The sequence below is a fragment of the Chenopodium album genome, chromosome 24, assembly GCF_948465745.1.
Source record: "Chenopodium album chromosome 24, dcCheAlbu1.1, whole genome shotgun sequence".
Lineage (NCBI taxonomy): Eukaryota > Viridiplantae > Streptophyta > Magnoliopsida > Caryophyllales > Amaranthaceae > Chenopodium > Chenopodium album.
Genome location: NC_137857.1, coordinates 29,379,031 through 29,451,119, shown reverse-complemented (window position 1 = coordinate 29,451,119; position 72,089 = coordinate 29,379,031). Strand labels below are relative to the sequence as shown.

General features: G+C 37.2%; 2 protein-coding genes, 2 non-coding genes and 1 pseudogene across 4 annotated transcripts; 3 read left to right on the top strand and 2 right to left on the bottom strand.

The window, feature by feature from the left end:
* The first annotated feature begins 17,392 nt into the window (after nucleotides 1-17,392).
* Nucleotides 17,393-18,347, top strand: LOC145610780 (F-box protein CPR1-like). The gene is made up of 3 exons (XM_081666074.1): nucleotides 17,393-17,398; nucleotides 17,690-18,181; nucleotides 18,288-18,347. The coding sequence occupies exons 1-3, from the start codon at nucleotides 17,393-17,395 to the stop codon at nucleotides 18,345-18,347; spliced, it is 558 nt and encodes a 185-aa protein (XP_081522200.1).
* A 17,923-nt stretch (nucleotides 18,348-36,270) lies between these two features.
* Nucleotides 36,271-38,556, top strand: LOC145610779 (uncharacterized). Its single transcript, XM_081666073.1, has one exon. The coding sequence runs from the start codon at nucleotides 36,271-36,273 to the stop codon at nucleotides 38,554-38,556; it is 2,286 nt and encodes a 761-aa protein (XP_081522199.1).
* On the bottom strand, nucleotides 36,655-36,761 carry LOC145612787 (small nucleolar RNA R71). The gene has a single exon (XR_014106709.1). It is a non-coding gene; the product is annotated as a small nucleolar RNA R71 (small nucleolar RNA).
* A 12,344-nt stretch (nucleotides 38,557-50,900) lies between the features above and the next one.
* LOC145610778 (uncharacterized) lies at nucleotides 50,901-52,913 on the bottom strand (annotated as a pseudogene).
* Nucleotides 52,914-53,338: 425 nt separating this feature from the next.
* LOC145612934 (small nucleolar RNA R71) lies at nucleotides 53,339-53,445 on the top strand. The gene has a single exon (XR_014106839.1). It is a non-coding gene; the product is annotated as a small nucleolar RNA R71 (small nucleolar RNA).
* The last annotated feature ends 18,644 nt before the right edge of the window (nucleotides 53,446-72,089 follow it).

The window sequence follows — 72,089 nt, the reverse complement described above, 5'->3', positions numbered from 1 at the left end:
TTATTATTTTGCTTGTTACATTTCTAGTCTCGATGCTATAGTACAGTTTTAGGACTTTGTTAGACTTCATATATGCTTGTAGCAAAATAGCACAGCCATTTTTAGTGTAGGCTTTTGTGAGGCTAAGGACCTAGTTGGGCAGAAAGATTTCCCAACTATTTGTATGTAATTGCTTCCAAAACTCGTAACATGATCAACTTTCAGATGTTTCAATATATCCTCCTTTTTTTTTATCATGTCTTGCTACCAAATATTACATACGAGTATATAGATTGTAACTTAATACTCTCTTTCTTTTAATCAAATGTTACATGTAATATGAACTATGAAGTACATGATTAATCATACTTCATAGTTCATACTCCTTGATTTTTTTGTTTTCAGCTGTCAGTGTGCTTATCATGCTAAGCAGTTGGTAAGCCACTTCTCATAGTCAACAACTCAGATGTCTGAAAGCAAACATGACACCAAGTAAAGTTTTGATTACTAACGGTTTGTAAACGGTTCGATTTAGAAGCGGTTTGGTTCATAAACGGTTCGGTTTATAACCAGTTCGGTTTACAATCAGTTCGGTTTTTAAGTGGTTCGGTGCAAACGGGTAGCAGTTTGCTAACGGTTCGGTGTAAGCGGTTTTTTTGCCAGTTTAAACGGTTTCGGGTTGGAACCGGTTTCGGTTTAGATACGGTTCGGTTTTCATTCGGTTCGGTTTATATTCGGTTCGATTTGTTAACGGGTTCGATTCTTAAACGGTTTACCATTACTCGGGTCGATTCGGTTTCGGGTTTACTAAAATACGGTTCGGGTCGGTTTTCGGTTTCAAAAAATTCGGTTTTTAATCGGTTCGGCTCTCATTTGGGTCGGTCGGTCGGTTTCGGACAGTTAAACGGTTTCGGTTTGAAATTTGACAGCACTAGTAACAGGCGTATTGTGCCCGATACAAATGCCCAAACCTGGCCCAACTGTTGAGAGAAGCCCCGTACTTGGCTTTTTAGGGTTTCACCTAATAGCCGTCCTTCACCTCTCTCTCTCTCTCTCATCAGTCCTTCACTCCCTCTCTCTCTCCTCTCCTCCCCGTCATTCACCAATCTTCCCCATCAATCTCAGGCCCTCTCTCCTCTCCTCCATCAATCTTCCCCTTCCATTGGAGAAAAATGGCGAGATGGAACGACGAGAGAGAAAAAATGGTTAATTTGGGGGTTGCGCCGGATTTACTTCCATCAGCCCTTCCACCGCCGCTTCTCCTTAATCTCGCCCGCAATTCTCGCCGCCTCTCTTTCACTAACCCTAGGTACCAATTTTTCAATTCAATGATTAATATTTTTTATGTTTGAATTTCTGGATTCGTTTTGATTTTTTTAATCTACGGGTTTGTTTGATCTAATTACGGATTGTTTGATCTAATAATATACAGGATTGTGCTAATTTAGTGATTGAGGCACAAATTATTGCCTTGCAATGCATTGGTCTTTTTTTTGTTGAATTTATTGGTCAAATTCCAGCTTTTTCACTTCGCTCTTTAATACGAAGTATGATCAGTTTTTAAACTGGAAAGAAAATTTTCAAAGTACTTTACTTGCCATGACAATTGAGGATCTCAGAGTCATTCTGAAATTTGATACCATAATTTTGTGCTCTTGGATTTTGAGTGATGGTTGCAAACATGAGTATATTAATGTGAATCTGAACCAGATGTTAATATATTAATAAATCTTGTGTTTCAGGGGATTTATAATTTTGCCTCGTACTAGTAATTGGGAGTAAAAGTCAGTGATTATTGATGATTACCTAGAAAGCCTGATTTATTGAGTTATTATGAAGAAATATACTTTATATGACTTCTCTTATGCCTTTAGTTGACTTTACGACTTTAGTAGTTGTGTATGTATTTCTTGGATAAATTATTAATTATTGTTCAAGCTTCTTTAAAAAAAAAACAGGCTAAAGATCTTAAAAGACCTTACAAAATTAGCATTGACATGTCAACAAGGACAACAACGGATTTACTAGGAGATTTGATAGTGAAATTTTCTCTGGTTTTACCAAGCCTAATAATCTAATTGACTTTGCTGCAATACTGATGGCATAAGACCTTTCGAAATGAATGCTTTTACTTTTCTATCTCTCTTTGTAATGCTCTGCTTTGATTCTTATGTAAAGAACTATCTAAGCTTACCTGTACTTCAGTTTCTAAAATTTGGTTAGTTGACAAAATTTGAGCTATGACTTTTCATTTATTTATTTATTTATTTATTTTTGTTGCTTAATTTATTATGGATAAGGTCGGTTTAGAATTATAGGAGTGTTCTCAAGTATTCCTTGGTAAAAATAACAAGGTAGTTTGGCCTATGTTCCTGCAGCTGATGGCTAATTATGGGTGTAAAGGTCTTACATGTTTATAAAGAAAATGTCTTGTTTGTTTCTTTCGCGGGAATAGTGTGCCTCATCACGAAGATGCAGAATGATATAAGTTTGGAGCTCAGAGTGCATAAACCGCGGAGCATTTTATGTAATAATACCATTTTGAAATGTTGCTGAGATATATATGTGAACTGAGATTATTACTGTCCATTTGTTCTGTCGATGTAGCGCTGAACTCTTCTACATATATGGCTTTTTATCATTTATCCTAGCTCCTTGCTGCCTTCATTACTGAGTTTTTTCTTGTGTGCTTTGGAGAGTTACATGTCTCAGTGGATGATATGTCATTTCAATTCATGAATAGGATGTTAATATACTTGTGTGGATTGGGATGGTACAGTAATTTGCAAACTGTGTTTTTCCTAATGATTCTGTTTAATGTGAACTTACTTGTTTGAACCTTGTTGATTAACTATATACAACTATACAATTATGAACTTAAGTATGAATTTAATAGAAACTTTTTTCTTCTGTTAGGTGCCCCAACACTTTGTAAGTGTTTTGTCGTGGTTCTTTTTTTATGTTCTTCTATTACACTTTCATTTGGTTCTTTGTATTGTTTTCTAATGCTATGATTTTTATATTTATAGCTTAATCTTCTATATTTATAGCTTTTTTTGGTTTGACTCGATCTCTTGAAAATCTGTGAATTAGTGAATATGAGTTGATTGTTTCCTCTGTTTACTTTTGTTGAATTTCACTCTTTTTTTTTTTAAAAGTTATTTCTGCTGAACTTTTTTTCCTCTACTTTCCTTTTGCTTTTATGTCAAATTTGTCATATATTTGCTTAAATTTATTTTACTTGCTGAAGTGAGCTTCTCTGATTGTCAAGATTATAATACAAGAAGTGCCCTGGCTAGACAGTTGAGAATTCATGGCATTGTACTGGGACTTCGTTCAGATTACTAGATGCCAAGTTATTTCCATTTGTAGGGGACGGGAATGACTCTGAGGTTAGTTGTGAACCACCTAGTAGGAGATTCAGCTCTTTCTCTAGCGAAGTAGCAAGCTATTTTGGCTCAGACAGCAACAAGAAGCTTCAAGATGGTTGTTCAGCCCATTTGCAAGAGACGGGAATGACTCTGAGATTGTTTACTTATTCATCATAAATAAAAATGGGTTGTTTGTGCACCATTCTTTACTAAATTTTGTTATCAATAGCTATTGGACTTCTCAATAGGAGAGTTTATAATTAGCATACAAAATTGGATTTGGTGTATATGTTATGTTTGATAATATGTTTGTGGCTGAAATATTTGGATTTGTTATAAATTATTATAATAATTTGGATGGTAAATGGAAAGAAGAATAGGGGTATTTGTAACTAGCACCTGAAATGCTAGTTACAAATGCCCCTAATTTTTTGTCTTATTCGGAGATTATCCGTAGCGGGCGTTGTAATTGCCCGTTACCAATAACTACTTATTCGTAACGGGCACTTACAATGGCCGTTACGAATAAGTACTTATTCGTAACGGGCAACTGAAACGCCCGTTACGAATAACCCATTATTCGTAACGGGCACCTGAAACGCCCGTTACGAATAACCCATTATTCGTAAAGGCACTTCAAGTGCCCGTTACGAATAAGTTATTATTTGTAACGGACGGTGCCCGTTACGAATAACAATGGCTATCCGTAACGGCCGCATACGTAACGGACGCTACCCATCGTTACGGATGGGCCCTTTTTGCCCGTTACGGATGGCCTTTTTTTCACTAGTGCAATAATGCCATCTCCCCCAAGCTTACTCAACACTAACACACAATATATACAAAAACATGACGGAATGCTCCCCCCTAAGCTCGAACGAAGAATTGTCCTCAATGCTTAAACTAGGGTAGAACACGCAACCAACAAAAATATATTTGTGTTTTTTTCTTTTTTTTTTTGGTGTCCTTGCCTTTTTTTAAACCATGGATGGCTTTTTCTTGAAACTTTATTTGATTTTCTTGAATTGCATCTTTCTTCTCAAACTTTTTTGCATGTTCTTTTCAAGCTCAACTTTCAATACTGTACTTAAACCAATTCACAAAATGTCTTGTTCATGATCAACACTCTCAAAACTCAAACCTCACATGCCAATGCTTCACTAACTAAAAGGGTTGGTAAACATAAGCCATTGGGTTTGTAACGTGGTTTAAACAAGAGCAAGAAACATTAGGCTCAAATTGGTTAATAAGTAGGTTGATGCAAAATAGAAAACCAAATTTGTAACAAAATAAAAGGAAGATAAAGAAAAATGAGAAAAGGTGCCCTTTTCCTCCCCTAGAGTGGCTTGGTCATGATCTTGGGAGCTAGAGGTCAAAACAAGGATTAAGATATGCATAGTCAAGGATCCTAAATTACCGCTCAACAAGGTGATGAAGGCTAGAACAAATGAAGCTCACAAGGGATTATAACCAAACAAATACCAACCAAGGGTTTCAAATCCACTATAGAGATAGAGCAAATTCGTCTTACCACAAACCCGTGAACTAAGGCTTCATGGACCCCTAAAAGTTCTTAATCCGACTACCTTAGCATATAGTATCTTAGAGTCAACCAATGACACTCTCAAACCGTGCATACATTTACTACTTAGGAAGAAAAACATTCAAGAATACAAGTCCCAAAACAATATGTCAAAAACAAGAACAAACAAAAAACATTTTGCCAAAATTACCTTGAAAGTAAACGAAAATATTTTTGGATTATTCAAAATATAAGAAAAGACATGGAAATGCATATACTCAAGTGCATGGCATAAATGAACCAACATTCTACCCAACATGATAGAATACCCTCCCCCAAGCTTGAATGAGACAATATACTCAAACATAAACCAATTAATCCATGGGAGGGGAAAAGAAAGAAATCAATTCAACAAACCAACACATGTCCAATGAGTCCCCAACCATTAGAGAAAGAGCAAGGAAAGATATTACCGGATATTGGTAGGTGTAAATACCCGCAAATGAACCAATTTAACCTTTCAAAGCCGATTTCCTTTTGAATTGAATCTCGATTTCCATATGCTAGCAAAAATAGGCATCAAACTTCCTTGATTCTTGATCCAAACCAATGCATAAGTGTATATCAAGTCATGTACCTAGCAAAAGGCACACAAACATTTCCATGAGAGAAAATCTAATCTAAAAAGAAAAGAAAATGAAAGCAATAAAAACCTCGGGTTACTTCCCGAGAAAGGCTTGTTTAACGTCCAAGCGAGACTGCTCTAATAAATTATATTGCAACGAACGCAAGAGCTTATCAAATGCACTACTACACATTTCATAGGATAACAAGTAGGCAAATGACGGAAGCAGGACGTGCAACAAGATTATTGCACGTAAGTGAGGAGGAAGATGCCAAAAGAAGGAAGAAAAATCAAAAGAAAATTCAAGAAAATAAGAAGAAAAAGAAGAATAAAAAGGCAAAACCTCCTCAAAATATTTTTGGGTGGCACAATCACCCATTTCCTCAATAATAGTAGGATGAAAAGGAAGAGTCTTATCAAAGAAGAGAGGGTCCTCAATAGGCTTTAGGACAAAAGAGGGGAGGAACATAGGATAGTAGGGGAGATGGTCGAATTTCCTTGAGAAAGGGACATGAGGAAGGGGAAGAGAAACAATGGTCTCACAAAGCCTCACATCACCATAAGGGCATGAAAATCAATCATAGAATCCTCAAAAGAACACTCATGACTCACATCTCCCACAAACAAAAACTCTCCAATAGAAACAACCTCATCGTCCTCTCTATCACAACAATGCACAACCACTCCCTCAACAAAGTCAAAGCCTAGAGTCTCAACAACATGCATAAAAGGATAAAGATTTCTCTCAAACTCATCCCTTTCCCATGAAGCATTGCCAATGAACTCTCTCAAAAGGCTATAATGCTTTGTTACTCCTTCAATGAATATACTAAAAATAGCCTCAAAAGAGTCCAAAGACTCATGGATAGAAGGGTCACAAACATGCAAGCTAGACTCATCAAGATGGGGAAAGGGGTTGGAAACCTCAAAATCGACATTTTCTTCATTCACAACTCCTCCACCATCACTCAAGGGACTCTCAATCTCTCTTGATTGCTCAAACTCATCATCATCATCATCCTCATGAACTCCCTCATTCAAACATGAAGAAGGCTTACTCACATCCTCACCAAGGGAAGCTCTCAAAGGGGGTGAGTATGGGGAAGGATGACATACAAGCTCAAATGGGGAATGAAAAGGATCAAAATCCTCAAAAATCCTTTCATCACAAGAAAATCTCCCCTCACCTTCACACCCTTGGCCCACATCATCCTCAAAAACACTTTCACACTCCAAATGAGGTGCCTCACAACCATTTACATCAACCATAGCACTCATCACTTAGACAAACCTCACTTCTCTCAATTTTTGTTCCTCTTGAAGCTCTTGGAGTTGTTGGGTGAGATATTGCATTTGAGAAAGGATTTGGGCGCCAATGTTATCGGGTTGAGGTTCATGATCAAAATCAAATTGCATATTATCAAAATAAGAACAAACCTCATCACAATGAGCATAAGAGGGAAAGGGGTCACCATGCATAGTTGGATCATCACAAGGTACATTAGAAGCATCAAGAGAATTCATGCAAAAATTAGAAGAATCTTGACATTGAGAATCAAAACAAGAAACATGACATTCTCTATCATAAGAATTTCTAGCAAGCCATGTGAAGAAATTCCAAGCATCATGCATAGACAAATGAAGGAATCTACCATTGTGCATATCCTCAACCATTCCTCTAGTATACTCATTCATGCCCCAATAAGCTATTCCACAAGCATCACTAAGAGAACACCCATGGTAATTAAGGAAACCATCTAATCTATCAAAGTATGCGTAAAAGGGTTCATCATCAAATTCAGGAAAAGATAAGCATGCCATTTTATACAATGAACAAAGAAAAGCAAACAAAAATCAAATAATATACAAGAACCTAGCTAATCTAATCAACACAAACTAATGAACGCCTTAGTTCCCGGCAACGGCGCCAAAATTTGATCGAGGGTTAAGATAGGTCGTTGGTCTACTAACCCTAATCAAATTAAATATTTATAACCTAAACTACCCTAATAGGAGTATAGGGGTAAGTAAAGGGTCCAACCTAGAAGGACTAAGTGTATCAATCTATGCTAATTAGACTACTAGGAAAGCTTGTGAGATAGAGAGAGATTAAACTAAACACAACTAAGAACAAACAACTAAAACTAGGGAAAGTGGAATCCAATTATATCAATGCATTCAACAACATCAAACAATTAGATGAAAATGACCTCGATTAGGAACAATCAACACATTTAACTCACTTTCGCGCAATTAAGCATGTTAATTATCCTACTAAACTAATTCACTCTCGTGCAACTATCCTAGCAAAGGTATGGAAGAATTTAGGGCTCTCAACCAACTCACTCTCGCACAATCGATTGAAAGCACAATTAAAAGCATAGAATCAATTAGCTAGGAAGATTCTAATCCATTTAAGCATCATCCATACATAATAATCAAGAAACATTCTCATACTAATCACAATCAATCATTCAATTTATTAACATAACCTTCATCCATTTCCCTAGAACAAAATCTAAGCTAACATGATGAACAAAAACATGCAAAACAAGGTAAAATAATAATAAAAGCAAGAATCAACAACTAAACTAACTAGCCTTTTGGCCCGTTCGATGCACGGGTTCTTACCTAAGTTATTTCATATGTAGGTATGTTTTTCAAAAGTTGAAACTTTTGATATAAAATACGAAGTACTACCTCCGTTAAATGTTATGTGCAACTTTGGAATATTTTATGTCTCACAAATAATACCCAAAGTTGCACATAACATTTAACAGAGGTAGTATTTGTTTTGCTAAAACTTCAAGGGAAAAAAAGAATGAGGGTAGAACAATGGAAAAAGATAATGAAATTTAATTACGTATATATACATGAAGATTGTAGGATATGAAATGATATATTAGTTTAAGTTATGTTTTAAGTCTAGGAATTAAAAAGAAATTTTTATATAATTCAATTCATATGTTTATGTGAAGTATATTAATTGGTTCAACTTTATTTTATTATGATGGAAATGAAACACTTCATTTTCTTAATTGAATTTGCAAGTTATGGAATACATTAAGATTTAAACAAAAAAATTAAAAGGGGTGACATGTGTCATATGAGGTATTGAGTGACTTGTGATGACATGTGTCATATGAAAAATATGGTTTGTGTTTTTAAATACTAAGTATAGATTAATCTACTCAAATCAACAAATAAATAGGTAAAAACAATAATAAATGAAAGCAATAAAGGTGAGAGAAAGTTAGGAAGACTCATTGAATTTATGAGAGGAAAAATCCACAAATTGCTTCTTCAAAATCTCAAAAATTCCAAGAAAAATCCAACCTTTCTCTCTCTAAACTACTCCTAAACTAGAGAGATAAAATCTTAATCTAACCCTAAGAGAGAAAAATGTTAAGAGTTGATTAGAAAATAACCTCAAAAGGGGTATTTATAATACAAGTCCTAAAAATAAATAAAAGAAAATTAAATAGAAATAAAACTAAATAAAACAACTATTAAACAAAATAAAAATAAAAAAGGAAAGGAAAACAAAAAATCCCAATTCCCCCAAACACGAACCATCAACCCCCCTTCATTTCGTGGCTGCTCTCTTCATCATCCAACATCACGCATCATCAATTATCATCTTCACAACCGTTCATCAACATCATCATCCTCTAGCATCAAATCGTGGCCATCCAAATTTCATTAAAATCACGTGAAAAGCTCGTGATTGACCCACATTCAGGGCCGGCTATGGGCCTGTGCAAAGAGACCCATAGCACAGGGCCCCGAAATTGAGAGGGCCCCCAATTGAAAAAAGCCATTGTTACTATTATAAGAAAAATAAATGTGCAATATGTTATGTAAGTGCAATTTGCTTTGTTGGTAGCAGTTGAATACGTAAGACATTTAGTCTTGGGTTGTTGTGCCAGGGTTCGAGCCCCCATGTCTATTTTTCTTTTTTTATTTATTTTTTTTATATAATTTTAGTTTACATTTAAAAACTTTCTGCCGTTCTCTTTTTTTTTTTTCAGCCTCTATTTTACTTTTACTTTTAATTTTCTTTTTCTTTTTATTCTTTTTTGTTTGTTCAATCACTAGTCTAGGGAATTAAAAGGCCAGATCAGTTTTGCTAATTTTTTTTTTAATGTAATAAGAAAACTAATCAAACTTTATATTTTAGGTTAATTAATTGATAAACATATTTATTCAAAATAATTAATATAAATATATATATATATATATATATATATATATATATATATATATATATATATATATATATATATATATATATATATATATAGTTTCTCTAAAAAAAAAGGAAATATATGGGTTAAACTTGAAATTGAAATGCTATTATTAAATTCATAAACTTAATAATAAATCATAAGTTTTATGTGTTTTATCATGTAAAAAAAAGAAGGCTAAATGCAATGAGTTAAAAACTATAAAGCATTATTTCATATTTAAACTTATACATTTTAAAATCACTGGGGCCTGATTTAAAAATAGCACAGGGCCCCTAAATTGGTTGGGACGGCCCTGCCCACATTTGTGCGCCCGCGAAGATGTCGCGCAGAGGTCGCACAAACTTACTACCTTAACTCTGTTTTGGACTCCAATTTGTGCGCCTTCTGACAGGGCTGCGCGCCCGCGGTGGTCTGGGTTGGGCAAATTTGGAGGTTCGATTGAAGCTGCTGATTGTTGTTGGTGTTGCGAGTGGGTTGCGTGGCTGATTGGAGTTTCGGGTGTGGGGCTGCTTATTTCGGCTTCGGTTGTGGCTGGTGGAGTTGATTGATGGTGGTTTCGGTGGCTATTGGAGGTGGTGTGAGTTGGTGTTGGTGAGTTTGGGGGCTGCTAATTTGTATGGTAAAGGGGGCAGCAGTGGTGGAGCTGGTGGTTGTTGTTGATGTGCGTGGCTGATTGGAGTTGCAGGTGAGTTAAGCAGCAGCGGTTTATGGGAGTAGGGGAGTGCGATGTTAGTGTTGTTGATGTTGTGTTCGCTGCTGTTGCTGTTGCTGTTGTTGATGGTTGTTATGGGGTTGCTTGCTGGCGGTTTTGGCAGTTGGAGCAAGGGAGATGGTGAATTGAGGGAGCAGGGGAAGTGAGGTATGGTATTGTTGGTGTTGTGATTTGTGAGTGGAAAGCAGGGAGCAGGGCAGTGTGGTGTAGGATAGGAGGTGGGCAGCAACTTGAGGCAGCAGCTTGTTTGGAAGCTTGTGCCTCGAACCCAGGGCCGGCTATGGGCCTGTGCAAAGAGACCCATAGCACAGGGCCCCGAAATTGAGAGGGCCCCCAATTGAAAAAAGCCATTGTTACTATTATAAGAAAAATAAATGTGCAATATGTTATGTAAGTGCAATTTGCTTTGTTGGTAGCAGTTGAATACGTAAGACATTTAGTCTTGGGTTGTTGTGCCAGGGTTCGAGCCCCCATGTCTATTTTTCTTTTTTTATTTATTTTTTTTATATAATTTTAGTTTACATTTAAAAACTTTCTGCCGTTCTCTTTTTTTTTTTTCAGCCTCTATTTTACTTTTACTTTTAATTTTCTTTTTCTTTTTATTCTTTTTTGTTTGTTCAATCACTAGTCTAGGGAATTAAAAGGCCAGATCAGTTTTGCTAATTTTTTTTTTTAATGTAATAAGAAAACTAATCAAACTTTATATTTTAGGTTAATTAATTGATAAACATATTTATTCAAAATAATTAATATATATATATATATATATATATATATATATATATATATATATATATATATATATATATATATATATATATATATATATATATATATAGTTTCTCTAAAAAAACTTGACTTTGAAACCCGGAACACCTACAATTAAAAACACGAGGGTGAATTAGAAAATAAAATAAAATAAAATAAAATAAAATAAAATAAAATAAAATAAATAAAGTAAAATAAAATAAAACGCTAAAACTAAAGAAAAAGTAAAATTAAATGAAATAAAATAAAATAAAATAAAATAAAACAAACTAGAAACTAAAAGAAAATAAATAAAACGAGAGAAGCGGGAAATTATTAACTAAAAATACAAAAATAAACTAAAAACTAATAAAAAAAAAAAGCAAAAATACTCAAAATAAAGATAAAAGACGAGAATAATAAAATAATAGAAAAAAAGGATAAAAGGGTGATATTATTGGAAAATAAGCCGGAATACGACTCAATAAACACCCTAAAAGTGACGTTAAAGTCACTTATCAAAATTAGGCTCAAATTGGTTATTTAGTAGGTTGATGCAAAATAGAAAATCAAATTTGTAACAAAATAAAAAGAAGATAAAGAGAAATGAAAAAAGGTGCCCTTTTCCTCCCCTAGAGTGGCTCGGTCACGATCTAAGGAGCTAGAGGTCAAAACAAGGATTAAGACATGCATAGTCAAGAATCCTAAATTGTCGCTTAACAAGGTGATGAAGGCTAGAACAAATGGAGGTCACAAGGGATTATAACCAAGCAAAGACCAACCAAGGGTTTCAAATCCACTATAGAGAGCAACTCCATCTTACCTCATTCCCGTGAACTAAGGCTTCATGGACCCCTAAAAGTTCTTAACCCGACTACCTTAGCATAATGTATCCTAGAGTCAACCAATGACACTCTCAAACCGTGCACACATTTACCACTTAAGAAGAAAAACATTCAAGAATGCAGCAAGTCCCAAAATAGAATGTCCAAAATAAGAACAAACAAAACACATTTTGCCAAAATTACCTTGAAAGTAAACAAAAATCTTTTTGGACGTTTCAAAATAGAAGAAAATACATGGAAATGCATATACAAAGGTGCACAGCATATATGAACCAACATTGTACCCAAGCATGATAGAATACTTTCCCCCCAAGCTTGAATGAGACAATATACTCAAACATAAACCAAATAATCCATGAGAGGGAAAAGAAAGAAGTCAATCCAACAAACCAACACATGTTCAACAAGTCACCAACCATTAGAGAAAGAGCTAAGAAAGATATTACCGGATATAGGTGGGTGTAAATGCCCGCAAATGACCCAATTTAACCTTTCAAAGCCGATTTCCTTTTGAAATTGCATCTTAGTTTCCATGTGCTAGCAAAAATAGGCATTAAACTTCCTTGATTCTTGATCCAAACCAATGCATAAGTGTATATCAAGTCATGTACCTAGAAAAAGGCACACAAAGATTTCCATGAGAGAAAATCTAATCTAAAAAGAAAAGAAAATGAAAGCAATACAGACCTCGGGTTACTTCCCAAGAAAGGCTTGTTTAACGTCCAAGCGAGACCGCTCTAGTAAATAATATTGCAACGAATGCAAGAGCTTATCAAATGCACTACTATACATTTCATATGATAACAAGTAGGAAAATGAAGGAAGGAGGACGTGCAACAAGATTATTGCACGTAAGTGAGGAGGAAGATGCCAAAAGAAGGAAGAAAATTCAAAAGAAAATAAGAAGAAAAAGAAGAAAAAGAATAAAAAAAAAAAAGAATAAAAAAAAAAAAGAATAAAAAAGCAAAGCCTCCTCAAAATCTTTTTGGGTGGCACAATCACCCATTTCCTCAATAATGGGAGGATGAAAAGGAAGAGTCTCATCAAAGAAGAGAGGGTCCTCAATAGGCTTTAAGATAAAAGAGGGGAGGAGCATAGGATAGTAGGGGATGTGGTCGAATTTCTTTGAAAAAGGGACATGAGGAAGGGAAGGAGAAACAATGGTCTCACAAAGCCTTACATCACCAATGAGGGCATGAAAATCAATCTTAGAATCCTCAAAAGAACACTCATGACTCACATCTCCCTCAAACAAAAACTCTCCAATAGAAACAACCTCATCCTCCTCTCTACCACAACGATGAACAACAACTCCCTCAAGATCCTCAAAGCCTAGAGTCTCCAAACCATGCATGAAAGGATATAGGTTTCTCTCAAACTCATCCCTTTCCCATGAGGCATTGCCAATGAACTCTCTCAAAAGGCTATAATGCTCTTTTAATCCTTCAACGAATATACTAGAAATATTCTCAAAAGAGCCCAAAGACTCATGGATAGAAGGGTCACAAACATGCAAAGTAGACTCATCAAGATGGGGAAGTGGGTTAGAATCCTCAAAATCGACATTTTCTTCATTCTCAACTCTTCCACCACCACTCAAGGGACTCTCAATCTCTCTTGGTAGCTCAAACTCACCATCATCATCCTCATGAACTCCCTCATTCAAACATAAAGAAGGCTCACTCACATCCTCACCAAGGGAAGCTCTCAAAGGGGGTGAATAAGGGGAAGGATGGCACTCAAGCTTAAATGGGAATGAAAAGGATTAAAATCTTCAAAAATCCTCTCATAACAAGAAAATCTCCCCTAACCTTCACACCCTTGGCCCACATCATCCTCAAAAACACTCTCACACTCTAAATGAGGTGCTAAACTAGTATGAGAAACAGAGAAGTAAAGGTGTATTCGACTAAGGAATAGTTCCCCAAAGTCAAGTAGTCAACGCTACCTATTGGAAGTTGTCTACTTTTTTAAATACGAGTAGACAAAAACAAAAACAGTATTCTTCGGTCCAACTTTGACTCTTTAGTCCACCACAACCTTCAATTCCCAACCATCAACTTCACTACATTCATTTCTATTCTGCTATCACACTATCACATTTCACATATGCTGCTATAACTGCACGCTCATAAACCCAAAATCTTGAACTAAAGCAACAATGGCGGAATTTCCCACAGATTTACTCACCGAAATACTCTCACGATTACCAGTCAAATCACTTCTCCGATGTCAACTCGTCTGCAAATCCTGGAATTCCTTAATCAAAACCCCCATTTTCATCAAAACCCACCTCAACAAATCCCTTATTTCCAACTCCGATCATCATCTCCTCCTCTTCTACCTGACTTTCCACTTTTCCGAACTCAACCTCGACCCCCACCACCATATTCGCCTTTCTTTCTCCGAGCTCAATCACCCTCTCAAACCCCACAAAGGTGTCCAATTAATCGGCTCCTGTAACGGCGTCGTTTGCATCTCCACCGTCTCCAAAACCAGAGTCGTCTTGTACAATCCTCTCATAAATTCGCATCTTAAACTTCCCTCCGTCGTAATTCCAGCTCATGATCCTAACAAGATGGTTCTCGGGTTCGGATATGATAGCAAAACCAACGATTATAAGGTTCTGAGGATTGTTCAGGGGGTTGGACTACTTGAAAATACCACCAATAAAGCTCAAGTCTATAGTTATAATGATAATTGTTAAGATATATTCACAATATATCTTTAGTCAATGTAAATATTCTAGTTACCTTGTTTATAGGTTGAGTATATTTTGTAATTAGCCCTTTCCTTATTTGTAGCTTAATTAGTGCCTTGAGTTAAGGCTACACAATTGTATATATTGGCAATGTTTTGTATATATATCAGTTTAAGCTTTTGGTTGAGTTGGTCCACTAACATGGTATCAGTAGACTAGGGAAAATTCCGCTGCACCCTAGCTTTGAAATTCCGCCAATCCTCTTCTTCTTCTACCTTTCTCCTTCCTCTGTACTCTTCTTTCTCATGCTTCTCTACCTCCATCTTTTTGGCATCATGCTTTGCAAATGGCGACTTATCTTCACAATATTCTCCCAAGTAAATTGCTAGAAAATAAGTCCCCTCTCCAAGTTTTATATCAAAAGGACCCTTCTTACTTTCACTTACGTGTTTTTGGGTGTTTATGTTATCCTTTGATTCCGTCCACTACTATTAACAAACTTCAACCTCGGTCCACACCGTGTGTTTTTTTGGGATATCCACCGAATCATAGGGGTTATAAATGCTTTGATTTATCGTCTAATAAAATAATTATTAGTCGTCATGTGGTGTTTGATGAGAGTGTGTTCCCTTTTTCGGAGTTGCATAATCCCACTCCCCATACTTATGATTTCTTGGATGATGGTTTGAGTCCATATGTCATTCAACAGTTGCAAAGCACGGCCCAACCCACTAGCACTCACACTCACCGAACTGGGCCTCTTCACTCCAGCCCAGTTCGCGCCCATCCTTCTCCTCAAGCTGGGCCTCTTGATGCTCCCTTCGGCCCAGCTGACTCTCCTCCTCTCCATAGCACACGGGCTGCTGAAGTTGGGCAGAATAGGGCCTCGTTGGACCGTGGGTCTGTTCAATCAGCCACGGCCCAGCAAGGTCCTACCCACTCAGCTGACTCGAATGCATCTAGCCCCACTGCTCCGACTTCTCCTTCTCCTCCTATTCCACCGCCACCTCCTCCTAGGATCATTACTCGTAGTAGAAACGGTATAGTCAAGCCTAATCCAAAATATAAAAATTTGAGTGCTATGACTTCTAGTGTTACGGTTTCCCCTTTACCTCGTAACCCTGTTTCTGCTCTAAATGACCTGAATTGGAAATTGGCCATGGATGATGAATATAATGCTCTTATTAATAATAAGACGTGGGAGTTGGTGCCCCGTCCTCCTGATGTTAATGTCATTCGTTCTATGTGGATTTTTACTCATAAAGTGAAATCTGACGGTTCTTTTGAGAGGCATAAGGCCCGTCTTGTAGGTGATGGCAAAACACAACAGGTTGGCATTGATTGTGGGGAGACTTTTAGTCCGGTTGTCAAACCGGCTACTATCTGTACTGTTCTTAGCCCTGCTTTATCTAAAGCTTGGTCGATCCATCAGCTTGATGTTAAGAACGCCTTTTTACATGGACAACTTCAGGAGACAGTATATATGCATCAACCTCTTGGGTACCGTGATAAAACTCGCCCTGATTATGTGTGTTTATTACGGGGCTCTTTATATGGTCTTAAGCAGGCACCCCGGGCGTGGTATAAGAGGTTTGCTGATTTTGTTGCTTCTATTGGTTTCACTAATAGTAAGAGTGACAATTCCTTGTTTATTTATCGTCAAGGGAAAATGTGGCTTATTTGCTTTTATATGTTGATGACATTATTCTTACTGCTTCTTCTGATCATCTGCGGAGTTCTATTATGTCCCTTCTTAGGTCGGAGTTTGCTATAAAGGACTTGGGTCATCTGAATTATTTTCTTGGCATAGCAGTGACAAAACATAAGGGTGGATTATTTTTGTCACAACGCAAGTATGCGGAGGAAATTATTGATAGAGCAGGGATGGCTTCATGTAAACCCTCGGCTACACCTGTTGAGGTGAAACCGAAGGACAGTTCTACAGGCTCACCTTGTGCCGATCCTTCATTGTATCGCAGTCTTGCAGGTGCCTTGCAATACCTCACATTCACTAGACCGGATATATCATATGCGGTCCAACAGGTTTGCTTACATATGCATGATCCAAAAGAGCAACATATGGCCGCTCTCAAAAGGGTCATTTGGTATGTACAGGGCATAGTTGATCATGGTTTGCATCTGTATCCGTCTTCTATTTCCTCTCTTGTCTCATATACAGATGCAGATTGGGCCGGGTGTCCAGATACTAGACGCTCCACATCTGGGTATTGTGTATATTTGGGTGATAATTTGATTTCTTGGTCCTCGAAACGTCAGGCTACTCTATCTAAGTCTAGTGCCGAGGCTGAATACAGGGGCGTTGCTAATGTGGTTTCTGAGTTATGTTGGCTTCGAAACTTGCTTTTGGAGTTACATTGTCCGATTAAGAAGGCGACTTTGGTTTATTGTAACAATGTGAGTGCAATCTATCTTTCCGGCAATCGGGTTCAACATTAACGAACAAAGCACATAGAGTTGGATATTTTATTTGTTCGAGAAAAGGTAGCCCGGGGTGAAGTTCGGGTTCATCATGTTCCTTCTAAGCACCAAATTGCGGATATTCTTACAAAGGGGCTCCCTCGTGTTCTTTTTGAAGATTTTAAAGATAGTCTAAGCATCCGTCCTCCTCCAGCTTAGACTATGGGGGTGTGTTAAGATATATTCACAATATATCTTTAGTCAATGTAAATATTCTAGTTACCTTGTTTATAGGTTGAGTATATTTTGTAATTAGCCCTTTCCTTATTTGTAGCTTAATTAGTGCCTTGAGTTAAGGCTACACAATTGTATATATTGGCTGGAAATTAATGGAAAGCTCACGGATTAAATTCCTTCAATAATTCCTGGAAATGTGTCGAAGGAATTCCGTACTATCTTTACTACGGTTACTATCATGGTGTTCTTGTTAATGAGGGTTTACATTATGTTGTTACTCAGGAGTCGCATTCTGAGTCTCTGTTTATTGCTAAATTTGATCTTGCGACTGAGACTTTCTCGCTTATTGGATGCCCGAATTATAATGAGAATCTTATGAGTATGTTTAGTTCGACGTTTTTATTGATTGAGCTAGGTGGGTGTTTATGTCTGATGATTAATTCGTGTCGTTTCAATGGTAACTTGTTAGATGAATTCGATAATAGAGTGCTTGTAAATGCTGAATTGTGGGTAATGAAGGAGTATGAAAACAAAGAGTCTTGGGTTAAGTTGTTTTGTATTTCTCACCCGAAGATTGTTGGGATTCGTAAATGTGCTAGGGCTCTTGTTTACTCGAAAGATGGTAGACGAATTTTGATTGAGATCGATGGTTTGGAGTATGGTTGGTACTATTTGGAGTTAAAACGTGTTGAAAGAATTGCAGCTCATGGGCTACCAACTGAAGGTTTCACAACAATTACTTTGTTGGGCAGCCTTGTTTTGCTTGAAGATAAGGTGATTATTGAAAGGAAAACCTTGCCGAGGAATAACAAGTTGAAGTAAGCAGGCTGTTTAATAACTATATGCACTTTTATTTCTCTGTTTTTTCAATTGCTTATAGGATATTACCTTAATATTGTGTTTAAAAGAGATGCCTTTAGCTCAAATCTTTGCCAAGTGATAGTCGTAGACTCGTAGTATATTTGAGTGGATCATGTTCAGTTCATTTATAACCTTGCTGTAATTTGCAAGCTAGTACATTTCGATTTTTCATTAGGACTTATATGTACTATGTGTAATATAACTATAATCTCCATTACAATTTAGAAGTATAGAAAGTAGATGACATTATTGTACATTCCCCCATCTCATCATAGTAATTTAGTTTTTTTCTTGAAGCTATAATCATTTGAAGGTTTCATATGGAGTATGTTCAGAAATCTTTTATAATTTGATTTTGTGTGTGTTTTTCTGCCATCATTAGAATTTAGTATGGAGTATGTTTAGAATCTTTTTATTGTACATTCCATCATCTCACCATAGTAGCAGTTTTATACTTTGTATTTTTGTAATTTGGTTCTAGAGAAAGAATTGCTATCATTTTGGAATACATTTTTTTTATTGAAGTAATAAATGTTCTGAATCTCTCCCTTCTTTTCTTCAGAACTGTTGTTGATAAATTTCTGTCTAAGGGGTTCAAGCTGAGGCTATGAACCTATCGAAGACGCTACTGTTGGGACTTTGTTCATGACTTTAATTTAATGTAAATATGATGTCTTCTCGCATGTATTGATTTGAATTCTATTTGCTTGACTACTTCATTATCATTTGAAATCAACTGTATGTGTTATGCCCTTAAGTTTGAAAAGAATAATATGACTTTTTGGACTAATGTTGGCTGAATGTTAAACAGAGAATCTGAATTTTTATCTTTTTTATCGACCTATTTATAAAGAATGTGTATTCATGGGCCAGCCAAACGAGGAAATCCAAGTTCATATCAGATATAAACAAATGTTGTTTATATCAGGGTATGTAAGATATAAACAACATTTGTATTTATTTAGGGACAAGCTACATACTATAATATGCAACCATTTTTTTTATTGATAGTACTGTAGTGTTGATGTTTTCTTTTCTAAATTTGGTAATTAACTATGTACTCTTTTTATTGCTCGTTGATTAATTATGGTTTTTTTTTTTAATCTAGTGTTATATAGAATTTTTGTTTATTTTTATTTTAATGTTATTAATTAATTTATGATAAATTTAAAAAATTATAATGTATTTATGATGATAAATTGATAAAAGAAAAAAAAAGCTTAAAAAATAAATCTAGACGCTTTTTAATGTCTACATAATTGTACATTTTCAAATTTCAAAGACTTTCCCGCCATACCTTAGGCTGACACGAATAAACGCAAGACAAAAAAAAGCGTCGCTAAATTTGATTATGTGGACAGTAAAAAGCGTCGCTAAAATACTACATACATTTGGGATAATGCGCGAAATACGTAATTTTCGACGCTTCGTATATTATTTTGGACAATAAAAAACGTCGAGAATCCCGACACTTTTTTGTGTCCCTGAAAAATTTTCGACTCATGGATTTTCGACGCTTTTTTGCAGCGTCGAGAATTTATTTTTCGACGCTTTTTAGCGTCGAAAAAAGGGCTAAAAAGCGTCCAGAAAACGCGCGTTTTGTAGTAGTGTTTATTGTTGTCATGGTATTATTATAATTTACTAACAATATAAAAAATTCTTTCAAGCTCTTTGATAAAAATAATTATGATAATTAAAATCTGGTCTTCAGAAGTCCCTCGAAGCAGACTTGTGGATGTCTTTCTACCTAATATTGCTCGATCTTCGCATGGTTTTAAGTTGCTTGATGGTCTTGCTAGTTCTGATTATGGTTTTGGAGGTGAGCTTGTGATGTAGAGGATGACCAAGACCATTGCGCTTATGGACAAGGTTGCTAAGCTTGATAATCCTCAGTGCAAGCTGTTATTGCTTAGGGCATGTACCAAAATATCTAAATTCTACGTTACTTTGCATACTTATCCTCTTAGTACTTTAAAGGCGGCTCAGTTCACATTTAACGAGGCTCTTCGATCTTCCTTGGAGCATATTGTTACTGCTTCGGGGCCTGGGTTTTACGATTGGCAGTGGCGGCTTGCCACTTTACCATTTGCATTTGGAGGACTTGGTATGTATTCCGCAGGTGATGTTCGTAATCATGCTTTTCTTGCTTCTCGGGTGGATTATAAAAAAGCTTCTACGAAATGCTGACATTGTTGGTCTTAGTCGAGCCTTTAAGGATGCGTTGAGTCTATTTAATAGAACGGTGGAGTTTGACATTTTGAGTAATCCTAGTGAGGTCGCTGCCCTTAACTCATGAAGAAATTGGAAGATATATATTTTGACAAAGGTTACCGCTTCTAGAGAATCCACCTTTTCGTTATCTCCTCAACAATCAGCATTGTGGAAATTGCAGCAAGGAGATCACAATTCTACTTGGCTTTGAGCGGTTCCTATTTCGGGTTTGGGTCTGATGATGAATGCAAAGACTTACCGATGTGTGTTGTGCTACCGATTGGATGTTCCATTGTTCAATGTCTCTACGCCTTGCTCTACTTGTTAAAGGGTTTTTACTGAGAATATTTTCGATGATCACGCGGTTTCGCGTGCTGGTATGGTGGGTATTAATCATCAGCACAATATTGTTCGAGATACCTTTTGTTGATGTTAGCGATCGATCTAGAATTTCTGCTAGAAAGGAGGTTGACATTGGGTTGTCCAGAGGGAACGATGAGGCCCTCAAACCTGCAGATGTGTCACTTTATATCTAGGGATCGTGGTCGTGATGTCTATGTTGACTTGACGGGGGCTTCTCCTTTGACCCAATATGGGCTATCTGGCTTTGCTCTTAGATGGGTTGTGGCTGTTGCGACTCGTCGTAAAGGTTGCGTTGCTGAAGCGGATCCAGAAGTTCTCGAAAACTCAAGACATTGGGGTACATACAACTGCTCTTATCTTCCATGGGGTAGAATTTGCTAGAGCTAGAGCAGTGGGGATGATTCTATGGTGTCATTTTTTAAAAAATGACACCATAACGTGATGAGGTGTCATATTATGATTAGTCCTTTTTTATTTATTTTTAAATACCTAAATATACTATACATGTATGTATAATTGTGAATACATGTATTATTCTATAGAAATACATAATTATAGTTTTATAAAATCTATTTCTATCTTAATAAAATCATATTCAAAAAATAAATTAGAATTACAATTTAAAAAAAAAAAAATCATCATTGTTCTTCGTTGTTTTTCATTCATGATAGTTTTGATTAATGTATAATCTATTCGCAACGCAGACCAAAATTCGGACCAAAATTCCGTCCAAACCCCATCCAAATTCGGGTATCGTTTAGGGTTCGATTGATGATTTTTTTTATTAATGTAAAAATCACTTTATTTAATAGTTTTGAGAATGGAAAAAGCCTTAGGAGTGTGTATTATGATGATATAAAATGCAAAATTTTCAGTTTTTTTAACGTCAATGGATAATGAGGGTTTGCTCTTCAATTTAGAGTTTGAGTTATTTTTTCGCACTGTTTGATCCGGAATTATGTTTTGCGATTTATGTAATATGTTTGTGATTAGGTAATTACCTGTATTTAGTTAGGTCATTACCTGTATTTATTTAGGTCATTACCTTAAAGTTTTAGTTATATTTAATTAGGTTATTACTTGTAGTTGGAATATGCTTGTGTGTAAGGCATTCATTAGTACTCGTACTAGTTTTGATCATTAATTAAAAAATTAAGTTTTATGTTTTTATTAGAATTTGCTGAGACATTCATATTACCTAACAATTGTGTTAGGTAATCACAATTTCTACGCTAATCGTATAACAAAAAAATGATTTAAGGAATTTTTATCTTATCATTTTTGCAAAAAATATTTATGGTATCATTATCATATTATATTTTGAAAAAAATATTTTTGAAATTTTTATCAAATCATTTTAGTAAAAAAATATTTATGGGATTATATTATTATCTTATTATATTTTGGAAAAAATATTTTTGAAATCTTGGGCATATAAATTAGTGACTACAATTTTGGGATTTCCTAAATTAGTATATTGTTCTTTGTCAAATCCTGCCATGTTCATAAGTAGATTTCCTAAAATATTTTTGAAATTTTTATCATATCATTTATTTTTATTTTTTCACATTCAATTGTAGAATCATAAGTAGGTTAGAGAATTAATTATTTTGGTCATCAATGAATGATCAAATTCTATTTTTTTTGAAGACAAGATCAAATTCGATATTGTTATTATCTATATTTCAATCTACTTCACTAGAGTATTTATGTGACCTAAAGTTAATTTCATTATGTAAGGTGATGTTATTGAGTATGTGAGTTGGGATATATTCTAGTTTACCTTATTTTCACTTAATTTTAGGTATAATACGTTCAAATTAGTTCAAATCAGCTTAGTTCAAATAAACTAACTTTGATAAGGGTTACCTTTGTACAATATTTAAACTAAAATAAGTTTTAATAAGGTCTAATAAGTTTAAAATCAGTGAAAACCATATGAATAGAACACACCCTTGCTTTGTTGTTTTGATTAGTCTATAAAAAAAATAATGGTTCTCGCCCTTTACTTTAGCTTTGACCATTGAAGCTCAGTTATGAAATGGCTTGGCAAACCAAAATTTTAATTGTAGTTACAAAATTAATGATGGAAATTAAAAGCTGAACTGATTGGAGCTTAACTGAACTGAAATTAAGCTGAAGTGAATTGGCCCTAAATACGAAAGAGATTAGCTTGAAAACTTAGTTATTATTGGAGTTGGTCTTAGCCTTCCCTGTGTACGTCTATCCTAGTTGAAATAGATGTGGGGATGTGGGGATCGGATAGAGGGTGTACAATTTAGTTTCATATAGAGTGTCTAAGAGCAAGATTAGCAATGACTTTTTTTGTCCCATATCACGTTACAATTTTAAGGTTTTTACTATTGTTCAATTTTTATACGACTATATTTAGGATAAGGAGTGGCTATCCTTCCTAATTAATTTTTTTTAAAATAAATTATCATCATAAATGGTATGGTACAATACAAATTATCTTTACCCTGATACCTCATGAAAATAGTATAGTGCACCCGGGTGCACCATGCGCATGGTGCACCCGGAAAGAACATTAGGTATATTTTAAAGAACATGGGAAAAAAAAAGAACATACTAGCGTTGGAAAAAGAACATGCTAGTGTTTGAAAAAGAACATGCATACTAGTGTTTGAAAAAGAACATCTTGTGTTTGGCAAAAGAACATGTTTGTGTTTGACAAAAGAACATGTTTGTGTTTGACAAAACATATATATGTTTGATAACATGTTTTTCAATAATACAAAATATGTTCTTTTTGGTTCGTATGTTCTTTAAATTTGGCTCGTATTTTAATTTTTTTTTTTTTTTTTTTTTTTTTTTTTTTTTGAAAAATGGCTCGTATATGCTCTTTAAGGTAATGAATTCTTTAACGTATGTTCTTTAACGTATGTTCTTTAACTTATGTTCTTTAACGCATGTTCTTTAACTTATGTTCTTTTATATTATTTTAAATTTTGAAATTTGAAATTTAATTTTAAAATGAAATCTTGAATTATTTTTAGTTGAAAATAATTTAGAGTGAGAAAAATAAAATTATTATGGAAAGTTAAACTTTTGGAGAGAGAAAAACTATTTTTGGGAAACTGAAATCTTTGATAGAGAATTTTTACGTTAATGTGTTATTTTTCATGAAATTTATTAATAAAGTTTTTATCATGTTCTTTGTGTAATGCCTTTATGTTCTTTAGTAATGCATGTTCTTTGTTAAAAACAAACATGTTCTTTTTCAAGAAAATAAATGTTCTTTTTCATGTACCTAATGTTCTTTCCGCCTTTTTTTTTAACCGGATGCACCATGTGCATGGTACACCCGGGTGCACCATGTGCATGTAAACCCTCGGCTACACCTGTTGAGGTGAAACCGAAGGACAGTTCTACAGGCTCACCTTGTGCCGATCCTTCATTGTATCGCAGTCTTGCAGGTGCCTTGCAATACCTCACATTCACTAGACCGGATATATCATATGCGGTCCAACAGGTTTGCTTACATATGCATGATCCAAAAGAGCAACATATGGCCGCTCTCAAAAGGGTCATTTGGTATGTACAGGGCATAGTTGATCATGGTTTGCATCTGTATCCGTCTTCTATTTCCTCTCTTGTCTCATATACAGATGCAGATTGGGCCGGGTGTCCAGATACTAGACGCTCCACATCTGGGTATTGTGTATATTTGGGTGATAATTTGATTTCTTGGTCCTCGAAACGTCAGGCTACTCTATCTAAGTCTAGTGCCGAGGCTGAATACAGGGGCGTTGCTAATGTGGTTTCTGAGTTATGTTGGCTTCGAAACTTGCTTTTGGAGTTACATTGTCCGATTAAGAAGGCGACTTTGGTTTATTGTAACAATGTGAGTGCAATCTATCTTTCCGGCAATCGGGTTCAACATTAACGAACAAAGCACATAGAGTTGGATATTTTATTTGTTCGAGAAAAGGTAGCCCGGGGTGAAGTTCGGGTTCATCATGTTCCTTCTAAGCACCAAATTGCGGATATTCTTACAAAGGGGCTCCCTCGTGTTCTTTTTGAAGATTTTAAAGATAGTCTAAGCATCCGTCCTCCTCCAGCTTAGACTATGGGGGTGTGTTAAGATATATTCACAATATATCTTTAGTCAATGTAAATATTCTAGTTACCTTGTTTATAGGTTGAGTATATTTTGTAATTAGCCCTTTCCTTATTTGTAGCTTAATTAGTGCCTTGAGTTAAGGCTACACAATTGTATATATTGGCTGGAAATTAATGGAAAGCTCACGGATTAAATTCCTTCAATAATTCCTGGAGATGTGTCGAAGGAATTCCGTACTATCTTTACTACGGTTACTATCATGGTGTTCTTGTTAATGAGGGTTTACATTATGTTGTTACTCACGGTTACATCATGTGCATGGTACACCCGGGTGCACCAACCATAAATTATGTAGGTTGGGAAAACAAATAAAAAAGAAAAATCCCCTGAAATGTTATCCTAGTAAACCTTTTGATATATTTTTTTAACAAAACATACATTTTTATATAGACAACAGGTAACAACAAAAAATTAAAAAGGTCTGTACTCCTAACAAGATTTTTATAAGCTATTCAAAAAAAAAAAAAAAAAAAAAAAAAAAAAAAAAAAAAAAAAAAAACAAGATTTTTATAAACGCTTTTGATGCACAAATCTTATAAGCAACCGTTTATACAATATTTTCATAAACATTGTGTGTATGTTTAGGGCCTGTTTATATTTACTTAATTTCAGTTCAGTTCAGTTCCAATCAGTTCAGTTCAGTTCAGCTCTTAATTTTTCCTCTCACATAAAATATTCATTTCAGCTCAATTCAGTTCAGTTCAGTTCCAATCAGTTCAGCTCCAATCAGTTCAATTCAGTTCAGCTTAGTTCAGTAAATATGAACAGGCCCTTACTTGGTTCGACGTTTTTTATGGCATTAACTTTGTTTTAGGTTCTGACCTGTTTCCTTCAAAAAAAAAAAAAAAAAGGTTCTGACCTGTTAATAATTTGGTTATTTGTTTGGAATTATTTAGGTTTTGACCTGTTAATAATTTGGTTATTGCCTATGATAATTTTCAGTTGCTTCAGATCTATGTCCTCCTGTTCTGCACTTTTTTTTTTTTTTTTTTTTTTTTTGAGAATTATTACTAATACTTCGTACGTAACACTAATTCAGTGAAAGTTTCATTCTACCAAAATATAACAATAATATAATACTCCGTATATGGTAAAAAAATTTAAAAAATATTAGCTGGTAATTATCTTGTATATGGTAAAAAAAAAATATAAATAATTATTAAAGATTTCAGTTACAATAGACCGTTTTTCTATATTTGTGGAAAGATATTGGACGCTTTTATAGGCATTACTGTTTTTTGTTTTTTTTTTGAAACCAGTTATAGGCATTATTTAAGGAGTATTAATTTGTGGAAAATATATATACCCAATATATTATTATAAATAATAATGAAAACACTTAAACTTGATAATGGCAAATAAAAATTGAATGAAAAGTGATTAACAAAGAATTCTAAATAAAAATTCCCTAATATAAGATATGCATTTGTGGAAAATATATCATATAATAGTGTACAATGATAACAACAAAATATATTTTTAATAACCCCTTCCAATAAAAACAAACCTCCACTTAACATTCTTCCCAAACACAATCTCAGAGAAGTGTTGAGCGTATATGGTACTCCATATATGATAAGTATGGACTAAATTTATTCTTTGTAATTTTGGTCTAATTACAAATATATAAGTATATTATTTATTTATTTTTAATTTTGACAAAATATAAGTATATTATATTAGAGTGAAAACTTATATCCTAATTTAAATTTTTGTTAGGTCCATAATATAATAAGAATTAATACTATAATATAAAAAAGACTGTTTTCTTATGTAATGACCAAAGATAGTTTATGTTATTACCTAACCCACAAACAACTTCGAGAAACTTGAGTACATTTATTGATTCAACAGCGGTTGCGGTAGTTAAAAAAATGCGACCACTTCATCTTCTACAAATTTGATACTTTTTGTTCTTTGACAAAATTGCACAATTTAAGTCCACATAAATCATATTTTTGAACCATCTAAAGCGGAATTCGACATTTGCATATAATTATGAATGCAGATGTTGTTGAGATTTTTTTATGAACGAAAAACTAAAGTAAAAACTGCAAAAAACAAAATGCAAAAACACAATTGCTTTCGAAATTTTATCACGATTTTAGCAATTATTTGCGAAATTATCAACAATTAACAATGAATTCGGGAATGGGGGGCTAATATATGGTATGATTGATGAACGATGAACGATGATGAACGCTGATGAGTGATGATGAACGATGACGAGTGATGATGAACGATGAACGATATATATGATGAACAATGATAATCGCTGATGAACAATTTTGACGTAGGTGATGAACAATGATAAACGATGATGAAAAATTTTGACATAGATGATGAACGAATTTAATTTTTATTATAAAAAAAGTTTTTCATAATTTATAATTATGTATTTCCAAAAAAATACATGTATTAAAAAGAATACAAAAAAAAAATACAATTTTAATACATTGTGGACATTAAAAATAATTCAAAATGATAATAAAAATACAAAATACGGCCCAATTAGATTTTGCCACATCAGCAAATTGTGGTGTCATTTTTAAAGAATGACATTGTAGAATTTTTAAGAGCAGTGGTGGTTCATATTGTATCTAGAGGAGTGGAGGCCCATATTGTATCTTGGCTTCCCACTAATTTTTTGTAGGTTGTATGATTTGTGTGCTTTTGAGATATAATAATAATAATAATAATAATAATAATAATAATAATAACAATAATAACAATAATAATAATAATAATAATAATAATAATAATAAATAAAATATTCAAAGTAATACCGGAGAACGCCCCGGCCGAACACTAGTTAATATTTATTTGAGTGCATTTTGTTTCGTGTAGTTTGGTAGAATAGTAGTATAAATAGATGATAATTGGTGTTCTAAGTGTTCATCCACATCTAAAAAGAGCAAAAGAAAATTAAAGAAAAAAAAAAAAGAGCGAGCATGAAGAAGCAATCGATGACATCCACTTCTAAGTTGGTTCTACTAGCAGTTCTTGTGCTCACTATCTCTCGTATATTTTCTTTCCCTTCCCTCCCTGCTCTTTGGTTCTAATATTCTTCACAAAAATAAATTGACTTGATTAGTGTGTAAAAAGAAATATTATTTTACATGTTATGTTGATATTCTTAATTAATAAATTGGTTGCAATGGTATTATACAGGTACTATGATGGGCACGGTGCAACCAACAATTGAGACAAAGCCTCTAGTTATGAAGGCTATGATACAAGAACTTGGAAATGAACGAATTGCTGAATTTTACATGAAGCAAATAATGGCAGCAAAAGAACAACTTTGGTTGGACGAACAATATAATCCAACAAAATGTGTGAGACGAGGATCGGCTTGTCGCACTACAGCAGATTGTTGCAAAAGTCTTCAATGTGCCAGAATATCGGGAGTTTTGGGGAAGTGGTGCCAATAAGATTGCGGTGTCTATGCTGCATGCAACAGCTACGGTAATCGAAATATAAATAAGTGAAGATCGATCGGAGTTACGTTGTCGTCAATGCTTAGAACGTGTTTGTAGCTTTTTAAGTGTAGCTTGTTTTAAATTTTTAGAAGGGAGGGAAGTCATGTTAGGACTAATAATGGTGAGTTTGTTATGAGCTAGGTCTCATAATTTATGCTCATCTTCGTATTCCATCCTAACATAGCTCGTACTTGTATTGTGTAATGTTACTTCTGTTTTATGGGATGCTTAGCTTTGATTAAGGTACTTTTATTTACTTTATCATTTTTGTCAACAATTTACCTCTTTTAATTAATTGTAAAATATAACATTATTGCTCTAGAGATGTCAAATCAAGTATTCAACTCAGATATAGGTCAGGTCATGTCAAATTTCAGGTCAAAATCAAGTCAGATCATTGGTCGGTCTAATTGGTTCGATTTGAGTACAATTTGATTTAAATCAGTTTTGTGTTGAGTTCAAGTTGGGTCAAATTAGTCCCGAGTTAATGTTCAAACCGGGTTAAATTAGGATTCAGGTTGAGTTCAATTCTGTTAAGATCAGGTTTGGATGTTGAATTTTTCAGATCAAATCAGATCGGTTACAATTCAAACGAATGGTTTTGTTTAATTCACTTCTGTTTGGTTTTGACACCTGTACCTAATACGATATAAAGTACATAATTTTAGAAGGGCATTTTCCAATTAGTTATTTACATATTTTATAATTCTTTCTAACTGATAACTTCAAAAAAGTTAGCAATATTAGCTATTACTCCAGTTCATTAAAATAATTGAACAAATCAACCACAAACGTAATATTGTAAGTTTGTTAAAGAAAGATGAAGGATCTTACTGAACCAGTGGATTATGCTTCCATCATTTTAGCTGAGTGGTTTATCATTCATTCTCTATTTAAATAGTAGTGCGGTACATTAGTTTGTCGGGGTGCATGTGAATAAAAATCAGTTTTAATCTGCAATTATATTGTTTTTCGGACTTAGCATTTGTTTCTAAAACTATCACTCTTTTTGGTATGAGTTATGTTTATGCCAAATTTCGCCAAAGGGCGTCCTAAGGCTGGGACGTACGACGGTTAGAGTAATAGATTATAGAAAACGTAAATTAAAGCAATAAAAGATAAGGTATTTGATGACGCAGAAAACCCAAATGCGGGAAAAACTGCGGGTGGGTGCAAGACCACCGATTCACTATGAAAAATAGATGATTACAATACTGTGAGAGCTTTTGGGTTAAAATGCTAAGTAGTACGAGTGAGTTGATGCTAATTGATACAAATATTCTACTATTTATACTCTAACATAATAGGTAAATTAGGCTGGAAAGATAGCCGTTGGGGAGGCTTCAAACGTCTCCCATGATAATAGGGGACCGTTGCCTGACTTGGTCTCGTAGCTATCCCCTTGATACCTTTGAATTATCTGGGGAAAGATCCCATAAGAATAGGGGAAGCAAACTGCTAAAGCGGGATATTCTTTAGGACTTAGTCAAACCGAGATTTCAGGAATACACGTCATACTTGCTGATACATCGTCCCTTTGGTCATACGTCTTGTCGTGCGTTGAGACGAGCCTAAAAATTAACCATAACAATTTACCCCCAATTGTTGGATTGATCGTGGGAAGATCAAGAAAACAATTAACTTCCCACTAACCCACTAATTTGAAAAACTGCCATAACTTCCCTCAACCACCTGCATAAATAACTGTGCCTAACTAATTTCTACACGCTTCCCCCAATTTCTCATTCTCTCTCTTAAAAATTCCCAAATCAATTTCTCAACTCCGTGTTGAATTTTCCGGTGGTTTACTCGGATTTCGGCCACTTCTTTAGGTAATCTTCTCTTATCGAACTTTGATTTCTTCTACATTCGTAGTTATCGTATGACTAGGAAGCCGAATTTACTTTAAAGAACTAGATTTTCACTTAGGGTTTTAGAGAGGGGTGAAAGTAAGATTGTGGGAGACATGGCTGACAACGAAGATCCTCCAAGTGACCTCGGCGAAGGCGATGTCCCGGCATTTATTGCTCTAGCTGGGCTCCCTGAGTGCGCTGTGATCCAAGTCCCTTCGGACGAGGAAAGACCAGAGGATTGTCCAAAGGACCATGTCGTGATGTATGAGTACCCTTTTAAGCTGGGGTACACTATCCAATTTGGCCGTCTGGCCAGATCTTTGATGAAAGTTCTTGATATTGGCCCTGGACAAGTGATGCCGCAATTCTGGAGAGTGGCTCATACCCTTGAGAAGGCTACAGGGGATTAGAAAGACCCCTTTAATTTGTCTGATCTTGTTTATGCATACAAGCTTTCTTTTTCCAAGACGAATAGATGTACATTGGTTCTAAAGAGAGGGCATCCTGCCTTGGTAGAGCGAGTAGGGGTGAATGATCGTGGCTGGAAGTCACGCTATTTATTTGTAGATAGGGAATCTCTGGGTGTAGAAGCTAGTTGGATGCGTTATGGTTGGCGCGACGGAGGTATTACTTATATCTTCTATCGCTTAAATTGCTCAATTCGTTTTGACGTGGTTCTTATGGCTTGTTTTGTCGTAGAATTCGACGTCTCAGTGGTCTCACCAGGGAGGAGCAGTTTGAGGAAAGTAGAGGCTGTTCTGAGCATTCCGATTGCTAAACGTACCTTTGAAAAACCTAGTACCACAAAAACAAGTGAAGGAGAAAAAATGGCTGCTGGTAAAAAGACTTACTTTGATTTTTTCCCTCGTTTTATGTTCTGACTATTTTGGGCTAATTGGTAAGTTTATTCTGTTTTAGATTCTTAATCAGGGAAGTCTGCCAAGATGTCGTACGATGAGATGCTTGAACGTGCTGCGAGGAAGAAGAGGAAGCAGACTTCAACCAGTGTTGAGGACGTGGTACTTGACGTCTCTCTATCAAGACGATGCCCAGTCCTCCTCCAAATATTCCTAAGGCGCCTAAGGATGCTGACTACGTGGTCCGCGTCCCTTCTGATTTTCTAGCTGGCGCGTCAATGTCTTCGTCGCTTTGGCCTACCGCGGAGAAGTTGCTGTTTCCTGGTTCGGCTGCTGCTGCTGTTGCAGCGCTGTTGCTTTGTTGTTTGATTTGCCTTTTCCCAGCAGCTCCTCGAGGTGACCTTTCTTCAAGAGGAAGGCGATTTCCTTTCTTAGGGCGTTGCAGTCTTCGGTGCGGTGGCCGTGATCGCCATGATAGTCGCACCACTTGGATTTGTCCTTTCCTTCGTCTGGCCTGTCACTTTTCCTCGGCCAACGAGCGACATTTCCTAAAGAATGCAGGGCATTCACCACACCCCCGATGTCGACGCAGAAGCCGTATTCAGCGATGTCGGGGTATGCGTCGGCATCTTGCTTCTAAGACCTGTCATCAGAACTTTGACCAACGTTAGCTTTAACATTATTCACTGAGTTTACCTGACCTGGCCTGTCATAGGGTCTACGACGCCAGTTCTTCTTGTCGTTGGGTCTCCTTGAGACTCTGTCATTGCTGGGGAGTGGTGAGGGTTGGAAGCCCTTTCTAATGGCGAGGTCGTCCTCCAACCGCATCTGCGCTAAGGCGCGAGTCCTGACTTCTTCGAAGGTTGTGCATGGATACTAGGGCGACGGGGTTTGTTACTGCGGACGGAGTCTAGCTCCTTTCTGAGCGTCTCTACGGTCCTCTGACTTTCTTCAGCGATTCTGGCGTTCTCCACTTTCTGCTGCTCGAGCTCCTCTCGTGCCTTGCGGACTTGCTCCATGAGTTGCTCGATCCTCATGTTCTCTTCAGATGACACCATGTTGGCAGGATGTTTTCCTAGGGAAATCGGTTGTTTTTGGAATTTTTCGAGGTTTATCTAGTCGTCGGCCCCACGGTGGGCGCCAAATTGTTTATGCCAAATTTCGCCAAAGGGCGTCCTAAGGCTGGGACGTACGACGGCTAGAGTAATAGACTATAGAAAACGTAAATTAAAGTAATAAAAGACAAGGTATTTGATGACGCAGAAAACCCAATCAAATGCGGGAAAAACTGCGGGTGGGTGCAAGACCACCAATTCACTATGAAAAATAGATGATTACAATACTGTGAGAGCTTTTGGGTTAAAATGCTAAGTAGTACGAGTGAGTTGATGCTAATTGATACAAATATTCTACTATTTATACTCTAACATAATAGGTAAATTAAGCTGGAAAGGTAGCCGTTGGGGAGGCTTCAAATGTCTCCCATGATAATAGGGGACCGTTGCTTGACTTGGTCTCGTAGCTATCCTCTTGATACCTTTGAATTATCTGGGGAAAGATCCCATAAGAATAGGGGAAGCAAACTGCTGAAGCGGGATATTCTTTAGGACTTAGTCAAACCGAGATTTCAGGAATACACGTCATACTTGTTGATACGTCGTCCCTTTGGTCATACGTCTTGTCGTGCGTTGAGACGAGCCTAAAAATTAACCATAACAAGTTATTCGACTCTTCAACTCCGTAGCTCTAGTCATACTAGCTTACATAAAAACGAGATTTTAATCTAGCCTATATTTCAACAGAGAAATGTAAATCATGAACATATGTTATAACCTCAGTAGATTAGGAACACATTAATGCATACGCAGATACTCATAATATTGAGGACTAGGAATCATATTACCTTGGTCATCAGGCACCTCAGGTGACGGAACCTGTGCGGAGCCATCAACAAAGCCAAATAAATTATTATGAGATTTTAAGAAGCTAATGAGTTGCGTTTTCCTATTGACATGCTCTTCTAGAGCAGAGAGTTTGACAGCGACCCAATTAGTGACATCCAAGGTCGGTGGACGAAAACAATAAAGCGGAGGCGGTGGTGTCAGCCCTAACGCCAAGGTGTACTGCGGGATTGATGATGATGAGGACAATTGACCAAAACCTGGTGGAAATTGACCAGGAATAAAGGAGTGTTGCTGATGTGGAAGATGGTAGGCCATAAAAAGGCACCGAAGGACTAGCGGCGCCACCAGAGAAAGGGAAATTTCGGAGAAGCGAAGGTGTAAGTTGCACCCCTTTAAACGTCACACTAGAGGAAATAGGAACAAGGGTCTCTCCTACTCCAGTCGTGGAAAGGGAACGACCGGAGAAACACCACTAGACGGTGTGAATGGCGTAAACCCAATGTCAGCCGGAGCCGATAGACCAAAAGAAGTAGGTGGCGGAATGAATGACACTAAATGACATGTGTCGCTATGTACCACTATAGTAATGTACCGCTATGTATCACTAATTTTATTAATTAAATATTTTACTATTTAATATTTGAATTTTTAAATAGACTTCAAATCTAGCTTAGTTGGTCAAGTTTTTCCTATCTTCACTTGAAGGTATCATGATCATTCTTCTTCCAAATCCCATTTTTTTTTCTTTTCAATTATAGTGCTTTTTCATTTAAAAAATTTATTTTACATATTATTTAATTTGAATAGTAACACTTAGCTTTTTTTTTTTCTTTTCCCTTCTCTAATTGACCAAAATATGATAAAATTTTATTTTCATTTCAATTGTCTTAATTATTTTGCTATATACCATACACAGAGGGATTTAATTCTCACAAACTGTAATAAATGAGCATTTAATAGTGGGACGGAGAGAATATTTATACACAAATTTTTTTTATGTGGCTGACACACCGTGTGGCCGAGGTTACTTGAGTTATTCGATCAGGTTTTACTCGATCAGGGGTTACTTGAGGGGTTCGGTCAGAGGTTACTCGATCAACGGTTATTTGGTTAGGGGTTACTCTATCAGGGGTTACTTAGCTTAGCTTGAGGGGTTCGGTCAGGGGTTACTTGACCCATTAAGTCATCTTGACTAGAAAGGATGTGTAAAGCACCACAATTTTTATTTTGCCACATCCAATTTATATGTAATGTTGTAATATAGCTTATGTAGGATTTGAACCTACATCTATGTACAATGGTGCATTGCTCTACCATTTGAGCCAATAAGCTTTCAAATTCACAATAAGTTATTCAATAGAAAATACTACAACACAATTTGAAGAGAACAAAACTAAATATCCACATGATAGGAAATTGATAAGCTAGTACAAACCATGTCACATTGATAAGTCGATATTATACCGTTATTCTTGGGTTATTTGGAATGCGTTTACTATAGAATTTCAACTTATAGTTCGTGTTTTTGTATGTTTTATCCAAGTTGGACTCGATTTCTTCTATTCGGGTTGTTTGGTTGTTATATTGTGATTTCAGGATGAAATGGAGCATTTGGAGTGATTATGAGCATGCCACGACATTTTGAGGTGGATTGGAGAGCTTTGCTGGAGTGATAGATGATGATTGATGGTAATGCTACATGGCCGTGTACCATAAGCTACATGGTCGTGTGATTCTTCCATCCACGCTTACATGCTACATGGCCGTGTACCCTTAACTACACGGTCATGCGATAGTTCCAAGTATGAATGTTTGCTACACGGTCGTGTACCACGAGCTACACGGTCGTGTGATTCCATCACCGTATGAAGTCCGCCTACACGTTCGTGTACCTCTAAGCTACACGACCGTGTACTTATATGATGAAATTTGAAGATCAAGTATAGGTCAGCTACACGGTCGTGTACCCATCAGCACACGCTCGTGTTCGTGTGCGCAGAAGATTTATTTTCTTTATTATTTTATGTTTATTTTTAGGTTAGTATAAATAGGGGTTTTAACCCTATTTTAAAACATCTAGTTTTTATTATAGCTTTTTCCATTCTACGTTGTTTTGTGAGAGAACACATAGAACTCCATTGAAGCATTCTCTTAATTCAATTTCAAGTATTTCTCTTTCAACCTTAATCTCTTTAATTTCCTATTGTTATTATGTTTTCTTTAATTATTTTTCTTGTTATTTCTATTATCATGTGTGAGTAGTTTCATAATCTAGGGTTAGGTTGAACCCTAATATGGATTGATGTGTTATTTGATTCCCGATTCCCAATTTGATTAATTTATAATTCCTCTTTGTTAGGGTTGGTTTTATTATCAATGATTAACTAGAAATAGTATTATTGAATGTGATTAGGTTTACAACGAAAGTTGATTCTTAATTGATATTAGAACCCTAATTAAAAGTTGGAGCTTTTATGCATGAAAATAGCTAATTGTTCTTGCTAGAACTTATAGGATGTCGTTCTCAATGTCTTTAATATGTATGATTCCATGAAAATAGGTATGATTGAATGTTAGGGAAGCTATTAGTTGATCGAAAGAAACTCTTAGTATTGTTTTAGGGAGCATCTGTCCTGTGGAATATTTATTGATTTAATTGAGGGAAAGGGATTGTTCTATTGCATTGATTCATATTAGTGGGGATACTTAATCTTAGATGTTTTTAGTTATTGATTAATTTCTTATTATTGTCATTTATTGCTTATTGGTTAATATTGTTCTAGTTTGGATCTATCGATATTGATTGGTTACTCGCTTAGTATTTATTTGAGTCTATTTAATTAGTTGAACCATAGTCTCTTGGGATCCGACCCTTACTTTCCCGTCTACATAGTAGTGGTCTTGTTAGGTTATTTTTGTTAGGTACGCGACACGCTTATCAAATTTTGGCGCCGTTGCCGGGGACTAACGGTTTTTATACTAGTTACTTGTGATTCGTTTTTACTAAGCTTTATTTGTTTCTTCGGCTATTTTCTCTTGTGTTTTTGATTTCTTTGCTTTTAGTTCTTTGTTGCATGCAAACTCGACGTTCAGGGTCAGACGATCTAACACCACTTGATTATGAAATCGAAGCAACTGCAAGGAGACGAGGAGGTAGAAAAAGAAAGAAGAATCAAAACAAAAGAGACATGGGCGATCCAGGAAATAAATCTCTTTTAGAGTATGGAATTCCTGATACAACAACTGGACTTCTTTCTAGTATTGTCAGACCACCGGTCACTGCTCAGAGTTTCGAATTGAAGCCTCAGTTCATACAGTTCATCTCCAATGATTCTTTTGCGGGCTCACCTAATGATTTCCCAGTGAGTCACATTGATAGTTTCTTGGAGAAGTGTGACACCATGAAGCTCAATGGTGTCACTGATGATGCTATTAGACTACGCCTTTTCCCTTTTTCACTACGGGAGAGAGCTAGGGAGTGGTTACGAGATGAAGGTATTGGTTCTTTTGATACGTGGGACAAGCTTGCCAAGGCCTTTCTAGTCAAATTCTTGGGGCAAGAGAAAACCGCAAAATTAAGGATCGAGCTATCTACTTTCCATCAATCTAATGACGAATCCCTATATGAGGTATGGAGAAGATTTAAACGATTGCAAAGACAATGCCCTCACCATGGTATTCCAGAGTGGATGCTGATCCAAACGTTCTATAATGGTTTGACCTATGAGTTTCGCATATACATTGATGCTGCGTCCGGAGGTTCTATCATGACGAAGAACCCAACTGGTGCGAAGGATTTGATTGAGAAGATGGCGGCTAATGATAATTACCATCCAAGGGGACGAAATGCTATCAACATAGGTAATAAACATGATGTTGATGCTTTAACCATGTTGACTAGTTCTGTGCAGGCACTAACTCATAAAGTCAATCAACTTCAAGCCGAGTCCCCTCGACCCTCGATGGAAACTTGTCAGATGTGTGGATTGCAAGGCCATACTGCGCGGGAGTGTCAACCTAATTATGATGGAATGACGATTGAGCAAGCTAATGCTTTTTATACCACTACCTCCACAAGGCCATTTGATGAAGGGTGGAGAAATCATCAAGGGTTCTCATACAAGAACACTCAAGCTATAACGAATCCTCCACCACCATCCGCTTTTCAAGCAAGGGCACCTTTCAATCATCAATCCACACAACCACCACCACCTCAGGCCTCAACATTTGATCTTGAATCAATTATGAAGGATTTTACTACCTCGCAAATTCAACAACAAGAGCTTATATCAAGGCAATTTGAGCTACAAGCAAAGCAAAATGAATATTTTCAAAACTCAATCCAATTGCTCACCGCTCAAAATAAGAGGATAGAGACTCATCTTTCTCAACTTTCACAACAAGTGAGTCATCTAACAACTCTTCAAGATCAAGCAAAAGTCCAGACAAAACAATGCAATGCAATTTTCGTGAAAAGTGATGAATTGACTATAGGAGGATTAGAAGAGAAAGCGTGCAATGTGGAGTCAAGAAAAGAGAAAAATGAGAAAGAAGGTCCCAAATATGTTGCTCCACAAGCATATGAGGAGCCGATGCCTTTCCCGCAAAGGCTTTCAAAAGCCGTGCTCGATAAACAGTTTGGAAAGTATTCTGAGACTCTTAAAAAGGTATATGCTACCATTCCTTTTTCCGATCTTGTAATTCAAATGCCTCAATTTGCAAATTTTGTGAAAGGAATTCTAGATCATGATCGTAATGATAAGAAATTAGAAAGTTGGGTAGTAAAAGAACAATGTTCTAATCTTTTAAATGATAGCCTACCACCTAAATTACATGATCCCGGTAGTTTTACTATCCCTTGCATGATAAACAAAACATATTTTGATAGGGTCTTGTGTGATCTAGGTGCTAGTGTTAACTTAATGCCTTCTTCGGTGTATGACAAATTAGGTTTGAAAAACCTTAAACCTTCCCCCGTATCTCTTCAGATGGCTGATAGAACTGTTAGACTTCCTAAGGGTGTAGTTGAAGATGTATTAGTTGAAATTGGTGAACTTGTCTTTCCTGTTGACTTTGTTGTAGTGGATATGAAAGAAGACCATAAGATCCCACTTATCTTTGGTCGCCCTTTTCTTGCTACAAGTCAAGCTTTAATAGATGTACCTAAAGGACAAGTGACCATTAGAGCTCAGGATAAACAAGTTGTGTTTAAGATTTTCGATGACCATAATTTTACTTTTGATGGTGGTACTTGTTTGAGAATTGATGCTACTAACCCTTTGGTTGATAACTGTGTTTCTAATAAAAATCTTGTGAGCAAAAATAACTATATTCCACCACATGATGGATTTAACTACATCAAAACAAAGTCGGATACAAAGCACATCAACTCTAATTTGAAGGAGTTGTTTGGAGGTGGATACATTAATGAGCAATGCCACGGAATATCTTCTCCGTGTGGTGATCCAGGTTGAGCTAAAAAAGGAGGTCGAGCTTATGACCTTAAACAAGCGCTAAATGGGAGGCAACCCATTCCCTTTTTTGTTTTATTTTCCCTTTATTTTCTATTTCTTGTTTTTGTTTTTGTTTTTCTTTAGTGTCTTGGGGATATGATGCGACGTTTTTTAGGGCGGTCCCAGCTCCGCCCTTAGGTATAATCCCTCCTCTGCCAGTAGGGCCTAGTTTTCGCTTTCTCTTGCTTGTTCTTATTCGATATATGTTCACATTGAGGACAATGATAAGTTTAGCTTGGGGGAGAGATTACTTTTTGCTTTGGGTTGTATATATACGACTATGCCTCAATGATGATATGTAATATATGTGTGATTTTAAAAATTGAAAAACTTGTTTTTGAAAACCCATTCACTGATTGGCTTGGGATTGAACTTGTTTGTGGTTAGAATGGTCTCCCCGCTCGACCAATATGGATAGCTTGAGTACCTATGTGAGACTTTTGAGCCATTATTGACTGGTACATCTTATTTCAGTCATTCTTTTCATGTGTGTTAGATTTTCCTTCCTGTAATTTGATTCTTAGATTTGCTTTGCGATTATTTGAGACTTATGATGCAACGTGGAAGAGTGATTGAAGTTCCTCTTAGATAATTAGAGCCAAAACTTCTTAGGTGTTTGATGCTTATTCTATTTTCTTTTTATTTTACATTAACTCTTAGGATGAACCAATTTAAGCCACGATTTCCCTTCTTTGACGCCTTACATTTTACGCCTTAGAGCCTTTTTGTAGGTTTATTTGATGGAGAATCAATGTATTAATTTATGCCCTGTTGAGTTGTGTTTGGAAAATAAAGAGAAAGAAAAAAGAAGTTAGAAAAAAAAAGAGCAAAAATGAAAAAATTTAGAAAAATAAGTTTGTGTATGCTCTAAGTTTCAAAGAAAAAAATAAGTTGAAAAAAAAAAAGAAAAAAAAATGAAAAAAAGAGAAAAGAATGTGAAGTTTTCATGAGAATTTGAGTTGGAAACCCATGAAGAAGAAAGAAAGACAATATTTGTCATGGAAATCTATGTTGTCTTGTGAAGAAAAGTGAGAATAAGGGCATCCTTGTATGTTGTGCGGAGGAAATAAGGTTGGTTTGAACCCGACATTTGGCTATGTATGTAGTGGGATTAGGACTTTTGTTATTTTTTAGCACCACATTCCCAAATGACGTCGTCTCACCCCATATAACCGAGCCTACCCTTATTTAGGATCTCATGACTTTCGCATCTGCATCATCGCTTTACAAGTGGAGAAAATCTATTAGCAAATCTAAAGAGGACAATTGCATGAAGTCGACGCGCATAATTGCGATTAGGATGAGTGATTTCTTATTCTAACCCTTGTAAACACATGAGTGGCTTGTTTGTTTTATTTTGCACAACTAAAGTGAGATGTTATTCATATATGACTGAGTTGGTTAGGGGAGATGTGTGGAAAGATTGGTTGTCAATTTCGAGTGCTTGAAGTTTATGGTGGTTTTATAATCAATGACTTGCATTTCTTGTTTTTCACTTGGTTTTAATTCATTGGCACATATATTCTTGCTTGAGGGGCTATCTTACTCTTCTTGTGTTTCATGTTTCAATGCTTGAGGACAAGCATTGGTCTAGCTTGGGGGAGTTTGATAAGTCGATATTATACCGTTATTCTTGGGTTATTTGGAATGCGTTTACTATAGAATTTCAACTTATAGTTCGTGTTTTTGTATGTTTTATCCAAGTTGGACTCGATTTCTTCTATTCTGGTTGTTTGGTTGTTATATTGTGATTTCAGGATGAAATGGAGCATTTGGAGTGATTATGAGCATCCCACGACATTTTGAGGTGGATTGGAGAGCTTTGCTGTAGTGATAGATGATGATTGATGGTAATGCTACATGGCCGTGTACCATAAGCTACATGGTCGTGTGATTCTTCCATCCACGCTTACATGGTACATGGCCGTGTACCCTTAACTACACGGTCATGCGATAGTTCCAAGTATGAATGTTTGCTACACGATCGTGTACCACGAGCTACACGGTTGTGTGATTCCATCACCGTATGAATTCCGCCTACACGCTCGTGTACCTCTCAGCTACACGACCGTGTACTTATATGATGAAATTTGAAGATCAAGTATAGGTCAGCTACACGGTCGTGTACCCATCAGCACACGGCCGTGTACGTGTGCGCAGAAGATTTATTTTCTTTATTATTTTATGTTTATTTTTAGGAAAGTATAAATAGGGGTTTTAACCCTATTTTAAAACATCTAGTTTTTATTATAGCTTTTTCCATTCTACGTTGTTTTGTGAGAGAACACATAGAACTCCATTGAAGCATTCATCTTAATTCAATTTCAAGTATTTCTCTTTCAACCTTAATCTCTTTAATTTCCTATTGTTATTATGTTTTCTTTAATTATTTTTCTTGTTATTTCTATTATCATGTGTGAGTAGTTTCATAATCTAGGGTTAGGTTGAACCCTAATATGGATTGATGTGTTATTTGATTCCTAATTCCAAATTTGATTAATTTATAATTCCTCTTTGTTAGGGTTGGTTTTATTATCAATGATTAACTAGAAATAGTACTATTGAATGTGATTAGGTTTACAACGAAAGTTGATTCTTAATTGATATTAGAACCCTCATTAAAAGTTGGAGCTTTTATGCATGAAAATAGCTAATTGTTCTTGCTAGGACTTATAGGATGACGTTCTCAATGTCTTTAATATGTATGATTCCATGAAAATAGGTATGATTGCATGTTAGGGAAGCTATTAGTTGATCAAAAGAAACTCTTAGTATTGTTTTAGGGAGCATCTGTCCTGTGGAATATTTATTGATTTAATTGAGGGAAAGGGATTGTTCTATTGCATTGATTCATATTAGTGGGGATACTTAATCTTAGATGTTTTTAGTTATTGATTAATTTCTTATTATTGTCATTTATTGCTTATTGGTTAATATTGTTCTAGTTTGGATCTATCGATATTGATTGGTTACTCGCTTAGTATTTATTTGAGTCTATTTAATTAGTTGAACCATAGTCTCTTGGGATCCGACTGGTAGAGGGAAAAATCGGTCGTTGGACGATCACCCTAAAACCAAACAATAATTCTACCTAAACCAACCTAAGACAAGTCTAGGGCAAGTAGAGGATCGTATCCACAGGGAATGGGTAAGTACACCGAGAGTATGAAACGGTTGCAATCTAGTTCGGTCACAAATTGGGTTTTGAATGGTAAGCTACTATATAAAAGAACGCTAGGGGAAACGGGATTCAACACCAACCAAAGCCAAGGAATCAATAACAAGGACAAATCATGAGTACACATAGAGGATAGAAAAGGAACTTAACATTGCCTTCTTTCAAAGTCACAACATAAGTACTCCCTAGATTAAGCACTAACACGATAAGGATTAAGTCTCAAGGATAGGAAGTGGGTTTCTAGCTCGAGTTTGTCTCTCAATCGCTCCGAACTAGCATGAAGCTCGAATAATTGGGATGTCTCACCTAATTACCATACTAAAGCAACCTAGTCAATGAAACCAAACATCCAAAATCATGAAAGTAGCATAATCTAATTACACAAGAAAAGACTCACTCCAAAACCCCATCTTTCGATGTGAGAAAAGGGATGAACACATGGGCATAATGTGGCCAACAAAATGCACATGCAATTATCAATTCAAGCACAAACAACTATCAATCCAAGGTAGCACATGAATAACTCCAAGTCAATTAACCATATCTTGGTTGGGTCTTTACCCAACCCCTAACTAAGAGACTACTCACTAAACATGGTGGAAATTACTCTAACAATTAAATCTAGGGTTTTCATGAATTCAAATAAGCTAGGAAAGAGATGAAACAAGGATGGATTAAACATGCAAGAACAAATAAACAAGATTAAGGGAGAAATTATCAACTCAAAGCAATTAAAATTAAAAATTAAGAGCAAGAGATAGAGGAAAGAGATTACTTAGTAAACTTCAAAGTTGGGAAAAATTGTTGAAATTGATGGAACAAACTTCCAATAATTCTTACAAATGATTGAGTTTTTGAGAAACTGGACTAAGGGAGAGGAAAACTATGAAATAATTAAGATAATAAGTCTAATGGAGTTCAGAGAGAAGAAGATCCCCACAAATGAGCCCCTTAAAGCTATTTATAACCCCCAATTTCCTAGTAAACTCCGCAGTAGAAAGTTCGCAGAACCCGTTAGGCGCGGCCTCTCCAAGGCATGGAGAGGCCGCTCCTTGTGAGTGGAGAGGCCGCTCCAGGTCTTGGAGAGGCCGCTCCAAACTGGAGACAAAAAAATGGCAGAAAGCTTCGTAGCAGGGCGGAGAGGGCTCTCCAGAAAGGGGGAGAGGCCGCTCCAGGTGGAGAGGCCGCGGCATAATGTTGGAGAGGCCTCTCCTAACTTTTTCTTCCAAAACTGCCAAGTGAGGCAGGAACTTTGGCAACGAGGTGGAGAGGCCTCTCCAAATAGGTGGAGAGGCCGCTTTAGATGGAGAGGCCGCGACACAAAGTTGGAGAGGCCTCTCCTCTCAAAATCCTTGAAACTGCCAACTTTGGCAGTAGCTACAGCAAAAGGGGTGGAGAGGCCTCTCCACTAACCTGGAGAGGCCGCGCCTAAGGAGAGGCCGCGCCATCTATTTGGAGAGGCGGCTCCACTGCAGTTTCTTCTTCTTCTTCTTCACTTGGCTACTTTGCTTTGGCTTCTTTTCATCATCTTCCTGCTTTCCAACTTGATTCATCATCCATAGGCTTCACTTGGTCGTCTTTAGGCCTAGCAACTCAAAAAAAACACCAACAACCCGTGAAGCATAGGGTACACAAAAATTGCATAGTAATAGAGCAAAAGTGAACCAAAACACTGATTTTATCAAGTAGACAAGGTTCAAAGACACCCTAAAATCATACCAAAATACAAGTTATCAAATCCCCCCAAGCTAAGCCTTTGCTCGTCCTCGAGCAAAACAAACATGTCAAACCAAAGAAGGACAGCAACTTGCTACAACGTATCGAGGGGAAAGCAACAAGGAGGAAGCACATAAATACAAAACCGCATGGTAACAACCATAATCACTTTCAGCACAAGTGAAAAGCAATTTAAACCCCTAAGTCGCCATGGAGGACGAGTTTTTATCTCGTGAGGGTTTCCCTTGAGCTTAACCCACAACTCACACAAACCACAACAAAACCATCAAACTATAAGTATCTCTCTTTTTTCTTTTTTTTTTTTTTTTTTTTTTTTGTTTATTTGCCCAAGTCAACTCATCGTGATGTGAAACACAAGTAAAGATAAAGAGCAACTTTTATTCACGAAAACTAACCAATGTACACAAGAGTTAGGGATAGAGAAAGAAATTAAACAAGATTGCACTAGGACACTTATTTAAGCTTCTTACTAGTTCATTAGAGCACATCTAGCTATTTCAAGGTTTTAACAAGCTCTCTTTCGGTTATAAAATTGCAAAATACTAGTCCACCTCCCAAGATGCGCGTAGACATCCCCTAAATACACTCTATTTTGAGACTTTTACATTTCATAAGAAAAAAAAAAGTGTGGGAGGCAACCACAAATTGACCTCTAAAGAAAGAAATTATCGGGAATTTTTTGGAGTCCCATTTTTTTTTTCCTTTTTCATTTCATTTTTCTACTCTTTTTTTTTTCATTTCATTCAATGCCCTCGCCTCTTTTAACTGTGAGCGGCTTTTTCTTTTATTGATAACTTGTGGCTTATTATGCCACTTATTTCATACATTACACAAATAACTGAGTCTCTAATAAAGCTTTGCTTCGGGGAGAGTGGGAAACGCATCAAGGGCACATGGGACCGCAAATTAACTCAAACATATCCTACTTCGAGCAGATTAAGCAATGTCCTAGACTAGACGTGCAATTGAGCATTCATCGGCTTTTATTTCATATACACTTGTGCAATCAAGGTTAATAAATTTCTAAATGACCCCAACTCTAATATACACAAATTTTTCTTTTTTTTTTTTTTTTTTTTTTTTTTTTTTTTTTTACAACTACTCATCACTCTAGAGTCAAACAAAGGAATCACATAAGAATCGTCATTTGAGTCTCATCCTTGGGCATCATATTTTTTTTTTTTTTTTTTTTAGAGGAAAAAAAAATACAATATTAACTAGAAAAGTGGAAACTAAAATCTACATGACAAGAAATTTGGATTTTAAGGAAGCAAGTTTGGATCTTAGGGCTTTGGATTAAAAAGGGAGCAAGAATCACCAAAAATCTCATCAAATCAATCTACCAACACAATATCATGAAATCATCATCATCACCATCAAACAAGACATGCCAAGAGAGAGCGAAAAATCAAAGTTATGGCTAGGATAAGTACTCTAAAGACACATGCATATGAGAACAAAGAGGGAAACCACATCAAAATGCAAGTATTCTAAGTCAAGACCAAAACATCTCACATACCACCTTCAACCTCTCAAAACTCATACAACATGCAAATATGTCTAAAAGAGTAACCAAGCAAGCACAATCAAGAAGCATAACAAAATCAACATCGACAACCAACCTTAAAAGCTCACACACAAACCACACCCCCAAGCTAGGCGTTTACCATCCCCAACTAAGTAAAAACAATGTAAAGCACCCCCCCAAGCTAGTTTGTTGACACCGTCCTCGGTGTTGCTATACAAGAAAAGAGGGGTAGGGGATGGTAAAAGAGGTGCCTACTCTTCGTCCATATCGTCTCCTAAGTCATCATCCTCTCTAAGATGGGCTCTCCCGGGAGAGTAAACAAAGTTATAGTTAGGGTCAATGCCGCCTAGGGAACTCGGAGAAGGGGCATCGGTATAGGGGGGTAAATCGTAGTTCGGCTGACTACGATAATGACCGTAATCCGGCACTCCACTAGTGCCCCATCCACCTTCATAGCCGGGTGGAAAACCATAATGCCCCCTATACAAATGATCATGGGTCTCCGGGTAAAGGGGAGCGGAGGAAGAGGAACTAGACTCAATGGGAGGGTCGGGGACGTGGTAGTAGCTAGGGTCGCCTCTATAGTCACTACCCCCGGGTTGGGTGTAGTCATAGGGTGGGTAGGTGCGAGTCTCGGTCAAGGAGCTACGTGGTCCTTGCCAAAATGGGTATGTGGGTTGGTTGTTGTTCCAACCCGCCACGGGACCCTCTTGAATAGGTCGGTTAGGGTAGTTGAGGTAGGGGAGAAAGTCACCCCTCTCAACTTGGTGTTGATATGATTGTTGTGCAACATAGATTTGATATTCTAAATGTTGTGAATGCATGAGGTTCATGTTCCTAAATGTGGACTCAAGATCAAAAGAGGAGGAGGAAGAGGAACCTACTAAGTAGTCGGGTACAGTGGAAGTGCTAGCCTTCCTAGGCTCTCTCCTAGGCTCTTCCCTAGGTTGGGGTGGTGGTGGCTCTACTTCGGGAATGTTGTCTCCCGGAAGCAAGGGTTGAAAGGGAACCGCCCAAGTAGTAGCCGCACCCACAGTTTGGGTTAAGTGAAGAGAGGGAAGGTAGTAATGGTGTCTACCCTTCACTCTCCAACTATAGATGCCGGGACGGTTAGAAGCCTTAATGAAGGAACGGTTAATCATTGCTTCTATATCTAAAGCATTAGAGCCACCTACCGGGGTCATCAAGCTAAGATGGTGTTCAAACTTAAGGGCTTTAGCTATGATAGTTATCATACCCCCACATTGTATATCTCCATTCATCTCTTCTTTTTCTCTCAAATCAATGCATCTAGTGATGAATCTAAACCCCATGTTGACTTGTCCATCAAAATCTCTCTCTAACCTAGAAGCCATGTAAAGGACTTTGATTTCCTCTCTTGTGAGCTTGCCTAGGTCCTTTTTTGAGTAGCAAGCATATCCCATTAATCTATGGAAGGTGCGAAGAACCGGGCTATACATATGGCTAGCTAGGCTTGACTTTGTTTTGAAAGAAGGAGTATTTGCTACATCATTCCACCAATTCGGCTCATCATAGCCTCTCACATTTTCATTCAAAGGATCCAAGACATGGTTCAAGGGATTCCATCCAAAAATTTCATTTAATCTCGTGAGGGTTAAAGTCCTTTCGGCATTAAACATCCTAAATGTGATTTTGAACTCGGGAAATTCCCCTTCTTGGGAGATTTTTGTGGCTTTGACGGAGGAAAGGAATTCAAGGGTGAGGTCGGCATAAGTTTGCTCTCTTTTTCTTAGAAAATCTAGCCACCCAAAATTTTCGGCCACCCTTCTTACTCCCACATCTATCCCAAGGATTCGACAAGCTGCTTGGTCATAAAATTTTGTTGGTAGTATTTTTCTTTTTTTGAGGTCGTTGTAAGCGGATTTGTAAGCGGGTAGGATCTTAATTATTGGAGGTTGGTTTTCTTCGGGTGCATTTGTGGCAGAGGAAGATGGAGTAGCGGATTTAGACTTTCTCTTCCCAAATACCATGGCTTCTCTTTTCAAAAACAACCAAATTTACCAACAATAATTTCAACCCAATACCAACAAGTCACTCACAACAACAATTACCAACAATCAACAAAATTCAATCAACCAACATGAAAAATGATTTTAACAAATGACTCCACAATATGTCAAATTCACAAATCACAAATTTCACAATATAGCACCATTATATCAATTTTTCTCACAATATCAACAATGTACTACACAATTTCACACACAAGGATGACAAAAATTCACTCAAATTTATCAAATTTAAGAAATAAACAAGAAGAACTCTTGGGTTCAAGAGGGAAAGTGAAGGAAGGAAAGAAATTATACCCCTTAGAGTATGGAAATACTCTAAATTTGCTTATCCTTGCTCAATTTTGTACCTCCTTGCTTCAAATTCTTTGACCCACTTCTTGTTCTTCAAATGAATGGTGAATTTGGGGGTTTCCTTGTTCTTGCTTGAAAATGTGTAAATTTGGGTTCTATGTGTTGCACATGTGGTGAGGATTGAGGATTTGTGAATTTTTGTGAGAAAATTTGAGTAGAAAGGTGAGGATTTGATGAGAGATGGAGAGTGTTTGAGGTGTTTTTAGAGAGAGAAAGGAGAGTTTGAGTGAGTATGAGTGGTGGAGTGAAAAGGTGAAAGAAAAAGGGTGGGGGGGGTTTCGGTTAACTGGTTCGATTTTTTTTTTTTAACATAAGAGAAAGGGGTTGGAACCGCCCAGCCAGCGAGGCGCGGCCGCGGCATACGAGAGGAGCGGTCGCGGCCACCGCAGTCAGAAGGGTCTGACTGCTATGGGCGCGGCCGCGGCAAAAACTGGAGAGCCCGCGACAATCTGGCGCGGCCGCGGCTAGGAAGTGGAGAGGCCGCGCCTTCTCGTTTTCTTTGAAACTGCCAAAATGGCAGATTGTTTGAGGAAGTGTTGGAGAGGCCTCTCCTCTTGACTGGAGAGGCCGCTCCTAAGGCGCGGCCGCGGCTCGGTTTTGGAGAGGCCGCTCCTCTCCAAAATTTTCAATTCTGCCTCCTTAGCAGCATGTTTGTGAAAACTCTGGAGAGGCCTCTCCTCATTAGTGGAGAGGCCGCTCCCTTGCTGCTGCTGCTATCTTCTTCTCTCTCTTTTTTTTTTTTTTTTTTAAACTTCAACCAAAATTTCTTTTCTTACTTCTCCTTTCATCAAATACCTAAAAAAAAAAGATATTAAGATAGAAAAGTTAGCAAAAATAAAAATAGTAGTTATAAAGTAATAGTTTAAAGGGAGAGGGTGAGGAACTCGGGTTGCCTCCCGGAAGCGCTTCTTTAACGTCACTAGCTTGACGACCTTCCGATCACATTAACCGGAGACATTGAATTCTTTGACCTTGATGGAGTGAACCACACCTTTCTTGTCACCCTCATAATAAATCTTGAGGCGTTGACCATTCACTTTGAATGCTCCGGTGCTCTCACTCCAAACTTCAATTGAGCCATAGGGAAATACCTTTACAACTTGAAAAGGACCACTCCACCTTGATTTAAGCTTTCCGGGAAAAAGCTTTAACCTTGAGTTGTAGAGAAGAACCTTATCACCTTCCTTGAAGTCCCTCTTGATAATGTATTTGTCATGAAACTCCTTAGACTTTGCCTTGTAAGAGCTTGCATTATCGTATGCATTCATTCTCAATTCCTCTAGTTCATGCAAGTCTAGCATTCTTTTCTCTCCGGCACTTTTGAGGTCAAAATTCAAGGCTTTAATTGCCCATTGAGCCTTGTGCTCCAATTCCACGGGCAAATGGCAAGACTTCCCATAGACCAACTTGTAAGGAGTGGTCCCTATGGGTGTCTTAAAAGCCGTACGGTATGCCCATAAGGCATCATCAAGTTTTTTCGCCCAATCCTTCTTACTTCTAGCCACGGTCTTCTCCAAAATGAGCTTGATTTCTCTATTTGAAACCTCCGTTTGGCCGCTTGTCTGAGGATGATAGGACAAACCCACCTTATGGTGTACTCTGTACTTAGCCAATAAAGCTTTGAATGTTCGATGAGCAAAATGAGACCCTCCATCACTTATCACAGCCCGTGGAACGCCAAATCTTGGGAATATGATCTTTCTAAACATCTTCATCACCACCTTGGAGTCATTCTTTGGTGATGCAAGAGCTTCCACCCATTTGGACACATAATCCACCGCTACTAGAATGTAGAGATTACCGTAAGATGAAGGAAAGGGACCCATGAAGTCGATCCCCCAAACATCAAATACCTCCAATTCCAAGATCGGATTTTGAGGCATCTCATTTCTTTTTGATATGTTCCCGGTTCTTTGGCATTTGTCACAAGTCTTCACAAAGACCCATGCATCCTTGAAGAGAGTAGGCCAAAATAACAAACATTGCAACACTTTTGTCGCCGTTTTGTTTGCTCCCATATGACCACCACATTGTGATGAGTGGCACATATGAAGCACACTTTGAATTTCATCGTCGGGAACACATCTTCTCAAAAGATCATCCACCCCTATCTTGTACAAAATAGGATCATCCCATATGTACCTTTTCGACTCATGCTTCAATTTTCTTCTTTGTTGAGGGGTGAACTCCGGTGGAATTGCCTCACAAGACAAGTAGTTCACTATATCGGCATACCAAGGCAATGACTTTGCTTGGATAGCATACAAAACATCATCTTTGAGCTCATCATTGATTGGAAGTTGATCAACATCTTCATCTCGGATTTCCAACCTTGACAAATGATCCGCTACCGAATTTTCCGTCCCCTTTTTGTCTTTAACCTCTGTATCAAAATCTTGCAAAGCAAGCACCCATCTCATCAACCTAGGCTTTGAATGCTTCTTGGACATGAGATATTTGATTGCCGAATGGTCGGTGTAGACAATGGTTTTTGAACCCAAAAGGTAGGAACGGAACTTGTCAAAGGCGTAGATTACCGCAAGAAGCTCCTTTTCGGTCGTGGTGTAGTTCTTTTGTGCATCATTCAATGTTTTGCTTGCATAGTGGATCACGTGCACCCTCTTTTCTTTCTTTTGCCCCAACACGGCACCAACCGCCGTGTCACTTGCATCACACATTAGTTCAAAGGGGAGGCTCCAATCCGGAGCTTGCACTATTGGTGCCGAGATCAATGCTTTCTTCAACCTACAAAATGCATCTAGACAAGCATCATCAAATACAAAATCACACTCCTTTTGAAGAAGTGTAGTAAGAGGTTTGGCTATTTTAGAGAAGTCCTTGATGAAACGCCGATAGAAACCGGCATGTCCCAAGAAAGATCTCACCCCTTTCACATTAGTAGAGGGTGGGAGCTTCTCTATTACATCCACCTTAGCCCTATCAACCTCAATCCCCTCATGGGAGATCTTATGGCCAAGAACAATGCCTTCTTGAACCATAAAATGACATTTCTCCCAATTAAGGACAAGGTTGACCTCTTCACACTTTTTCAAACATCGCGTGAGATTAATTAAACAATCATCAAAAGAACTTCCCCCAACCGAGAAGTCATCCATAAAAACTTCCATTTCTTTTTCAATCATATCCGCAAAAATTGTCATCATACATCTTTGGAAGGTAGCGGGGGCATTGCATAAGCCAAATGGCATCCTACGGTAAGCATAGGTGCCATATGGACAAGTGAATGTTGTTTTCTCTTGGTCATCCGGGTGAATTGGGAGTTGAAAGAACCCGGAATAACCATCAAGATAACAAAAATACTTGTGAGATGCTAGCCTTTCCAACATTTGATCAATAAAAGGCAATGGGAAGTGGTCTTTCTTGGTGGATGTGTTTAGCCTACGATAGTCTATACACATCCTCCAACCGGTAATAGTTCTAGTAGGGATGAGTTCACTTTTTTCATTTTTAATAACCGTCATCCCCCCTTTTTAGGGACTACTTGCACCGGTGCCACCCATCTACTATTAGAAATAGGATAAATGATACCGGCGGCAAGTAGTTTAAGAACTTCCTTCTTGACCACTTCAAGCATTGGAGGATTAAGCTTTCTTTGTCTTTCAATTGATGGTTTAGCATTATCCTCCAATGAAATTCGATGCATACAAAGCGTTGGGCTTATACCTTTCAAATCATCCATTTTATATCCCAAATCTTTGCGATGCATCCTCAATACATTCAATAATTTCGAGGTTTGAACCTCATCCAATGAAGCATTAACAATAACCGGAAAAGTAGAAGATGGACCAAGAAACTCATACCTCAAGTTGGATGGTAGAGGTTTTAGCTCTACACTTGGGCATTCCTTACCATTGTCGTTCATGAGTTGCTTCTTCACTTCTTCTTTTTCAATTACTAGGTTTGCTTCTTCCTTATCCATGGGGGTGGAGTCAAGAATCTCCTCAATTGGCTCCATCTCCATGTTTTCATTGCAAAACCTATCTTTGCTTTCAAGTTCATACTCAAGAGAATCATTAGTGTTATGCAAATGCAATTGTATGGATTCATTAATAACATTCTCAACAATATCAATACTCATACAATCATCCATGTTGGAAGGACATTTCATAACTTGGTTCAATTTGAATTCCACTTTCTCTTTTCCAACAAGCAAAGACAATTTACCATGTTTCACATCAATAATAGCCCCAGCCGTGGCTAAGAAAGGCCTACCTAGAATTATGGGGACATTCAAGTCCTCATCCATATCAAGCACAATAAAATCCACCGGAATGTAAAGTTTGCCCACCCTAAGGGGGACATCCTCTAATTTTCCCAAAGGCATCTTAAGCGAACGATTGGCTAATTGAAGGGAAATGTTGGTGGGCTTTAACTCTCCTAGGCCAAGTCTTTTTCACATAGAAAGGGGCATCAAGCTTATGCTAGCACCAAGATCACATAAAGCACGATCAATTACCATTTCACCAATAGCACATGGAATAGAAAAACTACCGGGATCTTTAAGCTTAGTGGGCAACTTATTTTGAATAATTCCACTACAATTTTCCGGCATATTAATCGTTTCCACAAAGTCAACTTCTCTTTTATTACTCAAAATGTCTTTAAGAAATTTAGCATAAGTTGGCATTTGTTTAATAGCATTGGTGAATGGAATGTTAACATAAAGCTTCCTCAAGACTTCCAGAAACTTAGCAAATTGTTCATCAAGTCTAGACCCGGCAAACCTTCCCGGAAAAGAAAGCTTTGCCACATGTAGTGGGATTTCACTCTCTTTTTTTTCTTTTTCAACTTATTTCTTTTAGTTTTTCTCTTCTTCTTCTTCTACTCTCAACTCTCCATGGGAATCACTCATTTCAATCACTCTTTCCTATGACTTCTCACCTTCTAAGTCATGTTGCATTCCCTTTCCTTGAACTTCCCCCAAGCTTTTTCCACTTCTAGTTACAATGGCATTGTCTTGCTCTCTAGGATCTAGACCTTGGCTAGGCAATGAGGTACTAGACTTGCCTTTAAGGGCACTAGCTATTTGGGCCATTTGATTTTCCAACATTTTATTGTGGGTTTGCATTTGCTTTAAGCTTTCCTCTAAGTCATTTGTCTTTTTAGTTTGGGAGTTCATGAATTGCTCCAACATGCTTTCTAGATTAGACTTAGGATGAGGGGGAGCTTGAATTTGAAGTGGTGGTCGAGGGATAGGAGCTATGGTTGGTCTTACTCCTCCATTAAAACTGGGTGGGTTGTGAGTGGAAGAGTATTGGCCTTTTTGTTGGTATCTATTGTCATTTCTATAATTTCGTTGATTATTAGACACATAATTACCACTACCACTAGCTTGACCTTGACCACTACCTTGCCCTTGGTTCTGGCCACTTCTCCAACCAAAATTAGGGTGATGTTTCCATCCCTCGTTGTAGGTGTTGGAATAGGGGTCAAACCTAGGATTAGCATTCACGTTATTGACTTGTTCCATGGAAGGGGAAGGGGAACATTGCTCATTCAACAAATAACAATCGGAAGACGCATGGTCTTCACCACCACATACATCACAAGACATCAATTGCATAGACATTATCATTCGAAGAATTAAATGCACGTGAATTAGGGAGGGGGGAGATAGGAGGGGGAGAAGATTGCATTTGGTCAAATTTAGAAGACAAGGCATCCAATTTTGAACTATGCATGTTAATAGCATTTACCTCATACTTTCCCCCTCTCTTAGAGGTGCTTCTCTCATCGGGGCTCCAATCGGTGTAGTTTTGGACTACATCCTCTATGATCTTTAATGCCTCTGCGGGTGGTTTGTTCATGAGTGGCCCACCCGAAGCTCCATCTAAGAGTATGCGGTCCGATCTCAAGAGACCCCTATAGAATCCATGAAGCAAGAGCCAATCTTCCATCCCATGGTGGGGGCATTGTTGTTGATAGCTTTTGAATCTCTCCCAAGCATCGTAGAGAGACTCATCGGGCTCTTGTTGGAAGTTTGAAATCTTGGACCTCAACTCCGCCGTTTTCCCAAGAGGAATGAACCTCCCAAGGAATGCTGAAGTTACCTCATTCCAAGTTGTCAATGAATTCGGAGTCAACCTATCGAGCCAATCACTTGCACTCCCCGAAAGAGAAAATTTGAACATGCTTAGAAGAATGTACTCTGGAGTCACCCCATTTGCCTTCACGGTGCTACAATACCGTGTGAATTGCTTTAGATGTGCAATGGGATCTTCATGCTTTGCCCCGGAGAATTGATGACCCTCAATCAAGGTGATAAGGGCGGGCCTTATCTCGAAATTATTTGCTTCGGTAGTGGGAGTAACAATCCCACTTGCTTCTTGATACGAAGGAGGAACACCAAATTCTCTCAAAGTCTTATTTGGAAGAGCCATCTCAAATTGGTGAAGAGGTGGAGAAGTTGGAGAATTTGTCCTTGGTGACTCTAGTGGAATGGTTTCTCCACTAGTCTCACTAGAACTAGATTGATCGGACTCAACTACCACTTGTGGCTCACTTGATGTGGCACCACTAGCTTTCGCCCTCTTTTCTCTTCGATTTGCCCTTACTACCTTTTCAAGCTCGAGATTCAACGGCACAAGAGGAAGTGTCATATTGCTGCGTTTGGGCATAAACAAAGAAGACTAGATGGGAGATTAGTAGGTTAGTCAAAGAAAACAAAGAAAAAAAAATAAAGCTATACAAATGAACTAGTCTCACATATCTCATAAGTAACTCAATGCTTAACGCCGTTCCCCGGCAACGGCGCCATTTTGGTAGAGGGAAAAATCGGTCGTTGGACGATCACCCTAAAACCAAACAATAATTCTACCTAAACCAACCTAAGACAAGTCTAGGGCAAGTAGAGGATCGTATCCACAGGGAATGGGTAAGTACACCGAGAGTATGAAACGGTTGCAATCTAGTTCGGTCACAAATTGGGTTTTGAATGGTAAGCTACTATATAAAAGAACGCTAGGGGAAACGGGATTCAACACCAACCAAAGCCAAGGAATCAATAACAAGGACAAATCATGAGTACACATAGAGGATAGAAAAGGAACTTAACATTGCCTTCTTTCAAAGTCACAACATAAGTACTCCCTAGATTAAGCACTAACACGATAAGGATTAAGTCTCAAGGATAGGAAGTGGGTTTCTAGCTCGAGTTTGTCTCTCGATCGCTCCGAACTAGCATGAAGCTCGAATAATTGGGATGTCTCACCTAATTACCATACTAAAGCAACCTAGTCAATGAAACCAAACATCCAAAATCATGAAAGTAGCATAATCTAATTACACAAGAAAAGACTCACTCCAAAACCCCATCTTTCGATGTGAGAAAAGGGATGAACACATGGGCATAATGTGGCCAACAAAATGCACATGCAATTATCAATTCAAGCACAAACAACTATCAATCCAAGGTAGCACATGAATAACTCCAAGTCAATTAACCATATCTTGGTTGGGTCTTTACCCAACCCCTAACTAAGAGACTACTCACTAAACATGGTGGAAATTACTCTAACAATTAAATCTAGGGTTTTCATGAATTCAAATAAGCTAGGAAAGAGATGAAACAAGGATGGATTAAACATGCAAGAACAAATAAACAAGATTAAGGGAGAAATTATCAACTCAAAGTAATTAAAATTAAAAATTAAGAGCAAGAGATAGAGGAAAGAGATTACTTAGTAAACTTCAAAGTTGGGAAAAATTGTTGAAATTGATGGAACAAGCTTCCAATAATTCTTACAAATGATTGAGTTTTTGAGAAACTAGACTAAGGGAGAGGAAAAATATGAAATAATTAAGATAATAAGTCTAATGGAGTTCAGAGAGAAGAAGATCCCCACAAATGAGCCCCTTAAAGCTATTTATAACCCCCAATTTCCTAGTAAACTCCGCAGTAGAAAGTTCGCAGAACCCGTTAGGCGCGGCCTCTCCAAGGCATGGAGAGGCCGCTCCTTGTGAGTGGAGAGGCCGCTCCAGGTCTTGGAGAGGCCGCTCCAAACTGGAGACAAAAAAATGGCAGAAAGCTTCGTAGCAGGGCGGAGAGGGCTCTCCAGAAAGGGGGAGAGGCCGCTCTAGGTAGAGAGGCCGCGGCATAATGTTGGAGAGGCCTCTCCTAACTTTTTCTTCCAAAACTGCCAAGTGAGGCAGGAACTTTGGCAACGAGGTGGAGAGGCCTCTCCAAATAGGTGGAGAGGCCGCTCTAGATGGAGAGGCCGCGACACAAAGTTGGAGAGGCCTCTCCTCTCAAAATCCTTGAAACTGCCAACTTTGGCAGTAGCTACAGCAAAAGGGGTGGAGAGGCCTCTCCACTGACCTGGAGAGGCCGCGCCTAAGGAGAGGCCGCGCCATCTATTTGGAGAGGCCGCTCCACTGCAGTTTCTTCTTCTTCTTCACTTGGCTACTTTGCTTTGGCTTCTTTTCATCATCTTCCTGCTTTCCAACTTGATTCATCATCCATAGGCTTCACTTGGTCGTCTTTAGGCCTAGCAACTCAACAAAAACACCAACAACCCGTGAAGCATAGGGTACACAAAAATTGCATAGTAATAGAGCAAAAGTGAACCAAAACACTGATTTTATCAAGTAGACAAGGTTCAAAGACACCCTAAAATCATACCAAAATACAAGTTATCACCGACCCTTACTTGCCCGTCTACATAGTAGTGGTCTTGTTAGGTTATTTTTGTTAGGTACGCGACACGCTTGTCACACATTCATAAGAGCAATTTAGCAAACACTTAATTTGGCTACGCGACACTTACATTCACACCCCAAAGCTTTTGAATAATTATTATCTATGATAATCGTTCATCACTTGATTATGAAGTGATCTATCGTTATAGATGACAACAATATTTTGGATTTCGATCTTAAGGGCTTCTAATCCGTATAATGTAGGACAAGTGAGCTTCAAAACTTTGGAAAAACCAAGGAGAAGCAATAAGAGACATACAATAATTCTAGAGTTGAAGTACATATTGTTTATGGTACATAGCTATGTATAATTTAAAATAAATTAAAATTTTAATTAAAAAACAGGAGGAGCCGACTTTTTAAAATAAATTAAAGATTTATTTTTTAATCTATATATATATATAATCTAATAGTACATAGCAATACATATCGCTTATGGTACATAGCTATGTATGTTATGTACTGTAGTCTCTCCTATGAAATTTTGACTTTGGTTATTCATCAATTTGAATTGGATGTTGTGTTAATTAATTTAAAGTTGGCCTGGCTACTAGAGGTCAATTATATAGAAAGCATTATTAAATGTATTATAAGTATATCATTAATTAACACATAGGCTTATGATTTTATCTATCAATTTATTTTAGATATTTGATCATTTAACAAGAAGTTAGAGCTATGTATTTATACTTACTAATGTAATACAAGTATAAAAAATATCGTGTTTGGATTTTTATAACAATGAATTTATGAAAAAATTGAAAACATTATTTGTATTGTAGTTCTATAATCCAAAATTATTTATTTATTTATTTATTTATTTATTTTTTAAAACTGTGCACCGCACAGAACTAATCTAGTTAACCTAACAAACATGTTACCAATCGTTTACATCATACTTTGAGCAAATGCATGTCAAAGGTCATTTTATTTCAGAATAATTAAAAGGATATATATTTTTGGAAGATCGTAAGGTCATATTAATCCTCAAAATTTTTCAAAAAAAAAAAATAGAAACATAAGGAGTATATCGACAAATACAATTTTATCTGCCAGATAAACGAATTTTTGTTACGGCAATTCTGTAAATATATTGAAAAAGCATGGTCATTTATTAATTATTTTTGGTGAGCTGTCCAATATCAGTTAAAAAAATCAGTTTTTGGCACCCCTCAAATAAGGACCGGTTCAAAACCGGCGGGAAAAGCCGGTTTTGAACCAGTGGTAATTTGCAATTTTCTACTAGTAAATAATTACTGTTTGCAACTTGCATTTAGAAAATTACACGTGTACCCCTCAACTAGTACATGAAAAGACGCACGTACCCCTCCATTGGTACTTGAAAAGACGATTATATTTGTTTATTTGGGAAATTAACTAGGCACAATTCGTAGTATATTATAGAGTAATTTTTTCCTACATGCATCCCCATCAATAAATCAATAATTCAAATTAAAAGGAAAAATAGGCAAGCATTAATTATTTTATCAAAGTAAGAGAAAAACATAATCAAAAGGAAAAGTATGCAAGCATTAATGGTGTTATCAAAGTATGTAAGAGCAAAAGAAGAAAGGAAAAATAAACAAACAAACATACTCAGACTAGTTTAAAGTGTTACGTACGTATGTGTTGATACATGGAGCAATAGGCAAACATTTGCATGGGCAAGCATTAATTGTTTTATCAAAGTAAGAGCAAAATATAATTTAAAGGAGAAAATATGCAAGAATAAATGGTGTTTTCAAAGTATGTAAGAGCATAAGAAGAAAGAAAAATAAACAAACAAACATACTCAGACTAGTATTAAAGTCTTAAGTACGTGTTGATACATGGAGCAATAAACAAACATTTGCATAACACATATATACGCGTGTTCTGCGCTAGCGTTGAAGTAGCTTTTGGATAGCTTTTACTGGTTTGATTTAGTCAAACCACTACTTAACAAAAATGGTGAGTTTTTTTGCAATGTAGTGGTTAGGGTAGCTTTTAGCAGTGGATGTAGCTTTTATGAAAAGTCAGAAATATTAGCTTTTGAAAGTAGAGGTAGCTTTTGAGGTAACCGTTGAAAATTTAATCTATAGTATTAAGTATGAAATATTGATTTTTAAATATAACAGCTAGTCAACCGCTACTTTATCGAACACTTATATACCTAAATCATTTATCTTCACAGCTACAACTTGTTGACAGCTAAAAACTACCTACACAGCTATTTTTTGCCGAACACGCCCTTAATACTCGTACTCGTATAAGCTATTGTAGACACCCATTTGTGTCTCCCCAAAACCAAACCCAGTGATGAATGCCTTGCGCGTTGTGTTATTATCGAATTAGGTGAAAGTGATTCGAAAGTCAAGTATCGCGGTTTAGTTTTAATTAGTTCTTTTCTCTCTGTTTTTGAAAATGACTTTATTTATTTGAAAATGTCCATTTCAGTTTATTTTGGTCCATGATAAGGGTCCAATAATGGTGTAGTTGGATGGGGCTTTAAAAGACCTTTCCAACGATATATTATAAGCCCAATTCCGATGAATAATGAGGAAATTATGGCCAAAATACTAAACTGGGCCCGGTACTTTATTTTAATACGGCCCAATGATCTAGAGGAGGGCCCAATATTAATTATTATTCCTAAAATTATTAGGATTAATTATAGTTTTCTAGAAGTTTCTAGAATGTTCTTTTTAATTCTAATATTGATGGGTTTAATAATAATTAATTATCTTTTAAAGGTTTTTATTTGGAATAAAATATTGTTTTATTATCTTAAAAATGCGTATTTTATCTTCGGTACGGATCCGTAGATCAAGTTGATTAAAGATCGGATTCCGCGTGAAGAAAAACGCGCTTATACAGGCTGTCGCCAAACGACAAGTCTGTCGCCGCGCGACAGACCCTGTCGCCGCGCGACAGACCCTGTCGCGTCGCGACAGAGTTAATTCCTGGCGACAACGTGGAGTTTTATTCCTTATCAAATTCCGTGATTTTCCGGATTATTTTCATTATAAATAGCGTCCGAACTCCTATTTTCAGAATCATCAATCACTATCAATTCTTATTCTTTTTTCTCTTGAGCAATTCATGCTTTCTTTCTCCCTTTTCCTAAGCTAGTTTTTACATACAATATTCCGCATACATTAGACTTAGAGTCATCTAGCCAAGTTTGAAGTTGCCTTCGCCCTAGACGTGCAAGGTTTGATAATTTCTGAGGGTTTGGTCCAAATCTAGTCTAAACTTTATTTAATTTGATTTTAATTTAATTATTTGATTGTTCTCTATTATTTTCATTGAAGTTTACTAACTTGTGTATTTTGTTATTAGAAAGAGGTACGAGGCTTCAAAGTATGTAATCTTATTACTCTCTTTCAATGTAGAAAGCATGTTTATTATTGTTTAATATTCCTAGTATCATGTTAGGATGTATTTTATGCTTTCTAGTATCATTTTAGGATTTTATTTTATGCTTTCTAGTGTCGTGTTTAGGGTGCCTCTTATCTTTTCTAATAGCATGTTAGTACCATGTTAGGTTTAAAGCTTTGGTCTTTATTGTTTAGTGACATGCTAGGATTTGTTATTAATCTTGTTAGTATCATGCCTAGGATCTTGCTATTATTATCAAGCTTTATTATGCCTTATCATGCTATTATCATCGTTATTATTATTATTGATTATTATTATGTTGCTTGATTATATATTATTGTTATTGCTTGATCACACCTTTTATGATTGTTAAAGGGAATTTGTATTTGAAATCACGCTTAATAAGATAATTAATAATTTGGTTTAGGCTAATGTGATTTTAACTCAAGTGATCGCCAATAATAGATTTATTTGTGCATTAATTTCAACCAACATAGATAAACAGGTTAGGATTAATATAATGTTTGTATGTTATTCGAAAAGCGCGCATGAATACGAGCAGAACAAAGTAGAGGCCTATTTTATAGGGCGGGTCCTTTCTTTTGTAGATTGGATTCGTACCTCATCCCCGGACCCTGTTTGGTTCAAGACCTTATGGAGTAGTTGATGGTCCTTTTGGATTGTCTTTTGGGTACAAGTTCCTTAAAACTTGTTGGCGACTCTTTTTGCTCTTTGTCTTTCCCTTTGGAACGCCACCGTACTTTAGTGTATGATCACAGTGGGGTTCAAGTTTGGGGTTATCATAATGCTTGAAATATTCCCTACAGTTTTTGGCGACTCCACTGGGGAGGATTTCTATTTATATTCCTGAAATTTAATAAATTTTGGCAATTATTTAGAATGAGCGGATGAGACTCGAAAAATTCTAAGTATTTCATGTGCGTGATTTGATTAACATTATTGTCATATGCATTAAAAGGTCCTCATGGAAGTACCCCATGAGTCAATCCATAGGAATTTTACACGTAGGAAATTTGGGAAATATCTTTCATGACTAGAATCGAAAAGATAATACGAAATCTGGAAAATTCGAAGAACACAGAAACTTGCCAAGGCATGTAGGAACTAGCGTCTAGAAAACAGGGCTTGTCGCCCGTAAAAAGTTTCTGTCGCCTGGCGACAGTTCTGTCGCTTGGCGACAGAGGCTTTTTTGCGGCGACAGTCCCTGTTGTCTGGCGCCAAGTTCTTCCAATACCGAGCCAGGGGTCTGTCTTCTTGCTTTGACCATTTCTAGTGTTGTTGGCTCGATTTTGCTTATTGATTAAGTCATTTTCTAACTTTTCTGAACCCATATGTGTTCTACATATGGATATAACCCTCTGGGGGTTCCTGCTTCGCCTGCCCAATGGAATATTCCACTATCTTGTGCAAAGTTTAGATTTGGGGACGTGTAAGTTTTGTGAATCCACCAAACCATGGCGTCGAGTCCGATTTCATCTCGCACTCGCGGAATCTTGTCCATTCGCTCCAACCCTCCCGGTAGGCTTCTGTGCAATGCATGTGGATTCTTAACCATGGACCTTTTTTGACTTAACCCATATCCTCGAACTTTAGAGAACTAGAGCCATGGTTAGGTTGCAAACTCATCATGTTGTGACTATGTGAACTACTTGTACCTTTTGCTTGTATATATTATATGTTTGTTAACCGTTTGTTTGACTTGTGTTCAAGACTAATAAATTGACTAATGACTAAAAGGACTTTGTCTAATTAATTAATTAATTAATATTGAATTAATTAAAGGCTAATAATTAAACAATTCGACTTAGTATAACTTTAGGCATGTCCATTTAGAGTAAAATTATTGGAAACAGTCCAGATTAATGTTCCAGCAATGGCGCAGGAGTTTGGATTGTGGCGCTGCAGTCTAGTGTCTGTCGCCTGGCGACAATGTTGTCGTCTGGCGACAGGCTCTAAACGGCGGCGACAGTTTTGTTGTTTTAGCGACAGTCCAGTTTTCTTACTTGAGTCACCACGGCGAGTCTAATTAACAGTCTACTAATCGGATTAATCAGTTTGTTAATATCTCAAATCATGTTCAAGTCTTTAATTGAGTTTAGGCATTTAAAAGTCCCATGGTCACACACTAGTAGTCAAAGCATGTCACTCACATACACATAAAGCACACACATAACATGTTTGTCACATTATAACCATGTTTAGAGAGTCTTGAATGCGTGTTTTCCGTCTTTTTTTTTGGGGGGGTAAGTCGGATATTAATCCTCCAATTTAATTTCCCTTAAAATATATATAATATATACCCCATTTTTTTTTTGGCTTTTAATCTTTTAAACATAAAGTCAAGTCAATTAGAGTCAAATATTAAAACAAATATGGTTTAAATTACAGCGCGTGGTCAAGAAAGGAAGGGCGGTTAATCAAAGACAACACTTTTGTTCAAGTCTTACTTTTTGACAAACCAATCGGTAGGAAAAGGAAGGCTAAGAAGGCAATGGCTAGTCAAGAAGAACTTAATGAAGTCAAGGGACAGGTAGCCAACTTGGCTGAGATGTTGCAAAACTTGTCACTGCAAATAAGTAACCCAGAGAAACAGAAACAAATGGACCTAATCCAGGAAAGTTTGGGCAAGCTATCCAACGATTTCAGATTTCAAGAGATTAGCTCCCAAGGGGTCTCGGTGGATAAGGATCTTCTTCCACAAAAATTCAATCCCAACGACATCCCTAAGTTCAAGGCTATGGATAATCCTTATTTTCATTTAAGAGCTTTTGAAACTGTAATGAGCATTAAGGGGATAGATAGAAAAGCTTTTCATTCTGTGTTTTCATTATCCTTAGAAGCTGTATGTCAACAGTGGTACTTTTCACTTGATAAAGAAAAGACCTCTAGTTGGGAATCTATTGTGAGCGCTTTCATTGAAAGGTATAAATGCAATATACAAGTTGAAACCGATCACAGAGAATTTGAAATGCTGAAACAAAAAGAAAATGAGGGTTTCACCTCTTTCTTCAATAAATGGAGGGAAACCACTGCAAAAATGGTTGAAGTGCCTAGTGAAAAGGAATCCGTTAGGATGTTCATTAAGAACCTCCAAGAAAAATATTCCAAGCATCTCAATTACCAAAGCAACCTAAATACTTTCAAAGCAGTATATGATATTGGAATCAACATTGAGGATGACCTCACTAAACAGAAAATTGCTAGTAACAACTCAAGTAGTGGCTGGAAAAATAAGAAGAACGACAATCCTTCTTCATCCAAATCTACCCACTCAAATAATGTTAGCACTTTTCCTCTTAATGAAGTATTAGCAATGAATAATAATCAAGGACAAAAGAAACCATTTAGGAAGAATTATACTCCTATTGGTATGAGTTATGGCACCGCGTTCGATCGTTTACATGCAAAAGGTCTTATAACTCCCATTGGACCATTTGGAGATCCACCTGTCGAAAGGAGAACGGCTAGCTGGAACCCAAATGCACCTTGCAAATATCACCAGGGTAGAGGTCATCCTACAGAAAATTGTTGGAGATTGAAGGAAGCCATTCAAGATTTGATTGATAGTAACAAGCTCCCATTACCTCCTGCAAGTAAGAAGCCAAGTATTAATACTGCACCACTATCAGATTCTTTGGCTATTTCCGACGAAGAAAACCAAGAGGATCCATCTAGTCTCATAGAGCCTATCGAGACCATTGAAGAAGAAATCTTCGAAGATGCTCTTGAATCCTCCGGTCAGGAACCCGCGACTAAGCAAGAAGTGTTGGCATTAACATTAATACTTTCAGAATTGAAAGAATTTATGTCACAACCTTCGAAGCTATAAAGGAGCAAAATGAGTTGCTTAAGCGAAAGAAACCATTTTCTTTCCAAGTAATTGACACCCCCAAAAAGAACAATAGGAAGTACACTCCAATTGGGACGTCATACACAAAAATATTCAAAATGCTCTTCGAGAATGGAAAAATCCAACCCCTCGAGCCAAGACCATTTGAATCGCTGAAAAGGACAGACAAATATTATTGTGCATATCATCAATCAGGAGGACATACAATAGAGCAATGCTTTAAGTTTAAGGACTTGGTTCAACATTTGATTGATGAGAAAAAGTTAGTTCAACTTCCACAGGATGCCATGATAAATGGAGTGTGGGACAGTGACGATGAGGATGTTTACCTTAAAGACATTGAAGAAACTCCTCTATCAACAATATACCCAGTAAGTGACATTTGGGATGAGGAGGATTCACCCATAGATGTCCTCACTAGGTCCGGGAGAATACAACCTCCCATTTCAACACAACCCATACCTTCTATCCAGCAAATTCCCATGCCTATTATAGAAGACAACGATGTTGTCAAGCAGCTAAAAAAGACTAAAGTAGAAATGAATGTATGGAAACTTTTAGCCACGTCTCGAGAACATAGAATAGCAGTTATGGATGCACTGGCTAAAGTAGGCATAGATTCGGACACCACTCCTGAGGGACTTGCAAACTTCCTCACGAGTGATCTCCCAAGTCCAATTAATTTAGTCACTTTTTCGGATAAAGATCTACCCCCGGAAGGTGACAAACACAATAAAGCTCTAAACCTCACAGTCATATGCAAAAGAATGAATGTCCCTATGACTCTTGTTGATAACGGTTCAGCAATTAATGTATGCCCACTTAGAACTGCAAGAATGTTGGGAATAAGAGATGAGGATTTATCCCCGTCAACCCAAGGGATAAGAGCCTATGATAATTCACGACGACAAGCATTAGGGACAATTACTATGAATGTAACAGCAGGCGCAATTGAACATGCCACTACATTTCAGGTAGTAGATATCAAAGCTTCTTTCAACCTGCTATTAGGACGCCCTTGGCTTCATGATCTAAAGGCCGTCCCTTCGTCTCTCCATCAACAAGTAAAAGCTATAGTTGGAGGCATTCCAATCACCATTGATGCTTCATCTATGAGGATCAAAACAGTAGAAAATCCACTAATTAATGTGGAACACGATGAAAATGACGAAGATTTGTGGGGCTTTAGCGAAGAGGTCTCCTTAATAGAGGAAGACGAAAGGACCCCTCTTCATTATGACCTCCACTCGAACATGATAACAAATGCTATCCTAAGAAAACAAGGACACTTTCCCGGAATGACCCTAGGAAAGAAGAAAGGAGTAGCTAAACACATGAGTTTACCTGGCCTTCCTAAATTGGATACTTTCGGACTTGGTTTCGAACCAACTCGCGAAGACCTTAAACGAGCCCAGGAAAAATTAAAAGCACGAAGAAATGCTCGCATACAAAAAAAGGAAATACCCATGGATCAATATCCTCTTACTTTAAATGGGCAATTTATAAGAGAAGGAGAGGATTACCCTTGTCATGAATTTCCCGAACCTTTTGTTGTGAATAGTATAAGGCAGCCCGGATTCGAAATCTTTTTGGATTGTTGTTTCCTAGACGAGATCCCAGCTCCAACATACAAGGAAAAAGCACCTCCTTGTTTCGACTTTAATGTCATGGGACTCCTCTTTGGAAGGGAAAAGAATGAACCAAAACATGTGGAGGATAATTCATCACTTATCCAAGCAGTCCTCCAAAGTGAAAACTTCGATCCTTCCAAACTTATCACTCCCGTAGAAGATCAAGAGCGTGGATGGCGCAAGACGGTAAAAATCGTTACTACAAGTGGAAAGAAGGTTTCAATAACTACAGGACAAGGACCAATTTTCGAAGAGTCGTCTGAGTCAGAATCTGAGTTAGAGTCTCCCCCTATCGAGTCTTCCAAGTCTTTAGTTGTAGCATCTTCATCTTCTTTTCCTACTCCTAGGATAGTTAGCAATCAAGTCCCGACGGATATTTCCTTATTCGATGTAATGATTTCCGAGTTTAATAATATGTCTTCTTCCCCTTATTCCTCTTGTTTTTCTTTATCTAAAGATGATGAACATTGCTTAACTAATGATGAAAATGACAAAGAAATTATTAAAGCAATGGAAACACTTGAAAATAAGACACCAGTAATTGAGGATACAGAAACGGTTGATATCTCCAAAGATCCAACCATTAAAAGAGAAGTTAAAATCGGACTAACGTTAAACAAAGAAGAAAGAACCGATTTAATAAATTTACTTAAAGAATTTATCGATGTATTTGCTTGGTCATACGAAGATATGCCAGGCATTAATAAACAAATAGCTCAACACACTATACCATTTAATTCCAGGAATGAAACCTGTAAAACAAAAGTTGCGTCGAATGAAACCCGACGTAGCTCTTAAAATAAAAGAAGAAGTACAAAAACAAATAACTGCAGGTTTTATCCGGGTATCCAAATACCCCGAATGGGTCGCCAATGTAGTCCCAGTTCCGAAAAAAGATGGTAGAGTTCGAATGTGTGTCGACTATCGAGATTTAAACAAGGCAAGTCCAAAGGACGACTTCTCTTTGCCACACATCGATATTTTGGTAGATAACACAGCAAACAATGCACTTCTCTCGTTTATGGATGGATACGCAGGATACAATCAAATCCTCATGGCTGAAGAAGATATGGAGAAAACAACATTCATAACACCTTGGGGTACTTATTGCTATACGGTAATGCCATTCGGGTTAAAAAATGCAGGTGCCACTTACCAACGAGCAGCGACTGCCCTACTCCATGATATGATGCATAAAGAGGTGGAAGTCTATGTGGATGACATGATTGTAAAATCAAAAGACCGCCAAGGACACCCAATAGCCTTAAAGAAATTCTTTGAAAGATTAAGAAAATACAACATGAGATTAAACCCCTCTAAATGTGCTTTTGGGGTCACTTCAGGGAAACTTTGGGCTATGTCATAAGTTCTCGAGGAATAGAAATAGACCCCACAAAGATTAAAGCAATCATGTCTATGCCACCGCCCAAAACCGAAAAACAAATTCGAGGATTTATTGGTCGGTTACAATATATAAGTAGATTTATATCCAAGTTAACCACAATATGCGAGCCAATATTTAAAAAGCTTAAGAAAAATGTACCAATCATATGGGACGATGAGTGTCAAAAAGCCTTTGAGAAGATCAAAGCCTATCTCGCGAATCCTCCCGTATTAGCCCCAGCACTCCCAGGAATACCCTTAAGACTATACTTAACCGTCACAAAGGAAACAATGGGGGCTATGCTCGCACAAGAGGTAGAAAGCAAGGAAAATGCTATTTACTACCTGAGTAAAAAAATGCTCGAGTATGAAACACGCTACACACCGTTGGAAAAGTTGTGCCTCGCATTGGTATGGGCCACAACTAAATTAAGACATTACATGCTCGTGCATACTGTTTATGTAGTCTCACGAATGGATCCCTTAAAATATCTATTCGAAAGATCTACACTTAATGGACGAATCTCAAGATGGATAGTAAATTTGGCTCAATTTGACATAAGGTTTATGCCTCAAAAAGCAATTAAAGGATCAGTGGTCTCGGATTTTCTAGCAGATTTCCAATAGAAGATTCAACACCCTTAGAAGAGAATGAATTCCCGGACGAAAATTTAATGATGACGGAGAATGACACATGGACTCTATATTTTGATGGAGCCTCAAACCAAAAGGGGTGCGGCGTAGGAGTCTTATTAGTATCACCTAAGGAAGAACATGTCCCTATATCCATCAAATTAGATTTCGACGTCACCAACAACGCAGCTGAATATGAAGCACGCGTGGTAGGCCTCGAAACCGCTTTAGCCCTAGGCGTGAAGAAACTCCGGATATTTGGAGATTCATCCCTAATCATTAATCAAATTTCCAAAAGATGGAAGGTTAGGAGTGAGAGTTTAGCTCCTTACCAGACATATTTGGAAACTCTCACTGATCAATTGGAAAAGGTAGAATACACTTACCTACCTAGAGAGGAAAACCAATTTGCCGACGCACTGGCAAGATTAGCCTCAATGGTTAGAATACCTAAAGAAATTGAACAAATGCCTTTAACCATAGAGAAAAGGCATAAACCAGCGTACATCCAAGCCATAGAGGACGATGAAGTAATTCAAGAAGAAGAACCAGAGGAGGAACCATGGTTCTTAGATATATTGAATTATGTCACCAAAGGAGAATATCCTCCTCAGGCTGACAAAAGAGCGAAAAGAGTATTAAGACTCTTAGCTTCCCAGTTTGTACTCATAGGAAATGAACTACACAAAAGGGTACCTAAGGGACGAGCTCTATTATGTGTAGGTAAAAAAGATGCTCAAAAGGCTATGAGAGTTATCCATGAGGGTATATGCGGAACACATGTTAACGGCAAAATGCTAGTCCAAAAGATAATGCGAGAAGGGTATTACTGGACTACCATGAACAAAGATTGTCATCAATATGTAAAAAGATGCCCAAAGTGTCAAATTTATGCAAATTTGCAACATATCCCACCATCTCTTCTCTACACCTACACTTCACCGTGGCCTTTCTCTACATGGGGAATAGACATAATTGGAAAAATTACACCCCCAGGAACAGGAGGCCACGAATACATCTTGGTTGCAATAGATTACTTCACAAAGTGGGTGGAAGCACAATCATATGCTAAGCTTACCGCTAAACATGTAGCACTCTTTATCGAAAGAAACATAATTTGTCGATACGGAGTCCCACATGAGATGATAAGTGACAATGGAACTCACTTTCAAGCAGAATGCGAAGAATTGCTACAAAAGTATGGTATTCAACATCACCATTCTTCCCCGTATAGACCTCAAGCAAATGGGGCAGTTGAGGCTGCTAATAAGAATCTGAAAACAATCATTGAGAAAATGACTGAAAATTATAAAGATTGGCCTGACAAACTTCACTTCGCACCGTGGGGTTATCGCACGTCAATCCGAACATCAACAGGAAATACGCCATTCAATTTAGTATACGGGATGGATGCCGTACAACCTGTAGAATTAGAAATACCTTCTTTACGCATTGCGTTAGAAAGTAAACTCGATGAGGTTGAATGGACCAGAGCACGATATGAAGAGCTAATCCTACTCGATGAAAAACGACTAGAAGCTCTACACCATACCCAATGTTATCAAACCCGCATGGCTAGACATTTCAACAAAAAGGTCAAGACTAGAAATATCAAGGTTGGGGACTTGGTATTAAAAGCATTAAGGAAAAATGTTTTAGACCCAAGAGGCAAATTCCGGCCTAATTGGTCTGGACCATATATTGTCAAAACAATCCTGTCAGGAGGCGCAGCTAAATTAACCGATATGGATGGCAATGAATTTTCAAACATGACAAACCTTGACCAACTTAAGAAATACTACCCATAAATACTTGAGGAAACACTCAAGAGAGCTACGTTTGGCCTGATTCCTTAAATAAAGGATACGTAGGCAACCCGAATAGGGTGCGGCCACTTTAATTCCTTCAAATCATGTATCCCCGAAGCAAAAAATGCACGTCTGCAAAGTTTCAAGACTGGCGCCAGAAAACAGACTCTGTCGCCAGACGACAATTTTGTCGCCAGGCGACAGAACTAAATTGTCAGCGACAGTGCCTCAGATAACAGCGCCAATCTTCTGCAGGTGTCTGGACAAGTTTCACGTATTCTGGGAATTTTTTCGACTCTCGTACTCGAATTAATTATCCGAAAAATAAATGTCGTAATTGTTTTCATTGCTTTAATTGAAAGTTAATTAAAATAAAAGCTGAAATTTATTGATTAATAAAGAAAGTACATTATTGATAAAATAAAAGCTAAAAAATTAACTAAAACAAATTAATTTTGTCTAATAAATCAAAAGAAAAGCAATGTTCTAATCTTTTTTCTCTTTCTTCATTCTTTTCCAATTTGTGTCTTCTTTCTCTTCCTCTTGATCCATAACTTTCGCTAGGAGACAACCGTTAGAAGATCTACATTCTATTTTAGTATGGATAGTTTCTCCTTCCGCTAGGACCCCATGTTTCTTCTCTATCCAAACTTCCTTCTTAGTAGAGTCAACTTTCCTTTTTCCTTGATTTTTCTTGGCACTTTTCTTTCTAGGCATAATAGGAGTCTTGAATTCAATTCTTTCCCCTAGGCGCTCTTTAGCAGGAACCTTCTTGTCACCTAGACGGTCCTTCACATTGGTCTTTTCAATTGTAACTTGAGGCATTTGAAATCTTCCATCAAGCCACTGCTTCACTTTATTTGATAAGCAAGGTGGTTCCTTATGGGTAATCACCTCCCATAAGGGCCTACCACTCCAGTATCCATCAAAACGCTCAATCTCTTGTGACACAGGAAATTCATAAGGACGGCGAAGATCTCCTGTAGGGATGGTTTGTGCAAGACCATATTGTCTCATGACTCTACAAAGGAAATAAAAGGTTAGTCTTGACAAGCTCGGGAGACGACAATATGCTTGGTTACTACAACCAATCATTGCCTCGATCTTCCACCAGGGAACAACCCAGTTTATGGTGAAGTCACCAGCAGCAAACACTTTGCTCCACTCACGGCGACCGATTTTCAAAAATCGCTTCTTTCGGCGGATTATGCAATTTGGAACATATGTATGAATATCATCAGGGGGATTAATAAGCTTCAATCTCTCCATGAGCCATATCTGCAAAATATATGTTTAAATTAATATTACAGTGTAAAAAAAAAATATTATGCTTTAGTTCTTGATAATTAATAATAATATTATTTTATACCTGTAATAAAATTGGAGAACCTCTAAAAGGTGCTTTTGGATTCTTTCTCAATGCATCTAACCATAGCATAGTCTCTCCAACGATTAATGGCATTGGATTTCTCCCAGATTCAACTTGTTCTATAACAGATATAATTATTGATTGCCCTTCATTATCTTTACCACTCACTAAGAGCAATTGATTAAATAAACAATAAAGGAAAGCCCTTCTCTTATATATACGGAAATTGGGATTGGGATTATCATAAAAATAATGTGCAAATTCTGTCAAATTAACTATATTCCCATGCACTATGTGTTTTAAAGTCGTCCCCCTCAAATCAAAGAAGTGCTCAAAATCCTTATAGTAATATTCATTGACTCTAGGCATTACCGCAAGATCTGTGGAATAATAACCTATGATGGCTCCAAATTCTTCCGGTAAAGGACATATTTCGTCATGAAAAAATCTAAAACAATGAGTATCAATGTTCCAATAATCTATGGCAGAATATATAAAATCAATATCAAGAATCATCCCCTTGACCCCAAACATACCCCCCATATGAGAAAGATCTAATGCTTTTCTATCTTTAGCAGTTAAGTGACGACACCATTCATCCATGTACCCACAAAAAGTTCTTTTAGCTAGAGACATGATTACTAGTTAATTTAACTATTTGATAAGCTGATCGAATTATGCAGTAAACGGCTTATTCGGGGGCTATTTATAACTTTTTTGCAATACAGACTTCAATTCCTGTAGGAAACAGGAAAGCGCGTCTGTCGCCAGGCGACAAAATTGTCGCGTGGCGACAGAGCCTGTCGCGTGGCGACAGATTGGTTTACGCGGCGCCAGTACTTTCCTTAACAGCGTCACCTATTGCGCGTAGGAAACCGTGTTTTTTACGTATCTGATTTCGAATTTGACTTGACAGACTGTTCTATTCCTCTTCTCATAACCTCAATATTATTATTATTATTATTATTATTATTATTATTATTATTATTATTATTATTATTATTATTATTATTATTATTATTATTATTATTATATTATTATTATTATTATTATTATTATTATTATTATTATCATTATTATTATTATCATTACTATGATTATCATTATCATTATTGTCAATATTATTATTATAATAAGGCTTATTTAATTTTAAGCTTGATCTCATTTTTCCTTTTTTCTTTTTTGGGGGAGAAAGTCGGTACCCTCCATTAATATTAAAAATGACGGAAAAATTTTGCGCAAAAATTACACTTTCCCACACACTTACTTACACAATGCATACATTATAAAATAACAAACTAAGTAAAATGCTTAATAAATAATAAAATAAAAGTGTCTGGTACATGAGTCACATAAATACACTAGGCAAAGTCCTACAAAAGTCAAACATAAAACAAATACAGATACAACTATGGCGCTGGAGGTCGCAAGTCGCGAGGAATACCAAAGGTATCAAAAAATGCTCTACTCCGCGGAGTATGTCCATCATCGTCCCCTGGACCACCAGATGACGCAAACTGCAGCTCAGGACCAGGCCACCTAACCTCACCCTGAAACCCGACAGAAAGAGGCTGGGGCTGCAAAGGCTGCTGCGACGACGAGCCAAACTCGTATGTCCCACCACCCATCCCACCTCGAACGGTCGGCCCGGTCGGAACATCCTCAGGTGATGACGCCGAATCCTCTACAGCGGCGGCCTCAGAACGACCACCTCGGCCACTAGAAGTAGTCCGGCGACGCCTCGATTCGGACCTAGTAGTCTCCCTCCTAGGCTCGGGCCTCGATCGAGTGCGTGGAGAAGGAATAGGCTGCCCCTGCAAAAGTAAATCCAAGTTAGTAAATGCAACAAAAATAAAGCCAAAAACAGTGAAAGTAAAATAATACCTCCTCAGCA

Coding starts and splice junctions, on each gene's coding strand:
- LOC145610779 (XM_081666073.1), top strand. CDS start 36,271: ATGGGCGATCCAGGAAATAAATCTCTTTTAGAGTATGGAATTCCTGAT.
- LOC145610780 (XM_081666074.1), top strand. Junction 18,182..18,287: donor TTGTTTTGCTTGAAGATAAG/GTGATTATTGAA, acceptor AATTGCTTATAG/GATATTACCTTAATATTGTG.